This window comes from Schistocerca americana, chromosome 3 (assembly GCF_021461395.2).
Source record: "Schistocerca americana isolate TAMUIC-IGC-003095 chromosome 3, iqSchAmer2.1, whole genome shotgun sequence".
Lineage (NCBI taxonomy): Eukaryota > Metazoa > Arthropoda > Insecta > Orthoptera > Acrididae > Schistocerca > Schistocerca americana.
Genome location: NC_060121.1, coordinates 134,802,694 through 134,874,782, shown reverse-complemented (window position 1 = coordinate 134,874,782; position 72,089 = coordinate 134,802,694). Strand labels below are relative to the sequence as shown.

The 72,089-nt window shown below is 41.7% G+C and overlaps 2 protein-coding genes across 2 annotated transcripts; one reads left to right on the top strand and one right to left on the bottom strand.

The window, feature by feature from the left end:
- Nucleotides 1-32,592: 32,592 nt before the first annotated feature.
- On the top strand, nt 32,593-36,079 carry LOC124605583 (mitochondrial translation release factor in rescue). The gene is made up of 3 exons (XM_047137365.1): nt 32,593-32,734; nt 32,984-33,289; nt 35,698-36,079. Exons 2-3 carry the CDS (start codon nt 33,043-33,045, stop codon nt 35,919-35,921), a joined length of 471 nt encoding a protein of 156 aa, XP_046993321.1. The 5' UTR covers nt 32,593-32,734; nt 32,984-33,042; the 3' UTR covers nt 35,922-36,079.
- Nucleotides 36,080-59,280: 23,201 nt separating this feature from the next.
- On the bottom strand, nt 59,281-66,787 carry LOC124607157 (40S ribosomal protein S2). The gene is made up of 6 exons (XM_047139371.1): nt 66,686-66,787; nt 64,013-64,246; nt 63,821-63,938; nt 63,156-63,319; nt 59,639-59,798; nt 59,281-59,523 (listed from the first exon to the last, which is right to left on the bottom strand). Exons 2-6 carry the CDS (start codon nt 64,241-64,243, stop codon nt 59,363-59,365), a joined length of 834 nt encoding a protein of 277 aa, XP_046995327.1. The 5' UTR covers nt 64,244-64,246; nt 66,686-66,787; the 3' UTR covers nt 59,281-59,362.
- Between the last annotated feature and the right edge of the window lie 5,302 nt (nt 66,788-72,089).

Here is a 72,089-nt window from a genome sequence, read left to right as displayed (position 1 = left end):
ACAGCCAGAGGAATAATACATCTACATCTACATCTACATTTATACTCCGCAAGCCACCCAACGGTGTGTGGCGGAGGGCACTTTACGTGCCACTGTCATTACCTCCCTTTCCTGTTCCAGTCGCGTATGGTTCGCGGGAAGAACGACTGTCTGAAAGCCTCCGTGCGCGCTCTAATCTCTCTACTTTTACATTCGTGATCTCCTCGGGAGGTATAAGTAGGGGGAAGCAATATATTCGATACCTCATCCAGAAACGCACCCTCTCGAAACCTGGCGAGCAAGCTACACCGCGATGCAGAGCGCCTCTCTTGCAGAGTCTGCCACTTGAGTTTATTAAACATCTCCGTAACGCTATCACGGTTACCAAATAACCCTGTGACGAAACGCGCCGCTCTTCTTTGGGTCTTCTCTATCTCCTCCGTCAGACCGATCTGGTACGGATCCCACACTGATGAGCAATACTCAAGTATAGGTCGAACGAGTGTTTTGTAAGCCACCTCCTTTGTTGATGGACTACATTTTCTAAGCACTCTCCCAATGAATCTCAACCTGGTATCCGCCTTACCAACAATTAATTTTATATGATCATTCCACTTCAAATCGTTCCGCATGCATACTCCCAGATATTTTACAGAAGTAACTGCTACCAGTGTTTGTTCCGCTATCATATAATCATACAATAAAGGATCCTTCCTTCTATGTATTCGCAATACATTACATTTGTCTATGTTAAGGGTCAGTTGCCACTCCCTGCATCAAGTGCCTATCCGCTGCAGATCTTCCTGCATTTCGCTACAATTTTCTAATGCTGCAACTTCTCTGTATACTACAGCATCATCCGCGAAAAGCCGCATGGAACTTCCGACACTATCTACTAGGTCATTTATATATATTGTGAAAAGCAACGGTCCCATAACACTCCCCTGTGGCACGCCAGAGGTTACTTTAACGTCTGTAGACATCTCTCCATTGATAACAACATGCTGTGTTCTGTTTGCTAAAAACTCTTCAATCCAGCCACACAGCTGGTCTGATATTCCGTAGGCTCTTACTTTGTTTATCAGGCGACAGTGCAGAACTGTATCGAACGCCTTCCGGAAGTCAAGAAAAATAGCATCTACCTGGGAGCCTGTATCTAATATTTTCTGGGTCTCATGAACAAATAAAGCGAGTTGGGTCTCACACGATCGCTGTTTCCGGAATCCATGTTGATTCCTGCATAGTAGATTCTGGGTTTCCAAAAACGACATGATACTCGAGCAAAACACATGTTCTAAAACTCTACAACAGATCGACGTCAGAGATATAGGTCTATAGTTTTGCGCATCTGCTCGACGACCCTTCTTGAAGACTGGGACTATCTGTGCTCTTTTCCAATCATTTGGAACCCTCCGTTCCTCTAGAGACTTGCGGTACACGGCTGTTAGAAGGGGGGCAAGTTCTTTCGCGTACTCTGTGTAGAATCGAATTGGTATCCCGTCAGGTCCAGTGGACTTTCCTCTATTGAGTGATTCCAGTTGCTTTTCTATTCCTTGGACACTTATTTTGATGTCAGCCATTTTTTCGTTTGTGCGAGGATTTAGAGAAGGAACTGCAGTGCGGTCTTCCTCTGTGCACAGCTTTGGAAAAAGGTGTTTAGTATTTCAGCTTTACGAGTGTCATCCTCTGTTTCAATGCCATCATCATCCCGTAGTGTCTGGATATGCTGTTTCGAGCCACTTACTGATTTAACGTAAGACCAGAACTTCCTAGGATTTTCTGTCAAGTCGGTACATAGAATTTTACTTTCGAATTCACTGAACGCTTCACGCATAGCCCTCCTTACGCTAACTTTGACATCGTTTAGCTTCTGTTTGTCTGAGAGGTTTTGGCTGCGTTTAAACTTCGAGTGGAGCTCTCTTTGCTTTCGCAGTAGTTTCCTAACATTGTTGTTGTACCACGGTGGGTTTTTCCCGTCCCTCACCATTGATCAGTGTAGGATTCGTGATGGGTACTAGTGAAAAATTTACCTCAGGGCTCAACCCAGGTAAATCCACAGCCCAACCTTTGTAAGATTGGTCTGAGCATTTCTGACAACAGTAAAATTCTACGCACATCACAATGAAATGCATTCTGCACAGCAATAGGTTGAGAGGAGCTTGCACATTTCATCAAATGATATGCTGGCTGGTTCTTGCAAAGGCATAAGTTTGCACAACTGATAATTGTGTGGCAAAAGCTAGGAAAGAAGGAAAGAAAGAAAGAAAGAAACAAAGAAAGAAAGAAAGAAACAAAGAAAGAAAGCCCTACTTAGCTTTGCATCGTCCACATGAAAAATCTGGGGATGTTGGCGTAACCATGGCTTGTAGGAGTCCAAATCTTCAGCTGATTGATTGCGTACCAGAAAGGGTGATGCTTGCACTGATAGGAGAGTAGCCTGCCGCGAACACGCTAATGCCACTTGACGTAGAGCAGTGGCGAGATTCTGCTGTTGTTCTGAAAAAGTGTGCCACTGGGCAACGATATATTGGAGTATTCCTTCCATTGAGACATTCGTCGCATGGCTTAGCACTGACACTAACATGCAGGGAAAACATAACTGCCACTCATCATCAAGTTTGCTATACAAAAAACAAACACAATTTATGGAGCAACACATAAGATACAGGTTGCGCACAGTACTGAATACATTGACTGGACAACAGCAATAAAGGGGAAAGAATAGGCTGAGCACTTAATCGTGATCACTTAAATAATAATGTTTCTTTAGTGGCTCAACAGAGCACATCAGGGGTCCAACCCAGGTGGCCTGTGAACTGTATGGACACACGACCTCTGAAATCACATGCGTCTGTGCCCGACACGCAAAATTATTGTGATGAAAAAATCAGAGAAATTAGAGCACATACAAAAGATTATCGACACTAATTTGCCCACACACTATTCAGAAATGAAACAGAGAAGAGAGATCCTACACACTGTAAGGTGGCTTGCGGCGGATTGACAGAGATGCAGTAACATATTAACTAATATATAAAAAGGAAAAGTCAACTGAGAAAATTATAAAATTATAAGAATGTACAGCTACCCAGTAACTACTGTCCAGAAATGGAACACTTACTACTGCTGATAAGCAAATAAGAAAAATACGACAAAATTATCCTAGCTTTCAAAACTACTGTTGTGATGATGAGGGGATCTCGAGATTAATTTTGTTTCTCTCACCCTCACAACAGGTTTCTTCCACTCGTCTTATGATCTGAGTGATCTGCCCTTCCTTTTTAACCTGTCCCAATCAATCCTTTCAGTTTGCAAAGGAAATTAACAGTTGCAATAATTAGGACACTTTCTTGTACTTTTGTACATGTATATCAGCAGTACTAAGAATTCTGGCTACTGAAGATAATTACTGGCTAACAATGCTATCTCATAATTTTAGAGATTAACCTGCTGATCCACCAAGTAGCATGTTCATAACACAAGTAATTTTGTATGTTCAGGCACAAATAACTTTGACTTTTAGTAGTCACAGAGGAATATATGAACAGTTTCCATTATCCCAGGAGCTTTACAAGCTGAGTGTATCCAACAATCATGCCTTTTTCCCAAACAGAGATGACAACCCTCACCACGTACAAGACAGTCTTCAGCCATGATCTTGCTGAAGGAATGCTGATGGGATTTGCCTGAAATAATTTAGTAAAACTGAACTCGCGATGACCAGACAGGGCTTGAACTTCTGTCTTCCCAAATCAGAGACCAGTGTCTTAACAAATACACTACCTCATTCGGTTTATATTTGCAGATAACTTCATGCCAATAACCCTGCTGCCTCGTGCTTCCCCATGTCTCCCCTCCTATCTGTCTGGACATATCAATAGATGATGCCACATTATCGATACACCTAGCTACACCTGCATCCAGCGGGGTCACATCTCCATTTAGGAAGTCACATGGGCACACCAGCTGGCCTTTTAAGGCCAAGCAGCCATAGGTCCAGCCTCACTTCTGTTCACTAGCTGACGTATTCCCCTCCATAGCCAACTGAACTACGGGCAACAAATTTGCACTACACTGGTTATTCCTGGTCTTACTATTTTCCAAGCAGAAGGCCATGGATAGTTGTCGAGGAACAAGAGTGAAACATGAGCAGTTTTTGCTCGTCATGATGGGTCTGAGTCTTCCTGCAGATGTAGTAAGGTCCGTAGGTGATTTGAGCGTCATTTTGGGAAGTAGCAGATCAATCAGCGGTGGACATATTCACAGTACTTTATTCATTCAATCTGATTCTTCCCTGAACAGTGCATTTCATTCTTTTCATAATATTCCAGCACTGCAGCTGCAGGCAATTATGTGTGACAAATGGTGCAAATGTACTGTCCAGGAGACACTGTGTTGCGCTAGTGCCTTCAGTATGTGAGGTGAGCTGATACAACAGGATGCAGCCAATGGCAGCAACCATGACCAGTGGCACTGCCAGGGAACTGGCAGGGGGTCAACCTGTAGCTACCAACTGGAGAAGGCTTGCACAGTGTTGTCTGCCCAGGCTGGACAGACAGGCAGAGATCCCTTGTTTGTGAACCGGTGGCAGCAGAGTTAAGCTATGGCTCCAACTGATACAGACTGGACATCAGTTTCTGCCAGCTAGTCAAATGATGATGAACTGGTTGCGCTGTAGTTAAATACAGCTTCCCCCTGCTGATTCCACTGTAATATCAGTGTTTCTGGGTCATTTCCAAGCGTCTGGTGTATGTCAATATCCAGAAGGTGTGGCATAACTGGCAGTAGGTCAGCCAAACTGCACTGCTTATGTGGTGCTGGGCCATGGCCTGGTTTTGAAGCAACCTTTATCTGTGTAGTATGCATCACTGAAGAGGTACGTTTTGACTGCATTTTTTTAGTTGATGCATTTCAATTTTTCATTTATTCTTCCTTAGTATATGTGAGTCCAAATGAATCTTCCTCCACAATCATATATAGAACTGACTAATGTTTCACCTGATGTGCACACTGAGTGACAGCTGCATTCATTTACTATCGTAAGGATACCAACTTATATAATGAGCCTGACTGCTACTTTTGGTTTTTATTCTTAAGGGCCATTTCAGCTGTTTGAAAATTATGTCAACATTTTATGCACTTGATCCAAAGAGAACAACCACACAGTTAAGAAATGAGTTTAAAGATTTATCACTTGTGTTTAATGTGACAGAGTTGATTACCCTCTTAAAGCTGAAGTTTATGCTATCCTTTTACTTATGTTCAGCATCAATTCATTACATTCTACCCAACTGTGAACATCCTTGAAGTTTCCAGTTTCCTACTAGGAAAGCAGTGACTATATTGTTGCTTTAATCAGCAAAGAGAATTTTTCTCCATGTCTTACACTATCTGGCAAGCTATTCACTTTTATTATGACTAAAAATAATCACAAAATATTGTCCTGTGGAACAGGTATGTTAATACAATTTTGGCTCTGATAATTATTTCACTAAGCATTTATCAGCATTGGAAGTATTGGCCATTTCTATCTTTTGACTCTATTTTCCAGGTATGACTGCCCCCCCCGCCCCCCCCCCCCCCATTAGCTATCTCTCTCATACTTATAGTCAAGTTGGCCTAAACTAAACTATAACAGCTGGCAGCACTTTCGCCAGCTTCCAAATACTGAGCACAAACAGCTGCAGGCAAATAAAATAATAGCTGCCTACAGAACTCCGGCAACACTGAGGCGCTGCCACAGAGATGTTTACAAAATCACATAGTGCGACTGATTACAGTAGGCATGCGAAACTGCTGTGACTAGCCCACTGCGACTATCAGCTTTAATGTTCCTAATTTGTTTAATAGTATTTTGTGGTCAACAGTGTCAGAAGCCTGACACAGGTTTAAAAATTTGCCTGTAGCACAGTCTTCCTTGTCAAGAGCTACAAGTAGGCCTACAGAACTTCTTATGTAAAGTCTGTTATGGCTGATATGGTACTTGTGGCTATTTTAGAAATCAACTGTGCTTCATTAAGAAGGCTGTATTCATTCCGGTATCTCATTAGTGTGTCTTTCATACCTGGTCCTACTATTTTTAATTTAGTTTTTAGCATTTTCTGCATACCTTTTCTTTAATAGAGAGACAACTCATGTACTTGATACATTCTCAACAATAAAGCAACTAAAAGACTTTGCACACCTGCCTTTTATTTGTATGTACATGGTCATCACTGCACAAACCAAGGGCTTGAAATACACAGAGTGAAATTTCAACATCTTAAGTGATACCAAAACTCACTATGTCTGTCCAGATGAAGCTTCTAGCATTGCATGGTTTGGCATATCAAGTCAACATCAAATAATCTGTCTACTAAAACTGAAGGTGTAGAATTATTATGATAAAAAATTCTAAATATTTTTATTTCCTTCTATCAGCAGAGTAATGTGGTGTCATTCAGTACCAGCACATAATGTTAAATTTTGTTCACGACAACTAGCTATATCCTTGACCTAAAATCTCCACACATCTTGCATGTTATAATCCAGTGTAGGTCGACCAAAAGCATGGAGTATTGGCATCTGTGACACAGACATGACTAATGCACGCCCAATCCCAAATGCTGCATCCAGGCAGAAAGTGGGGCTCATCACACTCTGCACTGAACATAGGAGCTGCTTTTTTTCCATACCTACCTCAACCCAGCCTAATTTTGATATGCAGCATTTGGTAGCACAGGTGATTCTGAATAATAAAGGTGCACCCATCGTCAAACTGGAAATGATTAGAGGCCCAATAATAGTGCAACAGGAATAATGTATCAGATATCTTGGTCATTTTGCTTAGACACTTTACTGTATTAACATATTTGAGGTTTCTAATTCAGACCCATCAGAAGATTTGGTACATAAGACTTACTAATAAACAGCACACAGTTCTCAAAGGAAGTTACGCCTTGTGTATTAAGAACCTCATCTGTATTTGAATAAAATCCTTTAAGGTGGTAGGCAGTGTCATTACGAAACATTAAAACTACAAAGGTTACGTTTAGATAGTCTTTGCAGCTTTGAAGCAATTTCAGTTTCATAATCCATACTATGAGACATCATAACATGGTCTTGTCAGCCATATGGAGCATGAGCACAAAAAACCATACGCAAAAAGATAATTAACAGAGTGAAGACTCAAAATACAATGATGAACAGGAAGCAAGACACAGTGATTGCTTCAATTTTAAAGTTAGAAAAATACGCATCTACAGTGAGACATCATGCCGGAAATCTTAGTAAGTTTGCCTGTGTAAGCACTATGTTATCAAATAACAGTGATTACACCAAATGAGTGAATGTGTCAACCGTTGAAAACCAGGCTTATTGTGAATGGCGAAAGTGAAAATATTACCTTGAATGTGGTGTTTGCGAAAGACATAAATCTTCTACCTTCTGAGGAAACCTAAAGGCACTGTAACAGAACAATACCTACTAACAATCAACTATGCCTCATTTCACAGTTGCATCAGCTATGGTCTCATTCTATGGGTCTATTCTGCAGGATGCATGAATGTGCTGCAGCTACAGATGAAAGCAGTGTGGATAATTACTTCTGGCGAAAATGGACGGATTTAAAACTGCTGGGTGCTAAATAGCATGGTCATCAGCAACCTTTCACAATTCTGGCAAAAAAAATGGGCCTTCTAAACCTACGTCAACGTGGAGTTATGATTGTTTACGGTCAATGTCTGTTTAACTCCATCATTCATGTGAAGCTTAACTATAACACATACGAGAAGAGACATCGAAGTTACCACCACAACACCAGTAATCAAGGGCAGCCCTGTCTACTGATCAAGACACAAGACTGCTTGCCAGAGGTGCCCACCACAGCCTACGACATGTGTCAGATTCTGGTCGTACTTGTAAGATTACAATAATGTCCACTCTATTGTTGTTGTTTTTGCCTATTGTCATACGACGAAGTCAATTTAGTCGTAACTTATCAATGACGTACCATTGGTAATGACTGGTGCTCACATCGTATACAACCTACAAAAAGGGCACGTGTATATCCCGTCAAAAGAGATTTTTGAATTATCCTGTCCTACCACAATTTTTAAACATGCATTTATGTTTCTCGTGTGTCTTGGTAAATCAAATGTTTCTGTATTTAATTATTCTCTAATAAGCAAGAAACAACAGTACAATTTTCAAGGCCTAACTGAACTATTTTTTGGAAAGGTACCTGCTACCATCAGAAGAAACATAAAAACAGTAACTTCCTGGTTAATGTTCGTTTTCTTCTGCGCTCACTAGCTCGTTCTTTTGCACCAGAATAGAAAATCTTTACGAAATAATCCTTGCTTATTTTAATATCCCATGTTTGACTTACTCCAAGAAATGATTCTGATTTTGTTAACACCAAAGTGCTCAAAGTGTTTGTTTATTCCAGCAGCCACTCTCTTCATTTCAAACATGGCGCTTCCTACGCAACTACACATCGCAGACTATCGCACTATAGCGACAATGCTACCAACAGAGCACGGAAGCCACAGCAGAATGTGTTGGACACCATGAGGGTAAAAAGAAGAAGAGAGATGGGGCTATAGACTTCGATTTGAAGCCTGAGTGGATGGTTGCCGCCATGTTAAATAGCCCAAAACAGTAGCAGACTACTGTTTAAGAATGCTTCTTGTTCATTATTTCTATCGTGTATGCACGACAGCTGTAAATTGTAATGCTTATGTGAATAACATATTGGACCGTTTGTACACTCTCAGGACAAGTCCAGAGATAGCTAACCGAGGAATAGGCAAACCACAGGTTAAATTGGATTGCGTGTTGTACGATGCCATTTTATTCCCCAGTTATTCCCGGAATAGCATTCATGTCTACTTAAGTTGGCAACAACTGAGGAGCACACTGGGTATTTTGTGTGCGTCATTTCATATTTACTTACAAGGGAAACTTCCAATCTCACTCCCTCAGATTTAATGGTAAAAAGACCCAGTGTATAGTCTGTCAAAATCTGAACACAGACCAAGAACGAAAACAAGAGGAAGGTGCACTGAACTTTGAAAAAAAGAAGCAAAATAGAAACGGTGAGCGGTCGAAGTTCAAGATGTGCAACATCGAGCGACTCGCAATAACGACGGCGTCGTGGTTGTATCGTCACGGTGATGGACTGTGAAGCTGGAGATCGTGTTCAAACCTCCCTCATGGCCCCTTTTTTCACAAATTTATGAACTGTCCGTCCGGTCATTGGTGTGTGTGTTCTCCTTCTGTAGTCTCGGCAATTGTCATACTATACTCTGGTTTAGCATATGAGTCATGTGTAAAAATATGTTACCATCACAAGTAAATGTGACGAATAGTGGCAGCAGGTGAGTACCTCATAGACCTCTCACAAAAATGAAAACAACAATTGGAATTGAAGAGTCAAAACCTCCACAACGGAACGCAAGAGGTACAACATGTGATACTCCTGTAGAACAGATAGAAGGTATGCACGTGTGGTGGTCACTTCATTACACGTTGCTGTTACAAACGGACGTTACACCAGGATATAGTCACAAATTTGAATACAGCGAAAAGACGTCAATGACCAGATGGACAGTTAATAATTTTGTGGAAAAAAGTGGAACATGAGGGAAATTTGAACACGGTTCTTCCATTCCAGTCCAACTTCATGACCACGACACCTCGTTCACTGAAAGTCGCTCGATCTTGCACTTGTTGATCTTGGACCATTCACTTCTTTCTGTTTTCGTGCCTGATCTATATTGTTTTTGACAGACTGTCCACTGGGCCCTGTTACCACCAAATCTGAGGAGGGTGTGGTGGGGAGTTTCCCTTGTTAGTCGTCATTTGCAATGTGTCAAACATGAGTAATAAGCGTTCCAGATCGCAAAAGTATTTGCTTGAAGATACTTTGAGGTTGACAGATACCGTAAATGAGATCAAGAGTGTAGTAGCAAACACAAAAACTGCTGTAGTCTCATTCAATGAAAGTATTAAGGCAAAACTTTTAAGTAAACTGTTAGGATACTTATGCATGTAAAAATATAACAATCCATCTTGAAATTAGTTAAAGGGTCAGGTATATGTCGTTCGACCAGTAAGAGACCTGTCTAGATTTCTGAATAAACTATGAGAAAATATATGCAGCAGTTTCTATTCACAAATAACTTCACATAGATGGACAGAGCAGCTACAGCAGAGGTACTATTCAAAAACGAAAAAGAAAGAAAGTCGTAACTATCATGCCTAGAAAAAGTAGCAGAGGCCACATATTGGTGGCGCCCAAAATGTGGAATGTAGTTCCAAATTGTGTGTTATGAAACACGCAATTTGATAAAGTTGTCAACAGGACACCACAGCCAGTCGATTCAGATGCAACGTTTCTATACACGATAGTATTCCATCAAATGTAGCTGTATAGTAGATGGCGAATTGTAAGTAGGTACATAATATACAAGAAACTGTGAAATGCTGTCTGTTTTGTGAAATAGCTGGTCTTTTCAGTCTCTCCAACAAACTGTGACAACACAGACATCTTGAAGATTAATTTGACTGAAAATTCTGAGAGGTATTACTGGCTAGCTCGCTGTTGTATTTACACCTTAGAATGATTAAATCATTGCAGTAGCAATGGAAGTTCTACAGAAAATACCCTTGCTGAATTATTAAACACTATTTGTTTATCCGCTTTTGAAGTTCCTGGGGATACATAAATCCTGTTTCTATGATGTGGTGATTATTAATTATATTGAGGTTACATGTAAAGAATAATACGCCAAATTTACAATAAGAAACCGTTATCTTTTTTATAATCCTAGGTAATAATGTAACTATGGCACATATCAAACTGGAGGCTGTTGTTATTGTATCTCACCATAAATGTTTGAAGAACAATAACTATTTGATACATACTTTTGGCTTGTCCAATCATCTCCAGCAGCTATATGTGATCTGGCAGGGAAGAGGAAGTAAGTGGAGGCATGACACCTTCACTGTGTTTTTCCTTCTTTTGTACAGTCATCTCAGCTTAGATCTGTCAGTTTTCTTTTCAGAATAAAAATACCTGTTTTCAATTGTGGAATAATTAGTAGCGTTGCAGTTGCTTGACAAGACCAGAGAAGGTAGGGAGAACTGTGCTCGTTAAAAAAAGAGGAGGATCATAAAGCTCAAAATTTGGATCAGAAAATAAAAATTAAAACAAATGTTTCAGAACAAAAATATATTAATACATGTACACTTGTTTACTTCATTTTCATTTAATTACACCAGAGAAATGAAATAATTTTAAAAAACTGTCTCTTGTGCATGTTGACCACTGTCACACACATCCTTTTAATAACCCTGATGCCTGTCTCCTTGCTAATATCAATGAAGTCTCCAATGGACAGACGGAAATCACCAGCGGGACAAATATTCGAATATCAGTAGTACGGGTTGCAAAGGCTACTGTGGCCGACGTGCAGTGACCAGTTTTCGTCCAAAGTGGTGGGCGAGTTCACTCTTTTGTACAGAAGGGGAGGTCGACAAACCGTTGCCACCCCGCGGCCGGTCGGCGACGAGAGAGTCGACGCGCATGCACTGCAATCTTTCTCAAGAGATTTTTCAGAAACTATTCGGTAAAAAAAATCCATTTTTGCTTTACTTGTAGCTTTATATGTCAGGTTTATTATGATGTGCCCATTATTTCGTTAATGGTCATAGTTATTAGGATATTTACGCGAAAGAAAGACATTGAGCGAAATTCGAAAATGTTTGCAGTGAAAAATTGGAGTCGTTATGATTTTGCGTCTGGTACATGTTACATAATATGTTGCTGCGTGTGAACTTTAGCTAACATATTGAATGCTTGTTTGGAGTTGGTTGGAGGTCTCTGTCTCAAGAAAACTGGTCTGATGTAGCACACTCATTTGCGATCGCACCGCGCCAGCGATAAAGCCAGAGTGAAATATCCACAACATCCCTTATACTTTATAAACGGTTTTAGATATCGAAATGAGAGTTTGGCAAATGGAAGTACACAAAGAGGAGAGGAATTTGTAGTGTGGTTGTTACGCAAAATTTCATTATCTACCGTGTTATTCCACTAATTCCAGTAGTTTATGATGAAATAATGTAGTTTTTAAGGGCCAACGATAGTTAGTGAAACGAGAAATTCTATGGGTTTTGGGACAACGTAAGTGACGTCATTACACTTTTATTTTGTACCGAGGATGAGCTTTCTCATAAGATGCTGACTTTACTTTTCCTCAGTTTCTCACCTAACAATGGTTTCAGAATTCTGTCACGATTGCGTATGCACAATGTGTTAGTGAGGTGAGACTGGGTGATCTCCAGTGAGTTCTGGCAAAAGGCGCAAATTTTAACATGGCAAGAAGAAATGTGTAGGTTTCATTCGAAATTCCCCACTCGTGACTCTTCTCTGAAAGTTACAAATGGTTAACAAACTAGGCGAAAATAAATCGTTACATTTTTGGTGGAATTCTTTTTAGATACTAACCAAAGAAGAGGTGCATAACTTTTTGGTCACCATGCAAGTGTGGATGATGTGGAAGGGCCCCCGCTTAATATTTACCAAAACTGTGAGTGTAGGCTTCAGTTTAAAACGGCACTTCCCCCCCCCCCCCCCCCTCCTACAGTGCTCTGAGCGACCCCCACGACTGCCGCTCTCCTCACGCTTCCCCAGCCGACTGTGCATCTAGCGGCCACGGCATTTTGCGCGGGCGCAATAGCGTGTCCATTGGTGGAACAGTGTCATTTCTGAAAGAAAGAAAAAAATTACGTGAGACAGTTCAAGAGAAATTTAAAAACATAACTTGCCCGCTACTCCCTCCACTGCTATGATTATGTAGTTTCAATAAGTAAAGAATCATGTTAGCTTCTCAAAACACAAAGATAACAATTACTTTATGATGCACATGGATGCGGTTATCTGGATAGAACTAATAGCTGAGAAATACAACAGCTATCTGCTGTAACTTTCTTTAAAAAAACTGACTTTCCTATTCATTTTACTGTTTACATGTTTATGGGAATAATGCTAGGTTGTGGACAATTTTGTTGGTCTGAAGCATCCTCTAAAATATATGATATGGGGGATAAAAATTAACAGTATCTTGTGCTATAGATGTGGCTGAGTGAACTCAGCATTATCAAATGTTTTGTTACATTATACAATTATAATAAGCCATCAATCTCAGAAAAATAGTTCTTCACACAAATGCCCTATAAGATATTTCGATTTAAATTACCTTCAACTAGTTACAGTTTGACATAAGAAAGGACGCTGAAAATCGCTTGATATTCAATCAAACTTAAAAACATGGCATTCCAGTCACACCTTCTACAACCATGCAAATGGTTCAAATGGCTCTAAGCACTATGGGACTTAACATCTGAGGTCATCAGTCCCCTAGACTTAGAACTACTTAAACCGAACTAACCTAAGGACATCATACACATCCATGCCCGAGGCAGGATTCCAACCTGCGACTGTGGCAGCAGCACGGTTTCGGACTGAAGGGCCTAGACACCCTCGGTCACAGCGGCCGATCAATCATGGAGATTCAATAACTAGATTCCTGTTGTGCTCTTATTACATATGTATTTAACTATTATTTATAATAAATATAGATGGGTTTATGTCGATAATACTAATAACTGAGAAACACAACAGCTATGTTTTATAGCTGGGGAAGCATCACCATTGTTTTAAAAAAAGAAAAAGAAATGCTAATTTCCCTCTTAATCCTACTGTGTTAAGCTTAGCCTGAGTAAGCACAAATGGTTCACAGGCTTCAGTGAATAATGATGGGTGGGAGGTAATGTTGTCACTCTAAAGCATTAATGGGCCTGTATTCCTAATAGCTTCACTAAAAGGCGGAAAGTTATTCTGACACTGCTGTGGTGCTTACAAGAAGAGGCATTCCCAATTTTTAAAAATAAAATACATAAAAAATGAGTCGACCATTATTTCTGTTGCTGACATAATATGGTTGAGTGAAACTGACACTGCTGTTATCAAAACGTTTTGCAAACACGAAAAATCGCTACTTTGTATAAAACAGAAAAAGTGTTTATACGAACAGTACGCATAACTTGTGTGGTTAAGACTATTACGGCAGTGTCTGCTAAATAAAACGAAACAGTCCTTTCCACTACTGCAGCAACTGTAACACACATCAGATAAACAAGACTATTTTTTCAAATGGGTCTGAGCACTATGGGACTTAACATCTGAGGTCATCAGTCCCCTAGACCTTAGAACTACTTAAACCTAACTAACCTAAGGACAGCACACACATACATGCGCCAGGCAGGATTCGAACCTGTGACTGTAGCGGTCGCGCGGTTCCAGACTGATGTGCCTAGAAACGCTTGGCCACACTGGCTGGTTACTATTTTTTTCACTAATTATCATTTCAATGTGCCTGATTACATTAATAACACGACGGAATTCACGAAGTACTGAAATCAAATGCGTATTACTACAAATAAACAGTATTATTTAAGAAAACAGAGAAATAGTTTCAATTGTCCGTCATACGCTCCAGCTTGTCACGTACAAAATTGAAAAGACGAAGTGTGGCTTCTTTTGATAAGCGAAATCTGGATATAAACTCGGAATCTGCATCGTCTCATCTTCTTCTCCTTCCTTGTTCTCGCGAACAGTTCAGTCGAAATCTTGTCACCACTGTCTACATCTGTCACCATGCCTGCCATCTTGAAAACTTATTCCCCAGTTAAACTCGCTGACAGACCAGAAATCGCCGTTTAAGTTCTCCCGAGTTTATTCCCTGGTAACGTTATCCTGGGTTCGTACAATGCGTTTCTCGTGCTATTCCGAGAATAGCTGCTAACTGGAGACTGTACAATCGGCCCACTGTCGGGTATTTCGAAAGTTTCTCTGTTCTTGCATGTGTATTTTCTCTAGCAATACGGCACATTTGGCCTCGCTAATGTTACTTGTTTTTGGTTGATAGGCTTTATTTATAATAACTGAGAAGAGAAGTATGTGATGTGGAAAGAACGTTTTCCTAACCCATTTAATTCCACTTTTACTCTATTTGTATCGATAGCAAACGAAGCTGGAATTCTGAAACCAATGCTTGTTTGCTTACTGGAAAGATGCAAGGCACTCTATTGTATATTGTGTATGTCAACAAAGAGAACGATTATTGAATTGTCTGTGGATGCAGGTGGATTTCGTAATGCTTTATCATAAGTGACATATTTACAAAAGTCAACCGCACAGTACTACAGTAAACAATAGACTCACGAGATTGCCAGACTCATCAGTACGGGTCAAAGAAGATCTCGGTACAGATATTTCACATTACTCGATACGTCGATCCACCACAGAGTCCTCTCCCCTCCCCCCCCCCCCCCCCCCAACCCCATTCCCACAGATTGCAGAGCACAGAGTAGGAGCAGTGATAAAAAGGGAGGTAGATCAAGGCGGAGGAAAGTGAAGACACGCCTTAATCTTGTAACCATGCTGGTTGGTGCAGAGGTCAACCCTCACAGGGAGGTGAGATATGAATAGGTGTAGTTTGCAAGGGCTGTGACTGATTGGATATGAACTGCCTGCACCAATGGAAGTTCAAAGAGAGCTCTCTACAAAGTCAGTATGTAACTGGAAAGGTTAGATGAGAGTTAGGTCACAATCAGAGTCTCCAAGGGAGTGAGGTGCTGCTTGAATAACAAACAAATAGTCTTTATGATGTTACAAAGAAATATCCTCGCTGGGGTATGAAGAGACATTGACAGTGAATGTAGCCATGGCACCAGAAGGTGTGTGCAGTGAGAAGAAAGGTACGGCTGTTTCATCACATGTAACACTTTCACTGCTAGGAACGCTATCACTAGCACTGCCCCGACAAGCAGGGAGGGAGTGCGAGGTGGGAGTGCCTCTGAACACTCGCCAGGAATCGAGTCGCTCGTTGTGGCTGCATTTTGGGAGAGCTCTGAGTCCTCGTCGTCTGAGGTGTGGCTCGCAAAAGCCCACGCTGGCTGAACTATTTGTGGTTTGCTGTTTAGCATGATCATCATTGCATTTTCCGACCGATAAGAACCTGAACATGCAAGATCTTTGTGGAGAAAAACTTGTGGACGTGTGTGCCGTGGGTTGTGGTACGCGCATGCGCGCGATATGAGAGCGGACTTGCATGACTAGAGAGGACAGTACCTCGTCATGAGTAGTATTAGAGCAGGTAGTACAAGGGGCTAGCTGTAAAGGATTTCTCCCAGTCAGGCTTTCCAATTGTCTTTATAGGCTGTGTGTATGCCCAACAGAACCCACAGAAGTGTATTGGACCAAGCATTCGGTACCTGTGTCCGACCAACCTGTTACTCTGTGGGCGATAAACTGTCGCACGAAACCACTTGATACCACATAGAATACACAAGCAGTCAAAGAGCAAAGACTTGAACTGGCGGCCCTGATTCTTGGTGATGGATGGAGGACAACCAAAATGGGATACCCAGCAGGTAATGCATGCTCGAGTCACAACATATGCCAAGACATCGTTGAAAGTGACCGCCTCTATCCATTTCATTACGCAGTCAGTGATGGACAGAATTTAGTGTTGAGCATTAGAAGGGGTAGGGTGCGGATGAGGTCCATAAATACGTGTTTAAAATGTCCCTTCAAAACGTCAAAGCGTCCAAGAGATGGCTGAACATGCCGACCAACCTTAACACACTGGCACTGCATGCTTGAGTCCACTCATGGCAGTCTTTCTTAACATTTGGTCAAACGAAACATTCAATGACGAGCTGGTGTTCAAGTGAAGAAAAGATGGTCTCGTGAAGGAGAAGAGGTAAAATTGGCCGTGGTGTTTGTCGATGTATTACAAAGGATCAGTTGCGCTACGCCAGGGAAAGAGCATGGTCGGATGTCAGGGAGGTGGAGTTGTTTGTAGATAGTGACTGGCCCTGAGGATCTGTAGTTTGCCAGGTTGAAGAGGCTTCTGATAGTATGACTGCATGACATGTAGTCTGCTTCAGTGTTATCCACACCTTTGATAAAATGGACGTCTGTCATATATTGGCTGATGAGGTCCATGTGTCGAAAGCGCTGTGGAGGGCGATCACTGGCAGGATTACAAAGCATGTCGACAATGGAATGGTGGTCCAAGTGAATATTGACGTCACATGCCCTGATGTACTCACGAAACTTGCGTATGGCTTCATACACAGCAAGAAGTCCCCTATTAAAGGCAGCCCACTTACACTGAGAAGCAGACAGTATTTTTAAAAAGAAGTAAAGTGGCTGAGACGTCTTGCCTATTGTTGATGCAGCACAGCGCCGATCGCGGTATCGCAAGCGTCAGTAGTGACAGAAATTGATTAGCTGGCGCTGGGATGAGCTAGCGTGACTGCATCAGCTAGAGCTGTTTTCAAGTCATTAAAGGCTCGAGTCATGTCTTGGGACCACGTGACTTTGCGATCGCCTGAGGTATGCTTGCATTGTACGGCGCCAGTCAGAGGCGCCTGAAGAGAGGCGGAATGAGGAATACGGCGCCTCAAAAAATTGATCACGCCCGAGAAACGCCATAGACCACGAAAAGTGATGGGTTGTGGTAAGCTCGAAAAATGAGCCACACATTTAGACGTGGGATATATGCCTTTAGAGTTCATGGTGTGACCTAGGAAATTAACTTCTGTTAGATACAGCTTTGATTTGTCATCATTTATCCCAACACCATTATCCAGGAGTACGCAAAATATCTGGGAAAGGTGCTGTTCATGTTCATCAGTGGAGGCGAACATAATTAAAATGTCATCAAGATAACTATGACAAAATGGAAATTGGAGAAATAAAAAGTCCACAAAACATTGCCACATCCGAGCTGCACTGTTAAGTCCATAAGGTATAAAGCAATATTCGAACAATCCAAAGGGAGTTATAATGGCAGTTTTTGGAATGTCATCTTTGTATGGTGATACGCCTTATGACAGTCAATGACGCTGGAATGCCGAGCACCATGTAATTGCAATGCAAAAATTCAATGCGAGGGATGTGGTAATCGTCTAAAGTGGTGCGAGCATTGAGCCTACGATAATGCCCACAAAGTCTGAGTTCTTTTTGGATATGAGATGAAAAGGTGAAGACCAATTACTGTCAGAAGGACATAGGATCCCTAAGCTTAACAATTCCTGAATGCAGTCCGCAGCTCGTGGTCGTGCGGTAGCGTTCTCGCTTCCCATGCCCGGGTTCCCGGGTTCGATTCCCGGCGGGGTCAGGGATTTTCTCTGCCTCGTGATGACTGGGTGTTGTGTGATGTCCTTAGGTTAGTTAGGTTTAAGTAGTTCTAAGTTCTAGGGGACTGATGACCATAGATGTTAAGTCCCGTAGTGCTCAGAGCCATCCTGAATGCACTCTTTGCAGCGCGATGTTTCTCAGCGAACAGGTGGCATGCTATTGTGCGTGCAGCAGGACTTTCGGTGGTATGAAGCGTATGACAGGTATCATTTCTAATAACCTTAATGGATGCCAGATTTGAATTCACACAGCATTAGGCACTCTGGGCCAAGTGACAACATCACACGCAGCAATGTTAAACAGAGAAGGACTGGCCTGAAGTGTGAGTGGTGAAGGCTGCAAAGACTGCCTCCTGTTGACTGCAGTATGGATGTGGTGGGTGTTAGCTGCAGTTGTAGAGGCTGGATTGGCTGCCATATGGTGTGGCGACTCGACGAGGGGGGAGTGTTCTGCGTCAGCAGTGGGTGTCATGGCACAGGCTTCTACAGGCTCGGCGGGAGGGAGCAGTAAAGCTAGCTCCATACCTCGCTGGCTCGACTGCTTCGTAGAGGGCTTTGTCTGCCTCAGTGGCAGACATGTTGTTCAAGTTCTCTGTTGTGAAGGAAGAAGTTTGCTCGTCATGTGAGCAAGATGCCAGTTCGACGTGAACCTTCAGAGTCAGCTGTGACTGTAGTTACGTTATTTGGATGCACATGTTTGGTAGCAACTGGTATCCTTGATGATAGTGTAGCAGTGTTTGTCTGTGCATGTACTGGATCTACTGATGTGTTGTTGATGAGTGCTTGCAGTAATGCATTTGCTGCACATAGAGCTGCAATGTCATGTTGCTGGTTGAGCAGTTTGCAATGAACTTACCAAGTCAGAAGTAAGACATGTAGTTCAGCTAACTGTGGTGGGGAGGCAGCAGTTGACACTCTCAAATGCATAGGTGTTGTAATGAAGGAACCCGTCGGCGCATTCACCAGAAGAATGTCGTAACAGTCTGGCCGTCAAAAGGTCTGGAGAGAGTCTGTAGTGTCGCACAATATCTACGCCTTACGCAGGTTCATCGTCATCCACATTAAATGTCCAGTAAGAAGAAAATGCTGGTTGAAATTTAAGTTTAAGGTGAGTAAAGCCATAGGCTATGACCAACAACTTATTAGCCACTCGCAGAGTCATGGCGGAAGGTACCAGTGGTGTAGTAGGCAGTGTTGGGGGAATAACACTAGTTAGTATCTGCACCAGTATCGACAAGGAAGGGCGAGTCACTGATGAGGTCATGAACGTACGATCTGCCTGACAGTAGTTGTTCACTATATGATAACTGGTGCTGACGTAGGTGTCCTGTAGAATGCCCATGAGATGATGTGCCTAGTTGATCCCATGGTGCAAGTTTGGGTCCCGCAAGCAAGGTGGACGGCACTTCTGAGCCACATCCCTGAGGATGATGTGGTGCCAACACAGAGGACACATGGAGTGTGGTTGCTAACTGGGGGTGACATCTATCATTGCGGCGGTGGACCCAGTTAAGGACGTTTTGGAGGCTGGGCGAGCAGGAGTGGTGGCTTCAACAGACTTGCTACCACCAACACCAGGTAGCACTTCGACCGAGGTCATCGACTGGCGTGACTCCCCCTGGAATCGCGTGAAACTGCACATTGAAGTGTTTATGGGATTGTCAACGGTCGGCAGCGTCGTTAAAATCGGCACAGAGATGAGCTGATCATGTCTAATGATTTTGTAGGCGTCGTCTGCCAGCCGTAAACGGCTTTCTAGTTCGTCATTAGCATAGAATAAGAGTTGTAGTCGGAAGGGCGATGGTATTTTAACTATCCAGAGCGACCACAGTGCTTTGTCTGATAGGTATGAAGTGTCTATGAATGCTCTAATCTTCCGCCAACGTTTAGACGTTGTGAGGTCGCTGAACGATACTTCGTGCGCTATGTGATGAATTGTCTCTTCCGGGGTTCTCGACAATCGTTTGAAAATTGTGTATTTAGCATGTTCGTAGCGGTCCCTCGTCGGTGCCATGAGGATGAGATTGGACGTCAAATCCGCATGTACGAGAAGAGCTATAAGCAATCAATGAACCACGCTTTGTCTGATACGACGCTGTGACCATTCAGAATGCTGTCCACTGGATAAGACCATATCTTCGGACTGTCCTTAGTAAGTGGTGGCAGTTGTGGTAAACGTCCTGACAAAGACAGCAGAACACACAGTGAGAAAACTGATGAAGGCTTTAAGACATCAGAGGCTGGCGCCATATCTGGGTACTCGAATTTACACTATCCTTGAGATACACGCATATAAATTGGCGCGGCAGGTGCTCTAGCAGACACGACCGGCGCAGCAGAAACTGTTGTGGCCATCTTAAAACTACGAATGCACGACTTATTGCATTGTGCACTGTTTACGGGTTCAGGGGCACTAAAAATCGTCGATGTAGAAGCGCCAGACGAGGCGGAAATGGCGAAAGTCATATTGTTCATTGATAAAAATTCACTGTTCATGTACTGCTGCTGTTGCACTGGGTTGAACACTTGTGAGTTGTCGTCAAATTGGTCGAGGTTATGTGTATATGTCGTCAATATGGCATCTTGGTGGATGGCCAGTGGCCTGGGTTGTAGGTTAGGCTCAGCAAGTGTAACAAACGGGTCACGTGGCAGTACAAAATGTTCAAGCACAGAAAAGCCACTTGACAAAGCGACTTAATGAGTAAAATGTCATGCGAATTGTCCATGGGGCATAGAAACATGTCAGGATCTCCTCAACCCCACTACCAGGTGGACTGTTAACTGGCTGCAAAGAACTATGACTCTCTAATTGGCCAGATATCAAACAGATCACTCTACTCCTTTAGTTGAGAATGAAAAGCACAAGAGAGAAAAACTTCCTAAGATTCTTACATTAAAAATTTCTTCATATTTGGTGGGCTTGCATATGATTCAGTGTGTGAAGGTGCCATAAACAGTCGATTCTTATGAAATGCTGTTTTCAAAGCTGTAAGTGCTAGGCTGATTGGTGACAGTGTGGACAAAATTACATCTATGAATAGAGCTCTCCACAGGTAACAGAAATTAGATGTGCAAGATTATTCATATCTGCTGATATTAAAATTATGTAGCAAACTTTAACCATTCCGTACAGGGGAGCGATTAGGACGATATAAAGTGTAGTGCAGAAGAGGAGACATATTGTACATCCTATCTGACGACTTACAAGAATGTGGCAAGTAACCCATAAATAAATTAATTCTTTGAACAAAATTGCAAAGATACAGGTCCAAAATGCGCGAAAAGAGAATGAGCGATCAATTTTTCAGTTAATTTCGATGTCAGACCGTCACACAAGTGCATTACACACTATAAAGCTTCTGCGTCTCCTTATATATTAAGAACACAATTTACTTAAATTTTGATATAGGATTAATTATTTCTAAATATTGTACAAAAATTAGATTTTTTGTAATGTAATATCCATGCAGGACTAATATTTCAATTACAAATGATGATTGTTAGTACCATGAACCAAATTCAAACTGTACTGTCTTTTTGCAGGTACATTAGGCACTATAACAATCAGTGCAGTCTGCAAGGATAAAAAAAAACATGATAGTGTGCTTCACTCTTTTTTCTCCCAGTTATTTGAGCTGCAGTATCACGCAACATCACAGTAGTTTTCAGTAGAAAAAAATACATCACTGAATAATGATTACAATTCAGGTTACTAGACGTAAAAAAGAAATATATATACATTAGTATACCTTCTAATCCAATAAATCAGTCGATTTATTATTGGAATTTAGTTACAAGTGTGTAATACCTTCCACACAGAAGTGAGTCTAGAATCAAACGAACACCAGATATTTATTAAATACATGCTAGGTACACTTTATATAGCATATAAAATAAGTGATGTTAACAGCTTGGGTAGAAGACTACCACTGAGGGACAAAGATATCACACCGATATTACATTCTCACTTTTCATGATCGATGTATTAACTGCTGAAGTCGCTACACCAGCTGCAAGGGGAGCCACATACTATCGTCTCTCAGTCAGACTTACGATGTCGACTGCACCTCTTTGTGTCCAAAAGCGTATGCATTCCAGTGATTCTGTAGCTCAGTGGGACATACTTGTGCCATCCTTTTCTGCAGAAGTTGACTGAACTCCATCGTGGTGTCTGGGGTTGAGAGTTGCTGTGGCTTATTGGTAACAAACTTGGTGGGAAGTCGTAATTGTTCCCCATATACTAGTTATGTTGCAGGGCAGTGCAGGTTCTCTTATAGCACTGCCCTTAGTCCTGACAGCACTAGTGGTAGTGAGGTGGTCTACAGGCTGTCATTGCGCGTTAGAGCCGCTTTGACGGTTCTGTGAAAGCTTTCTTCCGTCATTTTACTCACAGGATGGCAGCCGGTTGTTCTGAGATGGTTCCAGCCGCACTGACACAGAAATAATTGGAACCAATGACACTCCAATTTTCTCCATCAATCGGTTGTTATGGTTTGAGGAATCCAAATCTCGAAATACTGGCCGTGATAAAGGCTCTGGCCACTGTTTCGGCCAAAATGTCCCCAACTGGAATGGCCTCTGGCCAGTGCATGATTTTTGTACGAGTGTCAACACGTCACTACCACTAGTGCTGTTAGGACTATGGACAACGCTATAAGAAAACTTGCACTGCCCTACAACACAACTAGCACCTGTATTGGCCTGAGATCGGTAGCAGTTCTGCTGCGTCTGTATGCAAGTGCATAAAAAGAACCATTGGTGATTCATTGGCACCTAACGGTGCTGAAACGTGCCTGTCGGGGTTCCTGTAGGGTTCCTGTAGGACGTTCACAGCTACTGTAGCAGTCCCAGTGGATACACAGTCCCCACTGTACCTCGCTCCTACAGGCAATCCCCTACTTCACGCTGTTGGCCGTCTCCCACGACTTGGACGAGGGGTTGGACTTGTGGGAGGTGCGGGAAATAAACGAGCAGGGGGGGAAAGCAGATACATTTCGGAAGAGTGTTAGAAGCCTGAAATGGAGCAAGGATGTACCCCAAATCAGTAAAAATCTTGTATACCATTCATCCTACGTCCCAATCCTGACCTATGCATCAGAAACCTGGGTTACGAAAGGAAGAGATAAAAGCAAAGTACAAGCTAGTGAGACGAAAGTATTGAGGAACAGTATTGGAGTGACAAAGATAGACAGGTTAAAAAATGATAGAATCAGGCAATTAATGAAGGTGGAACCACTACAGGAGGAGATAGAGAGATCAAGGATGTGATGGTATGGACACGTTAAGAGTATGGAGGAGAAGAGGATACCCAGGAGGATACACGAGATGAAACTGGAAGGATAGAGGCCAAGAGGAAGACCGAGAGACAGATGGCCGAAAGGAGCAGAGGAATGCATCCAGAAGAAAGGAGAAGATTGGACCAAGGTGAAGATAGAGAGATGGTACCAAGACAGAAGACGATGGAGAGGCCTATGTTCCATATAGACCCGGCCAGGGGCTGGAAACTGCCCAAGATGATGATGATCATCATCTCTCACAGAATTGTGAACTTCAGTGATGCTCGCTACATACTCACGGTTACTGGACTGGTGTTCACATCTGTCATTGCGTAGGTTTTGCCACTGATGGTTCGATTGGTGATAATTTTGAGACCAATTGTGCCTGATGCAGCAGCGATTTTCATTATGTTCACCTTACTGGTCACACTGCAGGCTGTAACTACATGAGAGTGAACAGTTATTCGATCTTCTCCTCTCCTGCTGCGGCAGCATATCTCAGAACACTCAGAATTCTACTGTTACAGTCGTATGACAGAGTGTCAATGTGACAGCGTGACAATGAGGGACACGTGCTTTACACAGCCCTCTTATCTTAGTGAATTCAATCTGTGTTGTCTGTCATGGTCATCTGGCATGTTAATTAGTTTTTCATTTATTTGCATGGTAACTTTTACTTTCACTATGTAAAGAATGCTGTGATTCATGATGGCCTCATCCCAGTATATTGGCTTATTGATAAACCAATATCAGGTCCTAAGGCTACCTTGGCGCTTGTTAAAAGGTTCAGAATTGAATACCTCTTTTCGGAGATGTTCCTGAATACCTCTTGACCAGTATTTCACCAGGAGCGATTATTCGAAATGTTTGTAAGTCTCGCATGCTTCTGCAGCATCTATCACGCAGAAACTTCCGTCGCCCTACATAATCTCATTTACAAGTTTGATTTTTTGCATCTCCTTCCATGAAAGAGACAGAGGTACATGGAGAAAATGACTCTGATATCAGAGATCCACCAAACATAGAAGAAATAAGAACAGCCATCAAGAAACTGAAAAAACAACAAGGTAGCAGGAACAGACTCTATCCCAGCACTATTATTTAAGCCATCTGAGAGATGGCTTCTTTAGTATGGGAAAGGTAGAAAAGCTCAGAAATGGAAAGAAGAAATAATATGCTGCGTATAAAATAAGGAAGATCAGTTACAATGTGATAACTATAAGAGGATCAAATTACATAATTTAGGGTTTAAAGTATTCACCAATGTGCTATTCCACATTCTCCTCCCAATAATTCAGAGAGACATGGGAAATATCAATGTTGATTTATCCCAGGAAAATAAACTGTAAAGCAGATCTATACTCTTAGGCAAATCCTATAGAAGACTATCGAATCTGGGACTGGCATGCATCACGTATTCTTAGACATTAAAGCAGTACTGTATATGGTATTATAAATAGAGAGCAATTATATTGTGCCCCCTGAATTGGAGATCCCTAGGAAGCAGGTAAGACTAGTGAGTATGACAGTGAGCGAGACATGAAGTAGCATTAGCACTGGATGTATGATATCCGATATAATAAACATAGAAACTAGGTATGGCAAGGAGACACACTGGCTTGCCTCCCTTTTAATGCTTCCCAGAAAAAGGTGATGAGAGATGCAAAAATTCTGAGGAAGGGGAACCATCTTTCAGAAATCTGTGCAGCTACTCGCTTATGCAGATGACATTGATATAGTTGCATGAACCTGAAAGGCAATGGAAGATACATTCATCACCATTGAACAGGCTAGCAGGAACATGGGATTAAACATCAACCATCAGAAAACAAAACACGTGGCTGCCAGAAACACATGCAAGCAGTATGTGCTCATCTCAGTAACAGTGGTAAACTATACTTTTGAGAGAGTTGAGAATGTCCAAGTATCTGAGTCACCTACACAAACAAAAATTTCAGGAAATCAAACAGACTAATAGCAGCCAGTAGAGTCAATTTTGTTCTAACAAAAGTCTCATCATTAAGGCTCCTGACCTGCACAACCACATCCCTCATCTACAAAACTCTTATAAGACTATGCCTTCGAAACTTGGACCCTAACAGCAAAAAATATCGAAATGCTGGATGCCTTTAGAAAGAAAGATTCTTAGAAGAATCATCAGTCCAGTCTGTGAAAGAGCAATACCGAGGAAAATATACAGTCATGAGTTGTACATCGCTTATAAAGATACACATATTAAAAAATAGCGGAGTCATCCAGACTGTGGCGGCTTGGCAAGTATCATGGATGAGTGAGGTGGAAGTACCGAAAAATATATTACAAGGGAATCCAGTAGGACAGAGACGGTGTTGGTTGGCAGAGAATCGAATGGGAGGATGGAGTCATTGAGGATCTGCAGAAAATGGATTGTATAAATTGGGAAGTTCTAGCAACAGAGAGAGATAAATGGCGGAAAATTGTTGAAGAGTTCAAGGCTCACAATGAGTTATAGAACCACAAAAGATGAAGACATCACTCACGGGATTGCACCCACTTATCGCAATCCTTCTTGGTGCCAGCCCAAACCACATTGTTACCGACAAACTTCAGTGTTGCCCTGACTCCAGAATGCGCTCAATTTTGGAAGGATTCGAAAACCTGATCTAGAAATTCCTATGGTATACATGTGCGTTCCAGGTCTACACGTTATGCCGTCGTCTACTGCTACACTGAACACACTATTTTGAAGGCTATTTGCGATAGCATCAGCTTTATCCACTCAACGGCTTAAAAACCTCTCTGTGTTTGCAGCCAAAACTGCCTGAATGCAAGTTGATAGCAGTTTAAAGCACAACATATGAACAGAATTTCCGGGTAACAACTCTGCTCCGGCAAGCATCTTAAGGTCATTCAACACTGTTTGGAGACATGTCTCTTTTGAAGATGTAGTTCAGACAACAGTGTGAAATTCTCGACTAGACAATCTTTTTTATGTTACATAGTCTGTATCTCTAACATTCTTCACCTTGCACCACTTGAGTTTCGTTTAAATGAGCTACCGTGCAACAACACCTTTTTCACATTGCTTCTGATACTGTTGTTTAAAAATGCTTTCGACTTGCATAAACTATAATTGCGGATGTATGGGTCAGAATGGCAGCAATTTTAAGTGGTCACGATCTCTCTACCTTGTATTGCTTCTTGGAGCTGCCTGAGGTGTCGTGATTGTTCCACTGACGAATTTTTTTCACATTTTGTATTTTTTGTATGTTCATTGAAGTGAGGTTCTGTTTGCAGCCATTGTTTGCAGTGGGGTTGTTGGAGATATTGTTGAGGTAATTCCATATTTACGTTGCGTTATCTTGATTGGGTCAACACTATTGAAATTTAGTTACAGGTACATAATAAAGTCCACACAGAATTGATAGTAGGATAAATGGAACACCAGACACTTATTAAACAATTTGCTATACACAGTTTATACTGCAATAAGATAAATGATGTCTACAATTGGCATGCAAGACACTCACTGAGTACAAAGATATCACACTGATTACACTCTTACTGTTCACAATCGATGTGTCAGTTGTCAAGGTCGCTACGACATTACATAGAAGGCTTCGTTCCAGAGCGTCCTACATCACCCTGATATAAATATATTAGGCATATAATGCATACTTAAGGACAGCAATCAGAATTGTGTCCTGCCCATACCAATACTGATGCCAGGCAAAGAGCAGACAGAAGAAGAATAACTCGGAAATTGCGGTAGACGAATGATATATGATATTCAACCAGCGATGAGGGATAAAAAGCTCTAGCGGCTCCTGTGTTGCAAACACTAACAGCCGAATAAATTACATTATTACTCAAGAAAAATATTAAATTATGCTTTAGATATTACATTGCCCATTATGCCTAGTATAATTAATGGAGACATCAAACGTCATTTAGTCATTTTTCTGACAAGCAGAAGTCCATCAATTCAATGTAGATCCATAGAAACATTCAAAAAATTTTAGACAATAGCAATTATTTCTTTTAGAGATGACGATGAATAAAGTTCTGAAAGTATTGAAATCTAGGTAGCTTCAAGCTAATCTCATTCATACATAATCTTAGTGTCCATATGACATCAATCTGGTCTACAGGCAAATCGGCGAATTTACACAAATAAACAGCAATGTGGCAAGTGCATGTACTTACTGTGTTCCTACCTGAGTGGCTAGAAAGAAAAACAACCACATACACTTAATAATAATAGTGTTTATTTACATCAATTTGTGCTATGCGCAAATTAAAGAGTGTGAAATACCGTCAGATGTCAAGAAGCACCATTTCGAATAAAATACTCAAGCTTTCGATAGTTGCCTCCACCACTGTCATCGTCAGTGCCTGATCTGTAAAAAAACGAGGTTCTGGTACTGTACCTTCTGGAGGGGTATTTTTGAAATTTAAGCTTCTTAAATCGTTATTTTAACGCTTTTCTCTGAGGTTTAAATGTGTGACTACAACGTTTGTACTGTTAAAAAGTAAATCTCTCATATGTACCAACAAACTTTTATTACATGTCTTATTAATGAAGTTAAATACTATTTCTCAATTTACGGCTTGCTACAAAAAGGAACTCACAGTAAGTCGCACACACATAAATTTGGAATTAAATTGTACTGAAAATGGGCAAAAATTTAAATATTTTACCTTACAGCTTATAAAACTGCCGAAAGCTTTGAAAATTTTTCGTTGTATGTCCCTCCTGTCTCTCTCTTTCGTTGCTGTTGGTGTCCATACCGAAGTGCCATTCACGAAGCAACAAGGATTACACGTACTTTGAAGCATCAGAACGAGTCGGCTGTGGATCTTTCAACAAAAAGTAGTCGAGAAACTGTTTTTGTTAAGAGAGAGGCTCTAACATAAGTAATGATGAGATTCATTTGGGAAAACACTCTTTCATATTCACTAGATGCCACTGGAATAGTCTTGATGTTAGCTGACAACAGAAGCAAATCTGTAAAACATTTTCTGTTGTTTTCTCAATTTCCACCAAAGTTCTCACAATTATCAAAAACAAACTCACGAAATGCTTTAATTATATCTCGTTTGTTCAACTGAAAGTGAACTGCAGGTAATTCAACATCTTTTTCCCCAAAAGTATTGTCTTTAATGTCTTTGGACCAAGTGTTTGTGTCAAATACATGGGCTGAATTGGCCACAGCCTCTCCCAACACCTGACACCAGTCTAGTCTCATATCAAGCAACCATAGTTTTAGATAGCTTCAACCACAGCCGAAGTTCTGTCGTGCCACGTCTCAAAAGCTGCACTTCTGATTTTTGTTCATCAGAGGAATCGGTACGGGGTACCAGCACATACCTTTACAAATTAAGTAGTGGTCATCAAGAGAAAAAAATCACTGAATGCCAGGGCTGACATCGCTTTCCTCTTATACTGGCATGATTGCAGCATCTGGTAACAACTGGAAAGATCTGAAGTGATGTTCCTGCTGTTGACTTTGAAAGTTTGTTCTTTAATTATGGTTTTACCTTCATTCAGGTGTACATGTCAGCAGTTACTGTAAGTGGCTGGTTTTGTCTTAGCAGTTTACTTGATTGCACATTGTGAGTCTTCAAGTTGTTTTTTTTTTTTTTTTTTTTTTTTTTTTTTTTTTTTTTTTTTTTTTACTGAGGTGAGTGGATAGCTGATATGCTGAGCTGACAGTATGTATATTGCATTTCTGTTTTCTAATTTGTGAACAAGCAGTACCCCTGTCAGAGATTTCCCGCAGTTAATTACTGTAAAGGGAGTTAACTACCAACCTTGGTCGCAGTTTGATCTTCTATACACAGGGCTGAAGTGTTAAAAAATGTAGGGTACCACAGAATTTTAGTTGCTTGTTGTTTAGTTTTGTAAATCAGGAAAATAAGCTGACACTTCAGATGAACATAAGAAATTATAAAATCTCTGTAAGCCAATTTCTTTCCAAAATATTCAGCTCTGAATGACAAATATGGCCTCAGAGGCATGACGCCTTGCTTCATCCCAGTAGTTCCAGTTCATGTATCTAAAACTGTGAATGAAGAATGCATTTATTACAGTACTGCCCTACTTCTTAGATGATTGGTATAATATTTTCTTTATTAGAATTGGTGACTCCTCTCTTGTTAGTTTATAAATTCTGACTCATAGTGACCAATCCTTTATGTGTTTGTTGTATTTACAGTTTTTTGATAAAGTTCATACATCTGATGAGAGATTTAATTTGGTTCATATAGCTAATCTTTAATGTAAAATAAACGAATGGTGTTCTCTGTGAGAATATTTCAGTGATGTGCATAAGTGTTAGTTTATCCTGCGTTTTTATGGAGAGAAAATTCAGAATTCCAGAGACCCATTAGTAATTTGTCATGTGTGTGATGTGTACAATAAAACGAAAAAACATTGCCAGAGGATAATCAGATGTATGAGGCACTAGATGTAGTATGAAATAAGGACTGTTCAGCAAAAGAGACTGAGAACTAAGAACATGCAGTTATATCTTTTATGTTGAGTGTGTACATTAAACTACACTATATTGCCAAGTTATGTTCTGCTGTAGTACTAGTAATCTGCAAGAGTCCAAACTAGCGGAAACCAGTAGGAGATGCAGTTCTCTGTGTGCATAAACAGTTAATTTGCGGCTGGTTCCGGTGGAGGTTCGAGTCCTCCCTCGGGCATGGGTGTGTGTGTTTGTCCTTAGGATAATTTAGGTTAAGTAGTGTGTAAGCTTAGGGACTGATGACCTTAGCAATTAAGTCCCATAAGATTTCACACACATTTGAACATTTTTTTTGAACAGTTAATTACGAGTCAATAGATTTAGAAAGTCATTCGTCTGCTGAGCTGAGCCAGCGAGCTCAGGCCTATCCCGGTCACGTGACGCCAGGACCTGCCTTTTTCGTCGGCAACGTTCGTGACTGACCGAAGTCAGATGGTGCGACAGGCCGACGCCACTTTTGGAACTTCCAACCCCCGCCTCTCTATAAGCGTCAAGCATCCGTCTTGCCTTTGTTTCGATATCCAAAGTCCATGTCCACGTCCTTCTATGTGTTTATTCCTGGCCCCTGTTAAAATTGTTGCTGTTTATTCTAAGTTCGGCTGCTCCTTTGTAATGGAATGCCAGTGTATTGATGCTTGAGCCAGGACACTCGGCTTTTCAGATTGTGTGTTGTGTCCATTTTCCAGACAAAGCTCAGCTATGGCCAACTTGTCAAGCTCCCATTGTTTAGTATGTCGCTTGTGCTTGACAAGTTTACGTCAACCTACAAATTGCACTGTGCAATCTTTTTGACGTTTCGTCCCATTCCGTCCCGTCGGGTGTGAGCCGAATTAAGGTACCCACTCTGTCGACTGTTGCTATCTATCCACGTGTGTATTCGTGTATTATGTACATAATGACGGAACCAACGACAGAATTAAAGGTAAAGCCTTGAGCGACACTGCACTGCAGTAGAGCGGCATAGCACGATGCGACAAATATTACGATACTGCACGCATATCCAAAGGAACTTTGCAGTGTAATTCAGAATAATATAGGCACTGCAAGTGACTTTGAAGTACAATGCCTCACCTGTACAGCGGAATTGCGCGTCGCAGCACTGCGAAGCAAAGTTCACCAACTGGCCAACTATGAGGTGCCGTGAGCCGTCGCGTACCTCTATTGTCGGAATATAGTTCGTATAGTACGGTACAGCAAGCGTCACGACATTGCACGCCATTCAAATCATAACGCTGTTGACGTGCAGAACGTAAGATTATTTACCAAAATGGCATTACAAGGGGAAAAGTTCATTGTATGAATAAGTGAATATCCAGTGTTACATGACCTTCAAAATAAACAATGTATGAATAGTACCAGAAAAAGCAACATTTGGAAGGAAATTACCAACTAGGAATAACGGGTAAGTATATTTCACATTGTTTCTGCGTTGGTGCAAGACATTTATTTTTAGTCAAAGATAACGTACAAATACCTATAAAATACATTTTTTGTTCTGAATAGTGCATCCGCTTTTGCTATGTGGGCATTCATATTCTGAATTAACTTGCTGCATTTATCTTGAGGCATTCCAAAGTACGTATGACAAACTCCGTGGAGCCTTTTTAAGATCCCAACGGCAAGTGCCGTTTTACACCGTAACAAAAACGTATGATATCCTCCTTCTTCATATAGTGAATTCGAAATATTATGCAACCATATTCTTCGCATTTTTCTTCCTTGCTTTTGCTTTATACTTCCTTCTTCCTGACATAACAAAGACATTATAGCATAGATGCAACTGTCGTCCAGTTTGCTCGGAGGTCGCCGAACGACTTACATACAAATTTGCTGCATGTTGTCCCTCCGCCACAGTAAATGGAGCAGCGTCCTGACGCGCCTCTCTGTTGTAGTGCACTTCCTGTCATTACACTCTTACCTTCACACAAGATATTTTTCATCGTGACGTTCATAATCAAACTACGAAACGTCAAGGGAGCCGTAATCTTAAAAGTTCGAAATATGTGACAAAACAAGAAATATGATTCTGTAGAACAGAAGGTACGATTGAAAGTAAATTCTAATAACTTACTGTGTTCTGAACGAGTATTTGATTTTTACAGTCTGAGTTGCTTCTCATGGGATCACAATTGTTGACTTCCCCATCCCCAACTCATAACAAAACTAATATTTCGACCCAATATAGCAGTCGGGGTACTCTACAGTGAGTCTGTCCCCACAACTTATGTTTCAAAAAATTGTTTCGAAGCTAAAGATAAAATTGTCAGTCAGTAGCATATGTTTCCGCGTTCGAAAGCCGTCTGCAGTAAGACAAATGCATGTCGCAGGTAGATTACTTGCACTAGTTTGTACAGATTCCGCCTTCCGGAAGAGGCGCTAGGATTACCCGTAAGCCGTAAACAATCTGCTGTGCCCTTTTCAACTCCAACAGCTGCATACCAGTGCTTAATTATAACACAATTTTGAGAAATATTCGTCATTTATTAGTTAACTGATTTGATATGTGTATGACTGTGGACAATTTCTCAAACGTTACAGATAATGGCAGCACCAAGTGGGCGTGAGGTTCTAAGGCTATATAAAAGTTTACTCCAGTATGGGAAAGAGTTAAAACTAACGGATAAAAAGTACTTTCGTGATAGGATTACAGCAGAGTTCAAGGCAAACAAAAGACTCGTAGAAGAAAACGAAGTAAAATTTCAGTATGAAGTACGTCGCTGAAATAGTTCACTTCGTACATGCTTTTATTTCAAGTTCAAATTTGTGTAATTACCAAAACGTAGCGAAGTACATTATACATCATCATAGAATTATTTGATTCATCGATTCTCAAGGATTTTGCAAAGTTCTTTTTGTTTTGCTGTGATCACTGTTAATGTGTTATAGTTAGACTGAAGAATTTTCATGCTAATAGAGGTCCAGTAATATGTAAGTTGTATACTCTTTTTTCCCTTACAGAAAGGTCTGAGACTTTTGCAAAATCGTCGTATTATCTAGAAGAGTAAATATCGAAGTAAATGATGTCTGTTACTGGAATAAGGCAAATTATTTCAAGAAGTGGGCCCATTTTCCGGAGTGAACGCACAAGCACTGAATTGGCTTCTGCCTTAACATTTTTAAGACACAAACATACATTGGATTACTCGCGTGTCCCTACACTACAAGAAGAAGACCTCGAAGAAGTATTTGTCAGGGGCAGTGGACCTGGTGGCCAGGCTGTTAACAAGACAAATAATTGTGTTGTGCTCACCCATAAACCAACAGGTAACAATATATATTTACATGTATGTTCATGTAATGTGCAAGAAGTTCACATAATGTATTTATGCTGCCCAGTCATAAGGTTCCGCTGCAGATGTTTGCATCATTTTCTTTCCCCAAAATTGCATTAGATCATCATTATTTTAAAGTGGGAAAACTATTCTTATAATGAGTATGTGATAAAGAGCAGGGACGGATTACTTTTACTGGTGGATGCTTGAAAATGTGACATATTTATTCCATTCATGGAATAGATGGAATGCCTGTTCTGGTTTCATTCAGACACTTCCTCTCATCTTTTCAGAGGTTGTCCAAAATTTCATTCTTTACATCTGCCATATTCTGTTTGTCCAGAAGTACTCCCTCCATTCTATAGGTATCACCTTTCCATTTATTCATATTTTCTTCAATTTTTTTTCCAGTTATAATATTTCATTTGATTCTTATTTCATGATTGCGTATCCTATACAACCTAAAACATCCTTCTTTTCTTAGGAATCTAATTTTTGCTGTTTGAATACTGTCATTTTTCTATAAGGAGAGACAGGCTTCTTGTGTCAAAATTGATTATCTCATTAGCTAATTTAAAAATAAATCTTGTATGTTTCGTAAACCTGTTATTAAGCATTAGCTGCCATTAGTCCCAAACATACAATTGAAGCACTATATCTTTGTTTCTAAAAGTCTATCTTTGTCGTAACTTAGTGAATTAAATCAACCCACAAGTGGCAAAATGGTGACATTTGCAAAGAAAGAGTGTCATTGATAACTATTTTTGATTGGGTAGGACATTAAACTTGGAAATCTGCTGCTTTGGATTTTGGTACTGTTATTATTAAGTTGTTTGCTTACAAACCATTGCAATATGAACTTGTATCATTTGAGTTCACCTCCTATCTTTTGTTTAAGAGAAGAGCTGCAGTGGGCTGAGTGCCAAATACACATAGTACAAAAGAGCACTGTATTTTCTGGAAAGATCTGTTGCAAAATTCATGATGGTGGCTTTTCGAGGCAGATATCCTGTCCAAGCAAGTAAAGGATTCAATGGAATCTTATGTAGCATCAGATAGTAATATTAAACCCCACAGAAGGTGATAATTTGATTGTGAGTTGGCAAAACCGACCAATGAATTGTGTAAAAAGATGTTTCCTCTCCAAATCAAGGCTGTAGTGACACTAATCGGTAGGGTAGCCCAAGGCCTAGGTTAGGTTGGAAGGTGATTATTTTGTTGTGAGTTGGCAAAGCCAACAAATGTGGTATGACACGAATGTGAGACACATGTATTGAATTCGTGTTGGTATTCAATACAGTATTCCTTCATCTCTTGGTATGAAACACATCATTTCTCCCTCTTTCATTGGCTGCACAGAACAAGCAGCTGACACACCCACTCTCATTACTGTGATCCCTCATAGCAAGCACTGACAACATTGCTACACATAACGTGTAAATATGGCTTTGGCGTGGCTGTAAACTTCTACCAGAAAGAATTTTTCCTCACAGGTAAGGTCGGCATAGACCAAGCACATAGAGGCAAACAGAAATTGTTTTATTCTCACTGCCGAAACAGTATAATGTGGCAGACAAAATACAAATAAAGCTATGTAAAGATGAACTGCATATCATAGTACCGATTACAATTATTTCTGTTGTTAGTGTTTACTGTATTTTCTAGCTGCGTAATTTATCTTTTTCTTTTATTCCATAGTCACAGGTACCAAAGAATGTAATGATTAGATTACTTGCTGACTTACTTTGTTTTAGTATGTTCAACTTGTTCTTCACTGATATATGTAACTGAAAGTTTGTCTGATGTTTATATTAACTTTATCATGACTTCAGTTTCTTTCAGTCCCTCATCGCAGATGCTCATAGGCAGAGATTATTTAAAGTTTGTTCATCTCTAATTATGAATGATCTCAGTAGAACTCTTCCTGTGTATTATTTATCATAACATTTTTATGTAGGAATGAATGTCTTCCATTATTTTCATAGAGGCCTCAAAAACAGTATTCCCACATGTCAGCAGTATAAAGTAGGTAAACTACGCACACAATAATATATACAATTTCTTTTATTTTCATTCTATGAGGAATGTATTGGTGGTACATTAAGTTGACAGTCATATGCATAATTTGAGGAATCAGGTTAACAACTCATTGTGTAGTAATCTGAGAAGTAGTGTTATTCAGTCTGATGTTTATTTGACTATCGACGACTCTGTGCCTTAATTCCTATAAGGGTTGTTACCTTTGGTCTTTAAATTATTTGTATTCCACCAAGGACTTTCTATTACAACAAAGTCTGTATTTATACATTACTAGTTTTCCGTATGAAGTAATAATTTAATATCAGTTTTTTACCTTTTACATCAAACATTGCACAATATTAAACTGCATGTTATCTACAGGTTTAGTTGTAAAAGTTCATCATTCAAGACTGCAGAGTGAGAATCGGAAGCTAGCACGTGATTTGCTGGTAGAGAAACTGGATGCCCTCATAAATGGGGAACACAGCTTGCAAGCACAGCGGAAGTGTCTTCAACAGCAGAAGCAAAAGAAGGAAGAGCAACGTCGAAACAAACGAGAACTTCTAAAGAAACTTTGGCGTGAACGTGAAGGCTTGAATTCATGAGAGGGATCACTTGATGTGCAAAGACAATAGATAAGTAAATCAATTGGTTTGCACTGAAGTGGGAGCAAATAAGCAGATAATTTTAGTTCTTATCATTTGTATTTTACTGAAAAACAGATAAATAATTAAAATTATGAAAGGATTGAACTGTAACACTATCCTCAAGAAAAGTATATACAAATTAAAAAAGTGAATAGTCATAACCTTTCTTAGTCTCCTCCTCCTTAAAACATAAATTGAAGGTGCTGTGCTGGAATAAGACATGTAACTCGGGACATGGTGTTAAACGGCTTATTATTGGGACCTGACATATCCAGATAATCAAATTTGTTGACAAGATACACGCAACTTCCGATGCTAATATTGCATGACTGAACAGTATTTGACAAATGGGAGCAAAGTGAGTCACAAATTATGCAGTGTTCACTAGCTACTAATAGGTAACAAGTATCTCAAGCAGATAAGAGGGGCACTAGGATAACAGCATTTGTCATACTATATTCAGATTTAAAAAAAAATTGATAGGTTTTCTTAGACACAGTCAGGAATCAAATTAATGTAATTGTGTTGTTCCAAATCAAGGCTTGAATTTAAAAGTTATATAGGTATTTTTCATTTTGAACAATGTAAAGAAAATTATCTACTTTACTTCTGAACAGGTTTGCTTTCATAGTTTGAAGTGGGCTACCCGTCAGCAGACACAGAGTTACATGTAAATGGCATTTACAAAACATACTACATGTAACATTTGAAAGCCAACAGTGTTGTTTATGTGTTACTTGCAAAATTACACTTAAAACACACCCTTTTACTGTTAATTTTCAAGAAATATCTGTCCAAGTTCTTTTGTTTTTCTTTTTCCTGACATTCTCATTTTCTGGAGACCCAAGTCATCGATATAGTCGGACTAATTTTGTTTGCGTGCTTCAGTGAAAGATCAAAACATTACAGTAAGTTGGTGTGCGTGATAATGAGTTCCTCCATCTTCTCATTTTTGTTGTCTTTTTGCTAGCAAACACATTCATTTCACTGTACCTGCATCTCCTTGCTGTTCAAATCTCAGTTCATAGGCATTGCTAGTTAACCATTCAGATATGTTTTCATCATCTGTGTCTTCATAACCAGAAATTTATATTCTAAATGAAAATATTTGTTTTAATTTTAAGAGAATATTTCAGGCTTGCTTTTTTTTTGTGCATTCAAACAGTGCCGGGCTGTGGATGGATAATCCACCTGGATAATTGGGAGTTGGCTGTCTGTTACTCTCATGTATCACATAACTGGTCCGCTGAGTCAGAGTGTACTCGGATGTTATTAGCATGTGAAACACATTTCTGAGAATGGCTATGTTAAATTATCAAAGCAGGAGCAAAGAATGTAGAAATGGATATCTTCTCAAAACAATCTTTCATTTTGCTCATATTATGAAAAGACTGCAAGCAGTTGCACATGATGACAGAAGCAGTCTGGGTGGTTGGGAGATAGAGGAGGCTGGGTTGGGGAAGGGGAGCGATAGCAGGGAAGGGGTGATGCACAGTAAAGTGCTGCTTTTGGGAGCACACAGGGATTAGGTGGAGAGGGTAGAGGAGCTAGGTGCAGTCAGGAGGTTAGACGGAGGGTGGGAGGGCAGCAGAAAAGGAGAGAAGTAAAAAGACAGTGGGTGTGTTGGTGGAATAGAGGGCTGTGTAATGTTGATGCTGGAGTGAGAACAGGGAAGGGGATAGAGGGATTAACAAAGGTTGAGGCCAGAAGGTTTATAGGAATGTAGAATATGTTGCGGGGAGAGTTCCCACCTGCACAACTCAGAAAATCTAGTGTTGGTGGAAAGTTGGCACATGCTGCAAAGCAGCCATTAAAATCTTTCATTTTGAAAGAGTGCTTCTCAATGGCTCTCTCCTTATAATTAGAAGGTAAAAATTTAGTATGACTCGGGATCCAGTAGGACCATTCTGGAATTTCTGTTAGGGCCATATTTTCTGATGATCATTTTTTATGTAGTGTTCAATGTGGGAAGCTAGAAGGAAATATACCAAGTTACACATACAAGAGAGTACAATAGTGTCAGGCAGAAACTGAGTTGTCACATGGAGCATAGGCCCACCATTAACGATATTAGAGAGAGAGAGAGAGAGAGAGAGAGAGAGTGCAGATTAACTGTGTGGTGTGGAAAACACACACTGTTCTAGCAGGCTATTTAAAAAAAAAAAATGTGATTAAATTGTATTATGTTATATCCAATTTTTCTTAGGTCAAATAAATAATCTAACTTTTTTAATACATTAAAAATGTTTTGTGAAAGATGAATGACCATGATGAATCCATTTACAAACGTGCTGTGTGTACACTGTTTGCAACATATTCATTGGATCTTGAGCTATCAGTGGAAGTGACAAAATTAGAAACCTGCGTGTTTCTCTAAAAGTGATGGTATTTATCTGAGAAGATGCATTACGTTTCCACTTCATGGACTGAGACTTACAACAAGAACAAGGGTATGAAATGCGACAGCAGCAAAGGAGAAACTGCTGCACACAACTACTCCATTGCTATTAGACTAGTTGTTATCACTTAAGTCTGATAATAGCTGTAGCTGAGATTATTTAAACTAATACTTAATTTTTTTTTAATTGATAGGGTGTATCAAAAAGAATCATCTAATCTGGCATATCTATATATCTGAAATTAATAAACATATACAATGAATTTTGTTTTTTGATGAACGGAAAATTCAAAGTGGTTTTTTTCCCCATACCTTTGCATAGGTGTTCAATATGTCCCTTTTGAGATGCACAGATGCAGCATATGTCAATGTGGTGTTCAAATTGTCCTCACACTGCAGCGAATATGTCTTGAGTCCCTCTTGTGTTGTACAACTTCATGTGGTTGTTCTATACCCCATATTCTCACATTATGATGGTTCACCTTTCCATTTAAATGGAGTATTGCCTCATCACTAAACACTAAGCGTGAAAGAAAACTGTCATTCTCATCCTTGCCAAGAACGAAATTACAGAACTCTACACATTGTTGTTTGTCACCTTCACGATGAACTAGCAGTAACTGAATTTTGTATGGTTCCATTTGTAAACATCAACACAACACACTCCGAACGGACATCGGGTGCATGTTAAGCTGTTGAGCTGCATGCCGAACAGATTGCTGCGGACTCCTTGTGAAACTGTGGCAGATGAGTTCGACATCTGTGTCAGACACGAGGGGACAGCGCAGCAATTTCCCTTTACACAAACAACCCGTTTCTCGGAATCAAGAGTTTGCTCTTACCAATGCTCTGTGCTGTTGGAGGATCTGCACCATACCTAGTACGAAAGTTACACTGAACAGTTATTACTGACACGCACTGCGCAAAATGTAGAACACAAAATGCTTTCTTCTGTTCTGACACCATTTTCACTAGGACTAAATTGGGCACTCAGTGCTGCTGCCTAGTGGGAACCATGTAAAAATCGAGAGTTTGCTCTTACCAACTGTACATTGTCCATGCACGTATCTCAAATAACATAACAGTTATGATTTTTTAAAAATCGGATGATTCTTTTTGATACATCCTGTATATTTCAGCCTAAGGTCACATACATGGCATTGTAACTGGTTTCGACTTATTACCAAGTTATCAGATGACGTGTTTAAACAGAAAGAAAAAGGATGGTAGTAAAACAGCAGGAAACTAAATTATAAATCAAACTAACTTCCATACACAATTATACATATTTCAATGGGCTACATAGCAACTCGTAAACCGGAGATGTGCTCTGATTGTAGGAATTGAATGCTACAGTTAATGATGCCAGATACTAGTTTGTTAGTTCCAGTTCACATCTGCAGCTGGGTGTCATGTAAACTTCTTCTAGGGTACGTCTAATGTGTCTGCACCAGTAGGTAAGTAGTGTCTTCATAGTTTATGCCCTGAAAAGTCTCTCTTGCAATTGAGGGGTTGCCACAGGCTCTGGAAATCAGAGAATTTCAAACACCTCAGGGATTTATCAGGGAAATTTGTAAGGAAAAGGAAAAAAATATACTGGAAAAATATCATTTTTGTCTCAGTAGATGAAATGGTTTGTTTACTGAGGTGTCATCCATCGTCGTTGGCTGGGTGCAGCTGAGCACCTGTGCCGCTTCTTTTCTCCCCTTCCTACCACTCCCCTGAGTTTGCAGTCAGCGATGCCACCACTTCCTGCAGCAAGCCTAGCAGCTGCCGGCAAGAGGCAGTGAGGAGTGATTTCTTTGGATCTTATTCTCAGAGAGAGTAGGTGCAGCCGCTGGAGATGGCGGTCATGTCAGTGAATGTGTGTGTGCGTGTGCGCACTATCGTTTTCTCACACTATGGCTGTAAATGTAGTTGAGTGTGTGATTGGCTTTTCTACGTGCCTGTCTGTGGCTCAGCAATTATCTTTATGGTGAGTTGCTACCTATTCCCATTATTATTGTTTCTCCGAGTATTTGAACAAGTCACCTGTTGCTTGAATTGATCACCATGGTCTCAGTTCACAAGTGTGCTGTCTGTGGCTCATGAACAGCCGGCCATATGAGTGGATTTCCGCAATGGACCAAAACCAGAGGCTGTTTCTGCGGGTATCTGTAATGGATCAGGCCTGCCGATCTGAAGCCATTCAGTTCCCACTAATGTGCAGGCCCTGCTTGTCGTATCTAGTCTCACCGATCTGCCTGCAGGCCAGATCTGTTTGTGTGTGGCATAATGCAGCAGATTTTCATGTTTTCTCCATGGACACAAAACTGGTGCTCCTCAGCAGGCCAGAGATCACAGGCAATGGATTTCAGGAATTGCAAGTATTTTGTACAGTGTGGCGTTTAATAGATATTTTACTTCTTCTAGTACATTTTGGCACTTCAAAGGTAGTTTATATGTTAGAAAGTGTGGATGATAAGAAAAAGAAATTTGTGGTGGTTTGCACACATGTACTCGTATATTTCTCGAAAGAAAAATGTCACAATACCTGTAAAATAATAGATATGACACAGTGGGTAATACCTGACAATAACGAACATAATAGAACCAATATACAGTGCTAGCATACATAATTCTTCCCCACCTTATACATGACTTTCAAGGGGCCTACTTTTTTCTGTGGTGATTTCTTAAATCAGTGAAGGTATTTTAAATCCATCTTGTGACTCCAAGGAAATGCGTATATTTGTCACCAAATGGGTTTCGTTGTATTGAAATAAAATATCAGTGGTCTTAATGAAATACACATACCATTTGGCTTGCTTTCTCCATCTAAGAACAGTTAATTACAAAAATGTTGATGTTAGTAGTTAAGATTTTTTTCTCACATCAGGAAATGCCACCTGGTTGCAAGTTTTTTTAGATATTCCCTCATCTGCACTATTGTTTCTTTTTCTGTAGCTGCAAAGACAAATTGTCAACTTGCGTCTTAATTTACCCTTTAGATCTCAAAATTCGTCAGGGAAAAATGCCAAAACTCATCAGGGAATTTCACTTGGGGAAACTTATGGCACACCTGAATTAGTATTATACTGAAAATATATTTAATCTTAGATCTGCAATTTAAGAGTTACCAGATTCATCCTATTACATGGCTAACTGTAGGCTTCAGATCCATTAATCAGCTCACAGATCTAGTTACACTGAATGCCTCTCCAGGCCTGTTCAGTTGATCAGCAAGTGTGTATAGCTGAGAAAAGACAGTAGTATGGATTGTAATTGTTTCTGGTATTTTACTACTCCGCATTTTCCTCCTGTTTAAACAGATGATCTGATGATTTAGTAATAAGTCAAAGCTGTTAATGATACCACTTCAAACAATGGCAACCCCAGGTAGGAATATCAACAATATAAGGAAAATGATAAATTGCTACTTACTGTGAAGTTGACCCATTGACAGGTGCAAATAAAGGCCATTACACATTCAGCATTTGGCCAAAGCCTTCTTCAGAAAAGAAAAAACGCGCACATTTACTCAAGCATGCCCACCTCTTGCATACATGACCATCTCTGGTAGCTTGGACTGGAATGCAATTGTCATGTGGAACAAAGGCAGCTCTCTGGAGGGTGCAAGAAAGGGATAGTGGGTGGGGGGAGAATGCTGTCTGATGAAGGGTGCAGAGGGACTAAATGGAGGCATGACAAGACTGCCACCAGCTACAGCATTGGGAAACTGTTGGGCAGGGGGAGTGGAAAAGGAGAGGCACAGGGAAGGGGAAAGATGGGCAGATGCATTGGCAGAGTACAGCACACAATGCAGGTGAAGTGTGAATAGGGAGTAGGAATGGGGAAACTGTTGGATGGTGGGGTGGAGGCAGTAGGTTACCATAGGTTGAGATTCGGTTAATTTCAGGAGCAGAAAATGTGATATCAGGATAACTCCCATCTGTGCAGTTCAGAAAAGCTGGTGGTGAACAGGAGGATCCAGATGGCTCAGACTGTGAAACAGCCACTGAAATCAAACATTTTATGTTCAGCTGAATGTCGTGCCATAGGGTGGTGTACCGTGCTGTTGGCCACAGTCTGACAGTGGCTTTTCATCCTGGTGGACTGCTGCTTGGTAGTCATACCAACATAAAAAGCAGTGCAATCATTGCAGCAGAGCTGGAATACGACATGGCCACTTTTACAGGTGGCCCGGCCTCTGGTGGGGGCAGGATCTGCTTGTGACAGGCCTGGAATAGGAAGTACTGGGTGGGCAAGTCCTGTTCCTGGGTCATCCATAGGGATATCATCCTTAAGGCAGGGGATTGGAAGTGGCATAGGGATTGACTAGGATTTAGTGTAGGTTGTGTGAGTGACAGAACATCACTTTAGGATGGGTGGGAAGTATCTCGACAGCTATCATCTGCTCCACACCAAAAAATCATTCCCATACAGCCTGCCCACCTGGGGACGGTGTATCTGCAGTGACAAGAACTGTCTTGCCCTTCATGCTGAAGGTCTCACCAAGGCCGTCACAGATGGGCACTATCCCTCCTCTCTGTGCCATTTCACCACATGCTCCCAAAAACTAGCTACAAAGGAGTGCCCCCTCCATCACCTAATACCACCCCAGACTAGAACAACTGAACCACATCATTTCTTTGATAAACTATCATCATGCCCTGAAATGAGGGACATCTTACCCAAGATCCTTCCCATCCCTCCTAAAGTGATGGTCCATCACCCACCCAATCTCCACAACATCCTCAGTCCATCCCTATGCCAGGTACTGTTGGTGGTTGGTGAATTTTATGTGGACAGAGGAATGGATGAAGCTACCAGAGAGGAGAAGCAGTGGGAGAGCACCATCCTTCGCCAGGTCCCTTCCTAAGAACACCAGTCTTTTGGTAGATGAAAGGAAAGGCACAAACAGCCTCAAAACAAATCATGACCTAATCATCCTACCTGCAGACAATGGTTCCACCACTGTTGTTATTAATCAGAATGACTATCTGGTGGAAGGTGTGTGCTACTTAACCTCAAAACAAATCCTGACCTAATCATCCCACCTGCAAAGGTTCCACCACTGTAATAACTAATCACAGTCACTACCTGGCAGAAGGCCTGTGCTAATGATCTGACTCATCCAACTATAAACTGTGACAGAGTGGTCACATCCCAGAAGTCAAAACATAACCTCCAGTCTCTGCTTAAAGCCTTAGGTTCTTCCCAGATCCTCTCCTCTGAATTCATTTCCCTCCTCACCCCAATGATGCCCCGTGCACCCACTTGTACATGCTCCCCAAAATCCTCAAACGCAACAATCCTGGATGCCCCATTGTAGCTTGTTATGCACTCCCACTGAAAGAATTTCAGCCCAAATCGACAGATACCTACGACCAGCTGCCCGTAATCTAGTCTCCCATGTCAAAGATACCAACTGGTTCCTTCTCATCTCTCCATCATCCCCTTCCTTTTACCTCCTGATTCCCTACTTGTCACTTTGGACACCACTTCCCTATACATCAACATCCCTCATGTATATGGTCTTGTCGCTGTTGAACACTACCTTTCCCAATGTCCTTCAGACTCCAAAGCCATTACCGCATTCTCCTTACTTACTCACAACTTCTTCTTCTTCTTTGAAGGCGAAGTATACAAGAAATCTGCATCACAGCCATGGGCACATGCTTAGCACCATCCTATGCCTACCCGTTTATGGGCCATCTAGAGGAGACCTTAGCCTCCCGCCTCCCAGAATGCCAAATCCCTAGTTTAGTTCAGGTTCATTGATAATATCTTCATGATCTGGACGCAGGGCCAACACACCCTATCCCCATTCCTTCGCAACTTCAACACCTTCTCTCTCATCTGCAATGGCTGGTCCTCCTAATCACAGTATGCCACCTTCTTGGACGTTGACCTCCTCCTCTCTGATGGCTCCATCCACACCTCTGTCCACATTAAACCCATCAGCCACCAACAGTACCTGCATTTCAACAGCTGTCATCCCCTGCACACCAAAAAATTCCTCCCATACAGCCTGGCCACCTAGGGACAGCATATATGTGGTGACAAGAACCCCCTTGCCCTTATGCTGAAGATCTCACTGAGGCTTTCACAGAAAGGCACTACACCCAGACCTAGTCCGTAAACAGATCTCTGTGCCATTTCCCCACCCGTACACAAGAACCAAGTACAAAGGAGTGCCCTCTTTGACACCTAATACCACCCTGAACTGGAACAAATGACCCACATTGTTGGTCAGGGCTTTGATTACCTATAATCATGCTCTGAGATGAGGGGCATCCTACCCAAGATACTTCCCACCCCCTCATAAAGTGGTGTTCCACTGCTCACCCAACCTCCATAACATCCTTGTCCATACCTATGCCACTCTCAATCCCAAGCATTTGCCACAGGGGTCATATCCCTATGCAAGATCTGCCCAATCCACCCACCCAGTACTTCCTACTCTAGTCCTGTCACAGGATTATCCTACCCCATCAGAGGCCAGACAATCTGTGAAAGCAGGTGTGGTGTGCTGAGATACCACACAAGAAGAGTTTGCGACAGTTGGTATCAGAAGTACTAATTACCTGTCCATCAGGAAGAATGGCTACTGCCAAACTGTTGTCAGTAGACCAACCTGCAGCACAACATTCAGCTGAACATAAAATGCTTGATTTCAATGGCTGTATCACAACCTGAGCAATCTGGATCCTCCCCTCCACCACCAGCTTTCCTGAATTGCACAGATGGGAGTTATCCTTACATCGCATTCTCCACTCCTGACCCCCGCCCCCCCTCCCCTGCAGGTCCAGGGGTTAGAATAGGCCTGAGGTATTCCTCCCTGTTGTAAGAGGTGACTAAAAGGAGTCTCACACTTTTCAGCCCCATGAGTTCAGGTCCCATTCTATCATTTGATCTGCCACTTTCAAAATTCTACAGAAGTGCAGGCTATGTGGGGAAGGATACCTTACATGGTGCACGAGTGCCCTTAGATTCGATCTCCTGAATCTCTTGTCATGGCTTTGCATCTCCACCTGCGATTCAACTGTTTGGGCGAGGACACTTTCTGGGGTATGTCATCTTCTTCTGTTGTCTCCTGTCCCCTTTCGCCCCCACGACAATATTGGATTTCTTTGCACCCTGTATCCAGGATGGTAGCCAGTCTGCTGTGGTGGGGCTGTCATGTACCGATTTGGTCGTAGCCCTCTGTTAACACAGGGGTTGCACTTGGTGGGTGGCTCCCATGGGGAGAGTCCCCGATCGAAGTGGGTGGCATCAGGGCGGATGACCCGCAACGCAGCAGATTAAGTCATCTCTTGCTGGTGACCGTACGGCACCAGCAGCCTAGCCGGCCGCAGTGGTCTAGCGGTTCTAGGCGCTCAGTTTGGAACCGCGCGACTGCTACGGTTGCAGGTTCGAATCCTGCCTTGGGCATGGATGTGTGTGATGTCCTTAGGTTAGTTAGGTTTAAGTAGTTCTAAGTTCTAGGGGACTGATGACCTCAGATGTTAAGTCCCATAGTGTTCAGAGCCATTTGAACCAGCAGCCTCTAAGAAGGGGGAGATAGAATACAATGCCGACAGGTATGTCCCTAAATCATTTCCCTCCCTCGCTACACCATGGGAGGAATGTAGAGATACAAAACGGAGAGACCCATATTCGCCTCAGTTTTTAGTCTGTAGCAGAACCGAGGGCGACTCTTTTCTACTGACAAAGCCTCAAGTTTTCGTTAAACACCTTGAGGATAAGTTTGTAGAAGTGACAGCGCTGTCCAAGGTGCGAAACAGGGCAGTCTTGATTCAGAAAGCATCCCCAGCCCAATCTCGAGTGTTACTCGCCTGCGACAAACTGGGTGATATTCCTGTTTCCGTCAGTCCTCATAAAAGCCCCAACATGGTCCAGGGGATTATTTTCCATCGTTTACAGGGGACCCAAAGACAACATGGTTGCTACCGGTGCCTTCATCTTGACGTTTGAGGGTGATTCATTGCCTGGAAAGGTCAAGGTGATGGTTTACCGCTGTGATGTTAAACCATACGTTCCTCCCCCTATGCGGTGCTCTAAGTGCTGGAAGTTTAGGCACATGTCTTCCCACTGCACTTCCAGTGCCACATGTTGAGACTGTGGACGTCCACAGCACCCAGATACTCCATGTGTGCCACCCCCCATCTGCATCAATTGTGGAGAACATCACTCCCCCTGCTTGCCAGACTGCCCAGTACTCTAAAAGGGGTGGAAAATTATGGAGTACAAGACTCTGAACTGGCTGACACAGAGGCAAAACGTAAATTCGAAAGATTAAACCCCACTCGGTTGATGTCAACATACGCTGCAGATACATCACCATCCCAAGTGTCAGTGGTTCCTCACTCTGTGTTACCAACAGTGGGCCCTCCAGGCCACCAGAATACATCTGCCCCCTTGGTGGTAGGGGGCAAATCTTCCTCCAAAGTAGGTGCTTTGGGAGCAAGCCCCGCCCCCAAACGCAGGGGACATCAGTCCCCTCCCCACTGCTGGAGAAGCAACATTCCTTGGGGCCCTCTCTTCCAAGGTCTCCAGTAGTTCCACGGCAGACACACGCCAGTGGCTCAAGGAGCTGGTCAAAGAGCTTCATGGTCTTCCTCCATGCCTGAAGCTGCTTCAGAGAAATCTTCCCAGCAAGCTCCTAAAGAGAAGCGAGAGAGAGCAAGCAAACTAGAAGAAGCCTGCTAAGAGACAGAACCCTCTGGTGGCCCCAACACTGCCACTCCCTATCAATTTTGCATATGAGCCTACAGTGGAGATCTTTGCGTCCCCTGCAGACCTGGTTCTCACTGATGTCTCATCCACCATAGAAATGGCTACAAATACTCAGTCAGAGGCAGCAGGTGACGCTGAGGCATAACCTGCCTCCTTGCGCGCCTCATGCTGTCCCAGCCTCACAATAACGTTATCCTCCAGTGGAACTGCGGCAGTTTTTCCACCACCTAGCTGAGCTAAAGCAACTGTTAAGCTTTACACCTGCTTTCTGCATTGCCCTCCAGGAAACCTGGTTCCCAGCAATGCGGACCCCTGCTCTCTGTGGCTATAAGGGATATTACTGGAACTGCAGCAACTATAGTACAGTGTCAGGTGGAGTTTGTGTCTATGTCCTGAACTCAGTATACAGTGAACGTGTGCCTCTTCAAATCCCTCTTCAAACTGTGGCTGTCAGGATAAGGACAACGCAGGAAATAACTGTCTGCAATTTTTATCTTCCTCCAGGTGGTGCATTACCCCTGAACACATTGGCTGCACTGATTCATCAACTCCCTAAACCTTTCCTACTTTTGGGAGATTTTAATGCCCATAACCCCTTGTGGGGGTAGCACTGTGCTTACTGGTCGAGGTAGAGATGTCAAAACTTTCCTGTCTCAACTTGACCTCTGTCTCTTAAATACTGGGGCCGCCACACATTTTAGTGTTGCGCATGACACATATTCGGCCATTGACCCCTCGGTTTGCAGTCCTGGCCTTCTCCCATCTATGCACTGGAGAGCACATGACAACCTGCATGGTAGTGACCACTTCCCCATCTTCCTGTCACTGGCCCGGTGTCAGGCCCATGGACGCCTGTCCAGATGGGCTTTAAACAAGGTGGACTGGGAAACTTCAGCTCTGCTGTCACTGTTGAATATCCCCCACACGGTAACATCGATGTGGTGGTTGAGCAGGTAACTACAACGATCGTTCCTGCAGCGGCAGACGCGATCCCTCATTCTTTAGAGTGCCCCCGGCGAAAGACAGTCCTTTGGTGGTCGCCTGAAGTTGGTGAGGCAATAAGGAGCGTCGCGAGCTCTACAGTGGCATAAGCGGCACCCTTCCCTGCAGCATCTCGTAGCATTTAAACGGCTCCATGCCTTCGTTCGCTAGCGTATCAAAAGACGAAAGCATGAGTGTTGGGAGAGGTGTGTGTCGACCATTAGGTGCCGTACGTCACCTTCCCGAGTCTGGGCAAAGATCAAATGAGTTTTTGGGTACCAGGCCCCAATAGGTGTTCATGGTGTTAACATAAATGGCGTGTTATCTACCGACGCAGAGGCGATTGGCGAGCACTTCGCTGAGCACTATGCTCGCGCCTCTGCAACAGAGAATTGCCCCCCCCCCCCCCCCCCCCCCCAGCCTTTCACACTCTCAAATGGCGGATGGAGGAGAAAGTTCTCTCGTACACTACACACCATAGCGAACCCTATTTACAGAGTGGGAGATCGTCGGCCCCATCGGATCCACAGTCAGATGATTAAACATCTCTCATCTGACTACAAGTGACATCTCCTGATGATCTTCAACTGGATCTGGTGTGATGCCATCTTTCCATTGCACTGGCAGGAGAGCACCATTATACCTGTGCTCAGACCCGGCAAAAACCCTCTTGATGTGGATAGCTATCGGCCCATCAGCCTCACCAACGTTCTTTGTAAGCTGCTGGAAAATATGGTGTGGCTGCAGTTGGGTTGGATACTAGAGTCATGTGGCCTACTGACTGTGTGCCGGGGCGGCTTCCGCCTGCATCGCTCTACCACTGATAATCTTGTGTCCCTCGAGTCTGCCATCCGAACAGCCTTTTCCAGATGCCAACACCTTGTTGCCGTCTTTTTTTGATTTACGAAAAGCGTATGACACCCCCTGGCGACATCATATCCTTGGCACATTATACAAGTGGGTTATCCGAGGCCTGCTCCCGATTTTTATCCAGAATTTCCTGTCGCTTCGTACTTTCCATGCCCAAGCTGGTGCCTCCCACAGTTTCCCCCGTATCCAGAATGGGGTCCTGCAGGGCTCTGTATTGAGTGTATCTCTATTTTTAGTGGCCATTAACGGTCACGCAGCAGTTGTAGGACCGTCCGGCTCACCCTCTCTGTATGCAGATGAATTCTGCATTTTGTACAGCTCCATCAGTACTGGTGTTGCTGAGTGGCACCTACAGGGAGCCATCCACAAGGCGCATTTGTGGGTTCTAGCCCACAGCTTTCAGTTTTCAGCCGCAAAGTCGTGTGTTGTGCACTTCTGTCGGCGTCGTACCGTTCATCCAGAACCAGAACTTTACCTTACTGATGATCCCCTCACTGTAGTGGAGATTTTTAGGACTGGTTTTTGACGCCCGATTGACTTGGCTTCTTCACCTTTGTCAGCTTAAGCGGAAGTGCTGGCAGCAAATCAATGCCCTCCACTGCCTGAGCAACACAAACTGGGGTGCAGATTGCCCTACACTGCTGCAGCTATACAGAGCCTTTGTTCAATCCCGCCATGACTATTGGAGTCTGGTTTATGGTTCATCGGCGCCTTCAGTGTTGCATTTACTTGACCCAGTGCACCACTGTGGCATTCATCTAGCGACAGGAGCTCTTAGGACAAGTCCGGATATCAGTGTCCTTGTGGAGGCTGGAGTTCCTCCATTTGGAGGTCAGGTGTGCACAACTGCTCACCAGTAACGTTGCACATGTTCGTAGTTCTCCTGCACATCCTAATTACTGTCTTCTTTTTCCACCCACAGTAATTTATCTCCCCCCACATCAGCGGCCCAGGTCACGGCTTACAATAGCAGTTCACGTCCAATCCCTTGTATCTGAACTGGAGTCCTTGCCTTTACCACCTATACTCGAAGTCCAATTGCGTACACCTCCATGGTGTACACCTAGGCCACGGCTTTGCCTGGACCTTTCACATGGCCCAAAGGACTTAGTTCACCCCACAGCTCTCTGCTGTCACTTCATCCCAATTCTTGACATTTACCGAGGTCATGAAGTGATTTACACTGACACTCGGTAGCTGATGGTCATGTCGGTTTCACGTATGTCCATGGAAAATGTATTGAACAGCATCCCTTGCCCGATGGCTGCAGTGTTTTCACTGCAGAGCTGGTGGCTATATCTTGTGCTCTGGAGCACATCCGTGTACTGACTCCTTGGGTAGCCTACAAGCTATCAACCAGTGCTACCCTCGTTATCCTTTGGTAGTGATCATCCAGGAGTAACCTATGCCTTGGAACGGTCCGGTCATTCAGTGGTGTTTGTTTGGACAGCAGGACACGTCGGAATCCCAGGCAACGAACTTGCTGACTCTGGCCAAACGGGCTATACAGAAACCACTTTTGGAGATCAGCTTTCCAATAACTGACCTGCGTTCGTTTCTACATCGCCAGGTTTTTCGGCTTTGGGAGACGGAATTCCATAGTCTCAGTACACACGCCAAATTGCATGCCATTAAGGAGATTATGAATGTGTGTCAGTCTTCCACGTGGGCCTCAGTGATTCTCTGGCAGCTCCGCATTGGCCATGCTTGAGCGACCCACGGCTACCTCCTGCGCCATGGAGACCCCCTCAGTGTCGATGCAGTGCCCGGTCGACAGTAGCTCATATTCTGGTGTACTGTCCAACATTAACTGCCCAGCAACGAAATCTTCGGTTACTGGACTCGTTGCTGCTAATTTTATCTGACAACACCTCATCAGCTGATTTAGTTTTACGTTTTAATTGTGTTGGTGGTTTTTATCATTTGATCTAAATTTTAGTGCATGTCCTTTGTCCCTGTGTGTCCTCCACACTTGTGCTTTTAGGGTGGATGTTTTAATGTGTTGCAGAGTGGCTGGCTTCTCCTTTTTATTCTCATGGTCAGCCAGCCACGGTAATCTGTTTTGTCGTTTTAACCCCTTCTACCTGTTTCTTGCGTTTCTGTGGTCTTCTCCTCTTTTTTCCATTTAAGCGTTTGTTGCCCTTCCATCGTTCTTGTGGTTTTTCCTTTCTCTCCATTTTGCGTTGTCAGTCTTGCTTGTTTTATTCGGAACAAGGGACCAATGACCTAGCTGTTTGGCCCCTTCCCCCCTCTTTTAAACCAACCAATCCACTCCTGAAATTATCCCAGTCTCAATCCAGGATAACCTTCCAACCAACAGTTTCTGCCCCCCTCTGCATCACCTCCTCCCTATTCTTGTTCCATCATCCTGACTGTGTACTGTACTTTGCCAATACACCTGGCTCTCCTTCCCCTACCAAGCTTCTCTCCTTTTCTGCTCCCGCCCCCCTTCCCCCATGGCTTCAGCACTGTGCCTGATAGCAGTCTTCTCATGCCTCCATTTAGTACCTACACACTTCAACAGACAGCTGTCTTCTTCCCCCACACCCGTACCCTGCTGTTCGCTCCAGATTGCTGCTTTTGTTCCACATGACAGCTGCATTCCAGACCGAGCTGCTGGAGATAATAGTCATGTGCGTGAGGTGTGCTTGTTTGTGTAAATAAACATACACGTGCGTGTGTGTCTTTTTCTGAAGCAAGCTTTGGCTAAAAGCTAAGTGGGTAACAGTCTTTTTGTTGTGCCTCTCCGTAACTCAACATTTCAATTTTAGGGTGAGTAGCAATCTACCGCTTTCTTCATATTAATGATATTTCAGTTGCCTAAATCTGAAAAATATTTTTTTTTAAATATAGTCTTTCCCTAATGCAGTATACCTGGGTGGTGTACTTCCAGACAGTATTGCCACTGCATCATTCACAGCTCACTTCAGCACCACCAGCCAACTTAGTTCCACCAACCAAGCTGAGGAAGAGTCAAGATTACTCATCTTGATTACAAAGACCTTTTTTTGCTTGAGTGATTCTGAAGCAGATGTGTAGCTCATGTGCAGAATACAGTTGTGTAAAGATGTGTTGTGCCTGTGTTGCCGTATTTCTCACACCTATTGAACCTGTCCTTATCACCATTTATTGGCTGATAACAACAATCCACTTGTTAAAACTTTTTATGTATGCATTTTAGGAATGACCCATCATCAGAATACCAAAGAAAATACCTTAGTACAAAGTATTGCGTCAAGTGATATCTGATATACCACTTGATACCAAGTACCAGCATACAGCAAATTTTAACTTGGAATGTGCTGAAGTGTAATATTGTAATTCATGTTGAATGAAATTTGAAGGCAATTAGATGGGAACTCGATGGAAATGTTTACATTTGAAGTACATTTCCACTAAATAGGACACTATTTCATGCTGAAGTTACTCGTGACTCGTAACCACACATTATTAGCAATTATTTCACAAATGGCTTATTTGTGGACTCATGTTTACTAGTATGTATCTTATTCTTCTGTGTTAGTTGTCTGGTGTTAATTATGATACACACTGTATCATTGGGAAAAACTAGACACAGAAATAAACTGAGCAGCAGCTAAGTAGGATTTTGATCAAAACCATCTCTTTAATGAAACAGAACCATTACACAAAGGAATTAAAGAGATTAACTGCCAGTGGGCATTGATTTAAATCAATGACGGAAGTTGAACATTAGTGCCAGACCGGGATTTGAACCCAGGTCTTCTGCTTACAAGGCAAATGCTCTGACCACTATCCCATCTGGATAAAGTGGTCACCATAACTGCATGGACTACCGTAGCACACTTCCTGTCCAACCCAAATTCTCAACCTATACCACACTACATCAGTAGTTCCCACACTCATTAGGCTCATTACTCGTGGCAGCACGCCATTTCCCGCAGAAGTTCAAGCTTGGTGGGCATTTGCACTGAAGGGATCACTGGCCATCATTGCTGTTGTTATATGTGGTGTCTGTTCTTGCAGACAGAATGGCCACACACACACTCCTGGAAATGGAAAAAAGAACACATTGACACCGGTGTGTCAGACCCACCATACTTGCTCCGGACACTGCGAGAGGGCTGTACAAGCAATGATCACACGCACGGCACAGCGGACACACCAGGAACCGCGGTGTTGGCCGTCGAATGGCGCTAGCTGCGCAGCATTTGTGCACCGCCGCCGTCAGTGTCAGCCAGTTTGCCGTGGCATACGGAGCTCCATCGCAGTCTTTAACACTGGTAGCATGCCGCGACAGCGTGGACGTGAACCGTATGTGCAGTTGACGGACTTTGAGCGAGGGCGTATAGTGGGCATGCGGGAGGCCAGGTGGACGTACCGCCGAATTGCTCAACACGTGGGGCGTGAGGTCTCCACAGTACATCGATGTTGTCGCCAGTGGTCGGCGGAAGGTGCACGTGCCCGTCGACCTGGGACCGGACCGCAGCGACGCACGGATGCACGCCAAGACCGTAGGATCCTATGCAGTGCCTTAGGGGACCGCACCGCCACTTCCCAGCAAATTAGGGACACTATTGCTCCTGGGGTATCGGCGAGAACCATTCGCAACCGTCTCCATGAAGCTGGGCTACGGTCCCGCACACCGTTAGGCCGTCTTCCGCTCACGCCCCAACATCGTGCAGCCCGCCTCCAGTGGTGTCGCGACAGGCGTGAATGGAGGGACGAATGGAGACGTGTCGTCTTCAGCGATGAGAGTCGCTTCTGCCTTGGTGCCAATGATGGTCGTATGCGTGTTTGGCACCGTGCAGGTGAGCGCCACAATCAGGACTGCATACGACCGAGGAACACAGGGCCAACACCCGGCATCATGGTGTGGGGAGCGATCTCCTACACTGGCCGTACACCACTGGTGATCGTCAAGGGGACACTGAATAGTGCACGGTACATCCAAACCGTCATCTAACCCATCGTTCTACCATTCCTAGACCGGCAAGGGAACTTGCTGTTCCAACAGGACAATGCACGTCCGCATGTATCCTGTGCCACCCAACGTGCTCTAGAAGGTGTAAGTCAACTACCCTGGCCAGCAAGATCTCCGGATCTGTCCCCCATTGAGCATGTTTGGGACTGGATGAAGCGTCGTCTCACGCGGTCTGCACGTCCAGCACGAACGCTGGTCCAACTGAGGCGCCAGGTGGAAATGGCATGGCAAGCCGTTCCACAGGACTACATCCAGCATCTCTACGATCGTCTCCATGGGAGAAGAGCAGCCTGCATTGCTGCGAAAGGTGGATATACACTGTACTAGTGCCGACATTGTGCATGCTCTGTTGCCTGTGTCTATGTGCCTGTGGTTCTGTCAGTGTGATCATGTGATGTATCTGACCCCAGGAATGTGTCAATAAAGTTTCCCCTTCCTGGGACAATGAATTCACGGTGTTCTTATTTCAATTTCCAGGAGTGTATATAAATGCACTGAGTTGACAAAAGTCATGGGATACCTCCTAATATTGTGTCGGACCTCCTTTTGCCCGGCGTAGTGCAGCAACTTGACATAGTATGGACTCAAATAGTCACTGGAAGTCTCCTGCAGAAATATAAAGCCATGCTGCCTCTGTAGCCATCAAAAATTGCAGAAGTGTGCACAAACTGCCCTTTCTGTTATGTCCCATAAATGTTTGATGAGATTCATGTCGGGCGATCTGGGCGGCAAAATAATTCACTTGAATTGTCCAGAATGTTCTTCGAACCAATCGCAAACAATTGTGGTGCATTTTCATCCATAAAAATTCCATCATTGTCTGGAAACAAAGTCCATGAATGGCTCAAATTGTCTCTAAGCAGCTGAACATAATCAATTTCGTCACTGAACCAGAGGACACAGTCCATTCCATGTAAACATGGTGCACACCATTATGGAGCCAATACCAACCTTCAGCTCTTTATCAACTGAAATGGGGACTCACCTGACTGATCACAAGCCCAGGAGAGGTGCTGCAGGTGATGTCGTGCTGTTAGCAAAGGCACTCACATTGGTCTTCTACTGCCATAGCCTAGCAACACCAGATTTCACTAGTAGATACATTCGTCGTATGCCTGACAACTCTACGCAAACGCCGCTGCTCTCGGTCATTAAGCGAATGCTGTCGGCCAATCCGTTGTCTATGTTGAGATGTAATGCCTAAAATTTGGTACTGTCGGCACATTCTTTACAGTATATTGAATTTCCTCACAATTTCCGAAATGGAATGTCCCATGCATCTAGCTCCAACTACTATTCCGCATACAGTCTGTAAATTACCATTATGCAGCCATGATCACACCAGACACCTATTCACATGAATCACCTGAGAGCAAATGACTGCTCTGCCAATGCACTGCCCTTTTATATCTTGTGTATGCGATACTACCACCAACCGTATATCTCTATCCTTTGACTTCTGTCATCTCAGTGCAAGACTTTTGCCAGCCTTCTCTGATGATCGCGCCACAGTGTGAAGACATGCTGAATTATTGAACTCCAAATAAGCAATACCAGTATTTCTCAATTTTTTTGAAAACACGTACAAACTAACTTCACTGTCAGTGGACAACAGTAACAGTTCTTTTTTCTAAATTAAAATTGATAATAAGTAACCCCAGGTCTATCTTCTTGTGAAGTAGATGAACCAGTTTATCTTTGACTAGTACTGAAGACAATATCTGTATTGAAGTGAGCTGCATTTTGTGTGTAATCAATCTCAGAAAGTAATCTGTTTTTCTTACTTTTAAAATTGAATGGTTAATATGTTTCCAGGTCATAGGTATAATAATAAATCATTGAACAAAATGTTTACTTGTAAATCTTAACAAAACTAAAATCTCAATGAATTTCTGACTCCTAATGCTATATTAACTAGCCACACTAACTACAATATCAGCCGGAGTGCCAGTGTAGTTTTCAAACCCTGTACCCTCAGAGCAATAACACCCCCCCCCCTCCAAAAAATAAACAAATAAAATAAAATCTCCAACTGGGGATAATAAATATCATGACTACAGTTAATGGTGAGCTTGATTTTACTATACTGTCAAATCAACCAGTTTATAAGAAACAACACGTAACTTACATTTGCATGTGCCCAGCTCAGTTTCAATTATTGCACAAGAACTAAACATTTTACAGATGTAATACATATTGCATTTTGAAGAGAAACTCTGAAAGTTTTTTTTACATACATTCGATATGCAAACCATGAGTGACCCGCCAGATGTCAATACGGTAACTGAATTCTTGCCATACCTGTCCCAGCATGGCATCGTCAACTATGGCATTCACTTCCCATATTCTCTCCCGGAGCTCTGCTACATCATGTGGTAGAGGCGGTACATACACCAAATCTTTAATGTGCCACACAGAGTGAGATCTGGTGATTGGGGAGGCCATATCACGAACTCCAACAAACAAAGCTCGCCCCGCACCTGAACTCACCATGTTTATGACAAGCACTATCAGCAAATTACCAAATACGCTGTGGCACTATACATGGGGGAAAAAAAAAAAACACCTGTCATGGTTTCTCTTCAAAATGATATATGTATGTTTGGTTCTTGTGCAATAAATATTTGAAACTGTTCCAAGACTTTATGTACACTCTGTATTCCCCCACTGAATTTCTAAATTGCCTGTAACAGACTGTTGTATTTGTGTTACATCTTGCTTTATAAAATCCATCTAGGACTGAAAACAAGACATACACAAAATTTTTTAAATATTTTCCACTGAGAAAACTTATTCGTTTTTTTAACACTGGACTACTGTTAACATAGTCTATATATAGAGGCAAATCATTATAACTGCTTAATAGCTTGTCAACCCACCTTTGGAAAGCAAACCAGCAGAGCTTGTGTCGCACAAATGACTGAAGGTCTCAGGCAACTGAAAACCACACTACTGCCAGTTGCCTGAAACAGAAGCCGTGTGTGTGTGTGTGTGTGTGTGTGTGTGTGTTGTTGACGAAGGCCTTAATGGCTGAAAGCTTTATTCGTGACAGTCTTTTTTGTTGTGCCCATCTGCAACTCATCTCCGCTATACGGTGAGTAGCAACGTTCCTTTTCATAATATTGTTACATTCCATCCTGTACTTTCCCATTGTTTGATTTCTACTGGTAGTATGCATTACTAGAAAATATATCCTTCACTGTCTGTCCTTAAAGTCAGAATATATTTCTTAACATAACATTTTTGATGCATTGTGCTGTAGGGCACAAAGACATATTAATACACTATCTAATGCCTCATCCCAGACAGCAAAGTTAAAAACCTATAATGTTACACAATACACTCTTTTTGTGAAAGGGTGAATGTTTCGAGAACTTCTCTATGTATTCCTCAAAGCATGCCTTGCAAGAGTATAGAGAACATAATCACGTTTGACACCAAAACTCCAAGGCAGCCTTGAGACATTTACCTTGAAAAAGAAAATATTTAAAATGGTTGTGTGGCCTATTTACAGCAAATGATAAGTGCAATTAGGTAGACCTAACAGCCAACACACAAGGAAAAATTCATTTCAGTTGAGCTGTACGATTCATTTTGGATGAGTGGAAATGATATGAGTACTGTAACTAATGGAAACATGAAATTGTGCACCTGCATACATTTCAAAGACACCTCTCACCACCCACACAGAAAAGAAAATTTTATTTGTCCCTCATATAATGTTTTTGAAAGTTGAAATATTATGGTCACCAGCTAGCAGCTGTTCTTTCCAGCTTACTAATCCAGACATTACTATTGTTCTGGAGCTGAAATATTTTTATATTTACTTACACAATGTGTCACCATAAACCTAACAGTATGTATTTCATTAGTTTTCTTTCCAGCAACCTTATGTGATTACTTCTGTTCTAACTTCATATTCACTAAGTGTAAATTGTATACAACATCTATGTATTTCAGCTTTGGAACTTATTTAGTTGAGAAGTCACCGTACTAACAATATGCTGTAGTATATTATGTATGACGTGTGTAAAATATTAAAAATGCAATATCGTGAAAATTTTAACCACTCACACTGCACCATCTGAAATGGACACTCTTAGAACAGATTTTTGTTCTGTTCCTGCAGTTTTCATGGTAACATGGACTGAATATATCTAGAAAAATAAAAACCTGCACAAGGGCAATTTGTCATTTAATGTTGTGCAAGGATGAATTACTGTGAAAGTATCAACAAATACCGAAAAAACTTTCAGTGATATACTGCATACATTTTGTCACATACTTGTGGAAGTGTCTTCCTCTAATCACTTTTGTAATGACTGCTTTTAGTGCAAGATTTGAATGTATTTTCAACATACAGTATATCAGGAAAACATGCAGTCTGGTAGCTGCCTTAAGTGTTACACAGGAACAGCATAGTACTTGAGGCTGTGTACGTAGTACCACTGTCTTGTTGCAATATAAAATTTTCATCTACTTATATAATGCACTGTATATTATTATTCCAAAAACAATTTTTCATACCTATTTACCATTACTTTGTATAATTACACCAAGTTATCTATTATTGCTTCAATGAAATGCACTTTCCAATTCCAGTCCTCCTCATCAACCTCCTAAAAAAGTAAGACCTGTCTGCCTCCTTACTATGGTTGGAAGTATTATACATGTATGTGTTGCAACTATGTTAGATGTAAAGATAACTGAAGTGAAATCTACAAAGTTAAACTCTGTGAAGAGATAATAAAACATTAACTCTTTACTATTTAATTTCACTGAGCATACAGCAAAAACTACTGTTTTTTGTTTTTCTTCTCATGACGTGTTATGCTGAGTATAAGAAGTTGAAATGAAATTATAAGCTATGTCATCCACCCTTTTCAAACCTAGTATGGGAATAGTTTCCCTTAAAAAAGAAACACTGAAGATAACTGATGTTTAGAAAGTAACCTACTTGTCAGGCCAACTGACAATTTGCTCAAAACCATGTGCAGTAGTTGTGATAAGCCAGCTGTAGCTGATACACTGCCAAATCCAACTGCTGCACACCTAAGACATTACGAAGTACTGATTTCTATATACTATTACTGTGCAATAAATTTCATGGAGCTTTACACATTTCTTTAGAGGCTCTGCCTCTCAAGACAAATTCTCATTCCTAATTTTGGGCAATGGCATACGAGTGACCAGGACTACAGTTTAGTATTGGGTTTGAATTTTAGGTCCCCACATTTTTTGGAAGTGAACCTGCATCTCCAACATAAAAACAAAGAGAGGCAAGACAACCAAAGCAGTTTCTTTAGCCGTTTCTTACTTTTTCGAGACTCCATTTCCAGCACCACTTATGTATAACACATTTGATAAGAAGTACAGGGAGAAAATTTCTTTCAAGTATCATTTATTCAAATTATAAAATGCAACATTTGTACAAGGAATCTCATCCATCTGGAATTTACAGAGTCCTTATACATCACGCTGAGGATTGGAACCTGCAACAGGGCGATTATTCTTGTATAAGTAATCTGCAAATTCCTCATAGGGTGTCTTCGTGAGGGGCTCCTCTTTCCACAAATCTGGAGTCAGGTATGCGTACGTTTTTGCAATAGCAGCATACGTTGCCTTAGCTGAAAAGAAATTAATGAAATAATTGGCATATTCCCATAAAAAGGGTAACCCTTACAATGTACTGCAGCATGAAAGTTACAATAAATGTTAAGCATCAATACAAAGTGAACATACCAAAGTTTCCTAGGGTTCCAGTTGAGCCACGAGCTGATGTATAGCAATCTTCAATACCTGCCATCTGCAAGAGCTTCTTTGGTACTGGTGCTGACACAATACCTGTACCACGAGGTGCTGGAATGAGACGCACCTGAACAGAGCCACATTTTCCTGTGACCTGAAAACAGTAGATTAATTTTTAAGTGCAGAATAGGAAATGGAAATCTGCAAGAAATGTTATGTGGATAACTTGATAACATACTACTACACATTTGAAAAAGTTATATAAACTGCTGTCAAAAGAAATTACATCACACAACAAAAATGGTTAAGATCAAACATACACTCCAAAGTGATGGCCAAAAGATCTATGCAGATCAGAGACTTCTACAAGATCTATACAAATCAGAGGCTTCTACATCTACGTATATTCTCCACAAGCCACTCGACAATACATAATTGACACATACTTTGTACCAATATTAGTCACACAATACATTACTCCATCCACAAAGAGATTAATTCCTGTCTATTCTCCCAAACTCTTGCAACACCTACCCAAAATACACAATGGAGAAAGGCGAATTACATCTTATATGATCTTTACAGATGCAGCAAATATTCTATTCATCTTCCTACTGCCAGTGTTGTGTTCAACCCATTCCACATTCCTTCTTGGCATGATTTTTAATTTTTCTAGGTCTGCACCAAAGTTAGTTATTTTACTTTCACAATATTTTTGGAGAACATCCATGGCAAAGACCTAAACAGCAAATGCATATTTCATTGCTCTGCAGATTTCATCACTCAGAGTCTGAACTTCATACGAATTAAATGAAGGAAACTGTATGCTACCCTGGCAGTTGTTTCATTGCACTATCGAAGATGGACCAACAGTGGATAAGGGCTTCCCTTTAACACAGAACTTTTTCAGTTTGGCTGGTCTTAAAAATCTCTAAAAAAGCTTTATCCCTTGACAGTAGGGGCAACTGATTAAGTGGTATATACCATGTAGTTTCAGTTTGCTTAGAGTCCTAACAATGAGCATCAAAATCACAAGCAATGTCTGACAAAGATAAATTAGAGACATCATTTAAATATGGTGAAAGGAAAATGACTAACTCTGTTGAAAACCTACAATTATTCTAAATATCATCCTGACATGTGTGAACAGTGAGGAAGGCTTTACCATTACTATATTCTGTCTCTTGCTTACAGTTTTTTATAACTCCTACTCCACAACTGCCACCCAATACGCAAAAAGAAAAACGAATTTCATTAGTCATCCAGAAATGATACCTATCAGCCTCAATGCCGACTATCTCCAGCTAACATTTAAAGTACAAATAACTAATAGTGTTTCCATGTTATATATAACACGAAACTTAAAAGAGTCTTACAAATTACACTATAATAACCAGGATGTATACGCAGACAAAAAATTCCCAGATCTCCCAGTTAAAAAATCACTTTCTCATGTGAAAATACACTTCAACAGTGAAAAACTTTTTCCACGATAAGTGAGTGTACTTTTCCTCGGAGCTATAAAACCATCAATCCATTGAATGGTAAAGGTTTTACACACCAGCAAGAACTTCCCAGCACTTTAGAAAATGAAACTTGGCAGGGGGGAAGCGAGCAGGGAAGTGTTTTGGAAAGATCTTTGATGTGCAACAATATGTGCACTGCACGTTTTCATAGTATGAATTCAAATTCCATTAAACACAGCACCTAAGTTTCCAAAGCATTGAAATAGAGACTGCAATGTGCTATTGTAGCCAATCATAGCTCACATCACATGATCATGTCAGAGAGTCACAGCAGATATTCAGAATATAGGACATATGATGTAGTAGTTAGTCAACAGCAACACTTTCACTGTTAAGTAGTGTGAATGCACAAATAGCCAAAGTTAATGGTTTAATTAATGTACCTAGTGTAGCTACCAGAAAAACTAAGCTTTCACGTGTAATACTTGTCTTGATGATTAATAAGTAACAAGGAAAGTTAAGCTTTCATATATAGCATTGGTCTTTTTAGCGTGTGTTGCACTTTAAGATACATCACACAAATGTGCCAGTAAAATTTTAAACAATGACATCAATGTCTGCTCTCCTGGGCTTGAAATTATTCTAAGTGGCTGATCCTGAAAGTTTTAAGTTTTAAATGAGAGCCAAATGCTCTTTTGATTTAAGAAATTCATTGCACATTCTCACATGTAACATACTCTATCTTGACTAAAAGAAAATTTCCTTTGAAAATAACACTTTTCGAAGAACCAAACCATTCGCAGTATTTTCCTATGACCTTGTAGACATGGGTTCTTTTCAGCAGCCACCAGAGAGTGCCAAAAACAGGTGTCACTGCACATAGGCAGCTATGATGATGTAGAAAACCAATATGCTCATACACATACAGCATTAAGAGATCTTTTATGACGCCACAAAAGAAACAGGACATCAGAGAATACTCAAAGAGCACAGGACTTTCATAAACCACACTAAAATGCATAATTCGGCTTTAAGGACACATTATGTCCAGATTCACAATTAAGTAGGCCCTAACCTGTTATCAAGCTTTTCAGTGCACTTTTTGGGACGAAAGTTTTCTTGGAGTACCAGTATTGAATAGTCTCACATTTGATTTTTTATTGTGGCATAATGCCATACGTGCCAGAAGACAAGAAACGTGCCCTTGGAATTCAGTGAACAATTGAAACTAGCCAATAATGTGGAATGAAACACTTCGTTTCTTGTAAATTGACTGCATCTGCATAAAAGATTAATAAAAGCCATATTAATTTAGCAAACAGACAAAAATTACTCCATTGTTGTGCAAGTCGATTAATGTGTGACTGACAGAAAAGTTAAAATAAAATAAAATCAGGAAACTGAAAATAATAACAGCCTTCCATAATTACATGCATTTTTTAAATTGGCTTGATAGCTCCCAGCCATAGAAATCAATTGTTTTCATTTGGTGTGTGAACTGTAAACGAAGACTAAATAGGACATCAGGAAACAGCAAAATCACCAAACAAACACGGGTCACTATACTCCCCACTAAAACCCAGACTGCTTTACGCACGTGTGTGAATCTGGCAGCTTAGGTGCACCAGAAAAATTTTTCTGTGTAGCACGACCGCTTCTTGCTACTGCTGCAGCCACGCTTCAAGTAGCAAGAAGCGGGAGAAGGTACTGCTCATACACAACTCAACTGCACAAGCGCATGAGCCTGCAGGCAACTGCTCACATTCATCAGAAGACATTTTGCTGTTTATAAGGTCTTACCAGCCAAAATCACACGAAAAACTAAATCAATGAAAAATTCCCAGAATTTAGCCGGACTTCCCGGAGTGTATACACCCCGAAAAACATTCACATCATCTCCAATGTAGAAATAGTTTACTAATACATATAAGTCATCTCCATATGGCTCCCAAAGCGAACTCTGATGGCATTTTAATCTGGCAAATGATTGAACGATTCCTGCCTAGTGCTAAAATTTAGTCAATTATTAAATTTCCAAAACCAACCTTGCAGGGCACTGTGTGTGGTTTTCCAATCTTGTTACCCCAGTAACCTCTTCGAACTGGCACAACAGACAGCTTTGCAAGAACAATTGCTCCACGAATAGCTGTAGCAACTTCCTTGGAACACTTCACACCAAGCCCAATGTGCCCATTAGAGTCACCAATAGCTGCAAAGAAGTGCAATTATAATGTCAATTGGGAAAGACACGCTACATAAAATTTGCCAGTGAATTATTGAACTATTAAACCACTTGACAAAAATAAACAATCTGCCAAGACTAAATACAATTACTCCCAATACAGGGTTGAGATCCACAATTAAAATAATTTTAGACAAACAAAGACATTAGAATCCAATTGGAAGTATGGGAAAAAAATACTTTGAACACTACATCTACAACTGTTAATGAAAAGCACATGAAATAATCTAACATAAAATCATCTGTATGGCCCACATCAGTGTGGAGACTCCAAATCAGGACTGCCCAATGGTTCAGGGCCAAATGATTCTCTTGCACCTGAACTGCCATAACAAGTCATCTAGACATGATGGGGTTTTTCGGTGCTACTTTCAAAACAAATAGGGAAAGGCACAGGTCCTCTCATTACAATATCTTGTGAAATTAAGGATCATATATCAAGAGATGAATAAAAGCTTCATTCCTTACCAACAAATGCTTTGAATCTTGTCCTCTGACCAGCACGAGTTTGCTTCTGTACTGGCATGATTTTAAGAACTTCATCTTTCAAAGAGGTGCCAAGGAAGAAATCAATTATTTCAAACTCCTAGAAAGAGAGAAAAGTGATTGAGATTCTTCTTATGTCATTTCTTATCAGCATTACATGGGAAAGCTATATACCTTAATCGGCAGTGAGAACAGGTATATTTCCTCAAGTGAGCGTATTTTCCCATCCTTCACCAATCGACCCAGCTTAGTAACAGGAACCCATTCCTTCTCAGTTTCTTTGCCTCCACGGCCCCTGCCACGTCCTCTACCACGACCCCGACCCCTTGGGCCTCCACGACCACCTCTGGAACCAAAACCACCACGAAAACCCCCTCGTCCACCGGCTGGAGCAGCGTCCGCCATGTTCTGTAATAAGAACAGTCAACACAAAGTTTGCATTGGTGGAAATTTATACAATAGTTATTGTGTTGGAGACTTAGTTCTATCACTAATAACAAGTAGTCTATCTCAAGAATAATGTACTAAGTGTTTTCCGTCTATGACCATGAACAGATTTTGACACAAGTCATGTCATGGCCAACCCTTGTGTTATAAATTTCTTTTGCATCACATCTATGGTCACAATTTTATTGTCATCAGACTACCAGTTTTGATTAATAATGACATCTTCAAAGCTGCAGCAAAATATGGGTAAACACAAACACACTAGCAGATTATCAAAGGCTTAAAACAATAAAACTGACCACAATGAAAAGTACTACTGACATTTTTATATTGTTCTGTGCACTCTGAAAGCCGTTTATTAATTACATCATTATCTTTAATATTGCCACTTGAGCATATGTCAATTATTGTCTCTTAACATTTTCCGTTTTAACAATCATAACTTTCATCGTAATTTATTTCATTGCTTTTTATAACTAACGCCTCTTCCACCTTATAAGCCCTTTAGAGGATTTTACTGATTGTATCCCCCTTTATTTTACATTTTACAATTAATCACTGAAAAATATGTGTATGCCTACAGTAGTGAAATCCGTTGAACATGCTACACAACATTTTGTGGCTACTGTGCGGCAGTTTGTTTTGAACAGTACTGCTGCTGATATGACTCTTACTTATGCTGTTATTCATATGTATCTGACAACGCTGGTGCTGATTTCGCGTTTTAACATTTGACGATGCCACTATGGCTCCAATATATTACGGCATGTTTGTTTATAAAACAGGTCTGCCTCTCCATAGTTAAAGTGCATAAGTGCACATATGTGTCAGTAATAATTTTCATTATGGTCTATTTTATTATTTTAAGCCGTAGACAATATGCTAATGTATTTGTGTTTTCCCCATATTTTGCTGCACATCTGAAATCGTCATTATAGACGAAAACTTGTAATCTGATGACAAAAAATTTGTGATCATTGACATAAAGTAAACGAAATTTATTCTATATTCAGGGCACTTATTCACGACCATGTCACAGCTTGTGAAACCCTTGTATTTTTCGTACACACAGCAGTAATATAATAGAAAATTAACTGAATTTATATTGCAATTTAATAATTTTTAAGAAAAATTACGGAGAGAAAATTGTCACAATTCGCACAATCCGTGCTGACACTCGGCACTGTGGTTGATGGGAGCGACTGCATATGTGAAATGCCGTTACATATGCTCCCATCAGCCACTGTGCTTGGAATGTAAAAATAATTTAACTAAAAAATTAGAACCACCTGCAAAGCATACAGCACAAAAACGAAATACTTATGACTGATATATGGGCAAACGGGAGGGAGGTGTACGGGCCTAGAACTATGCATGCCTACTACTATAAATGCACTGCAACATCTAAGATCAGTAACAAAAATCCTTTTTCACAGGATTGTAGGGCCGCATTAGAACTACAAACACGGAATCTTACTACCTTTAACTGATATCAAGTTTTTAGTGCAATATACTCTATTCTCTGATTGTTCTTCCTCTTTATTAATGTTTTTGGAGTCACACCCTTATGCTTTAATAATCTGATTCACAAATTTTTACAGCAGTTTGTTGTACCTTCTACCCCCCCCCCCCCCGCCCTCACTTATAATGTTGTACCTTCTACCCCCCCCCCCCCCCTCACTTATAAGTTGGTAGGTCATCAACTGCGATGATGATTCAAAACTTTATTAATTTCGTTGATGTTATAATGAGATGTTAAGAAGGGATACGACCGCTTACAGAAAGACGGATTCTGAAACGTGTAATGAATACAATTAACAAATATGATTCCTATAGCCATCCCAAAATCACGACAGCTTACTCTATTACACGTTCAATTTCTCTCGTTCACAACGAAATGGCACCACCATATTTATCAAAATAAATACCAAATACGGAAAATCTTCGGTTTGCTGACACTGTTTTTCTTTCTAATGAAAACATATTATGCAGTAGACGGTATGCATGCAAATACAGAGAGAAAATTCCTATCCGGTTACGTGACTGGTAACATAACTACAGGTGCACGTGGCCTTTCTGGCATGTATTCAGCCCGTTTTAAGCAACAACAAAATAAAATTTACACAATATCTATAAAACGACGGAACTGGCAACAAACACACGTCTCACACACAAGGGGAATTATGTGGGATAGGCTTATAACATAATATGATATAATCTGTTATCCGAGTTTGTATGATTAAACACAAACTCAAATCGTCCTATTATATTACTAAAACACATGTTTTTAATTATAAGTATTGAAGAGCTGCAACAATTATCATCATAAACACAATTTGACAACAAAAAAACCACGAAATAACACAAAAATCAAGAGAATCACGATTCCACGCTACTTACTGGTAGACTCTTCTATCGACTGAATGACGAGAAAGACTTCCGGCTTTGTTGTCCGGTGCCACCCGGAAACAGGAGGTGCTTTCCATTTCTCACTAACAATATCGATCTCTCGAAGTCTGTTGCCCTGGATCATTTTTTTTATTAGTCAGCAAGTGAAAATAAAGGGCCTGCACACGCAACAACAGAGCGACAGACCGACCGACAAAATCACATATGGAAGCATTTTGACCAACCGATAGACGAACTTCCTTACTGGGATGTCGGTCGGGTGGAAGCACACGACAGTCGACCCCCCCCCCCCCCCACCCGCCGCCGCACATCCAGCACGCGCACACCATTGTGCCGCAGGTAACACTGTCGTGCCAACCGCTCGACAAAAGTTCGTTTTTGTCACTGCGTGTCGGATTAAATACTGTGCTAGAGAGTGCGAGGAGGACAAAACTTTGACAGAATTTGTGGAGAAATTTAAAGACTCGAGATATTTGTAGAAAACGTTATGCGAAGATTACAGCAATGAGACGCAAGAAACGAGGCACTTTTTTCATTTTTTTAACGAATCCATAATGGTTATGTGACAAGTACAGAGAGTAAACGTTATACATTTTATGAATAAAAGTCCGTCGATCTCCTGTATTTCAATGTTTAGGTGTTAGTTCCGATACTTATCGGAAATGAAATTAAAAAAAAAAAACAAAAATATAGACAGATTAGACGCTAGATTTCATTTACGATGCTTATCGGAAGTAAAACCGAAATATAGACAGTCAGTAGACATTTATCCGTAAAATATACTTGCTTTATTGTTATAAGTGTTAAAATAGCCCAGACTTTGTCCAAGCCTTCTGCCATGAAAAGAAATGAGTGGGATCTTATTTACAGTTCTAACAGTTGCTAAATGCTTCGTTTATTAGATATCTGTTGTACTTATTAGATGACATGCACCTCTACCATTTGAAATCTTCCTTCTTCTCATCTGAAATTAGTTTCTTAAAAGTACAGGGGCACCTTTCATGCTAGATATGTAAATAAATTTATAATTTGTTCATGCACATCGTTTGTTTTAATTAGTTTGCTTTACCACGATGTATTTCCTCATGGAACTATAAACCGTATTGCAGGTTTCAGGAATTATTTAAATATGAATTGCGGGAATACAACAACACTAAAGTTGAGGTTCTATTAACTTCTACCAGTGGCTGGAAACCGTAATGCAGCTGACATCCTCTTCTCATAGCTTACAGACTCTCTCACGTCTGAATTCCTTTTCGTTTGATGATGTTTAGCTGCTCCGAAATGCATGTTTCATCCATTCTTAGTTACTTACGAAAATCATTTTCTCCCAGCTTGTTATTAACAGAGTGTGGGTGAATTTGTTGCTTTGCATTAGCCACTTCTCTGCCCACAACTTTCCCTTGGATTCTTTTGGCCTTGTTACCTCTGTCACTTGTGTTGGTTTGAAGTGCGAAATCAGTGAACAAACATCGCATCCATATAATGAAGAAGACTGTGTGCACAGTTAAACTCAACACTTTATTTCTAATGACTCGTATTGTGGCGTACGTCCGACACAGTAAAAAAAGAAAAATAATGTTCAATTAAGCGCAGTCAGTATTAACCATGCAGTCTCCATAAACAACAGATTGAAAGTAAGAAGCGATGAAAGGTCGCTGTACGAAAAGTCTGTGCCTCAGTAAAGAACAATCACTTGCCAGCGCTCCTTACGGCTGGCGTACAAACTCAGCTGACGTTTTGCAATCATCTGATTGCTAGCTGTCAGGCGAGAGCCGATTGTGACCTCCCACAGTCTCTACCTCTACACAGCCCCCCACAGGAGAGCGGAGTGTCGTCCTGTGTGTTATCATAGGCGTTATCCATGTACTTTGCCAGGAAGTGCATACCGCAACCAGAGCATGTCTTACGAGCTGGCGTCATTGTCGAGGGTTCTGTCTGGTCTTCAACAGTTGAGGCATGTAGCATGGTAGGACGGGGGTGGATACTAGCAGGTTCTTATATGACAAACACAGGCTTGCAATGGCTGATGGAGGCGGTATTTTGTTTTCCATTGACCATGATCTTCAATGTTTTGTCGCCTATGGTGACAACTCAGTGTGGGCCTGTATACAGAAGTGTTAACACTGGCTTAAGCCCATCCCTGCATAGCATGACCTGTGTACATCTGTTTAATTCCTTATGCACAAAAGTTTGGTGCTCACCACGTCAGGATGTTGGTTGTGGGCGGATTTGTGAGATTCTGTCTCTTAGGTCATCAATGAAATGCAGAGAGTCTGTGCTGTATTTTGGTAAGGCTCTCAAATCAACAAACTTAACAGTAGGCATAAGGTTTCACCGTACACAAACTCAGTTGGTGATGCATTCAGTTCCGGCTTGCACTTTGTCCAAATCCCCAGCAGAACTAGTTGCAAGGCTGACATACATTTAGTCTCATGGCACACTAGGGCTGGCTTAAGGGAATCATACCACTGTTCCACCATGCTATTGCTGGAAGGGTGGTAGATCATAGTAGAATGGTGGACTGCTCCACAGAAGCTTCTCAGTTTGGTAAATAGATCAGATTTGAATTGTCATCTGCTGTCCACAGTTATAGGGATTGGGCATCCAGAATTTGCAACCCACTGTGACATAAATGCAGTCGCTAGAGTTGTAAATCTGCCCATGATGGTTAGTAAGCAACATTGCCTTTCAGAGTGGGACCGTGGCCCGACATCAGTGTGCATATGTGCAAATCTTGTGTGTATCTGGGAAGCTGGCTACTGGTGAGTGCCCATACTGTACTATTTAACTACATTGACATTGTGTACACGTATCGACCCCCTGTCAACAATCCTTCTCCACTCCTGGCTGGAGGTGACAGTTTCAGACTATTTTCACCGTTGCCTTAACTCCTGTGTGGCACAGACTATGTAGAATTTGAAATACTTGTCTACAAAGTGGTGCTGGCACGAACGGCCTGGTTTTGGGATAAGATACCTCACAATTGACTTTAGTATCTGAGGCTGGAGCTTCAACAAGCTTAAGCTGTAAGTCTGACACAGTGTCATCCAGGCAATCACAAAGCTCCTTGCCAGATCCTTGAGCTCTGGCCAGGTGCATGAAGTCAACTGTCTGTGTAACAGCGGGATAAACGGTCTGTCAGCACATCATCAGACCCAAAACGTGCCAAATGTCTGTAGAAAACTATGAGGTGAACTCTGGCTGGTTATACTTTCGTGGAGAACATTTATCATTATTTTGTTGGACTGTTGATGTTACAGGCTTATCAGCTGCACATATTGTATAGAATCTGGCCTTGAGTTGCGAACGCAAGTATTTGGCTAACAATTCTCTATCATAAGCACTGTGTTGGAGGTGGAGGAGAGTAGTGCTTAATGTCCATCAACAACGAGGTCATTACAGACAGAGTAGAAATTAGGATGTGGGAAGGATGAGGAAGGAAACAGACCACGCTTTGTCAAAGGAACCATTCCGGTATTTGCCTGAAGCCATCTAGGGAAATCAGAGAAAATCTAAATCAGGATGGTCAGATGCAGGTTTGAACTGCTATCCTCCCAAATGTGAGTCCAGTGTGGTAACCACTGCGCCACTTCGCTCGATCACACTGTATTGTGGCTGCATTGGCGTCAGCTTTTGGGAGAAAAAGGCGAACAGCTGCCAGCCACTGTTCACATATTATTGTAGTGTGGCGCCAATGGCTGATCGGCTCGTGCCAACAGTGCGAGAGTAGAGTCCAATGCAGGCTGTGCTAGTAGTGCCCCATCGACTATGCTTTGTTTGGCCTTCTCAAAAGCGTCTAACTCTGCCTGGGCCCATGGCATGGGAGCTTTGCCTTTAGGCTAGTGTTGCTGCTAGCTCTGCCGCATTGGGCAAATAGCAATGATAAAACCTGAGAACCCCTAGAACCGACCAAATTTCTCACCCATTTCTGGTCGTGATATACTGAGGATAGCGTCTGGTAGCGGGCATGACCACTCAGACGAAATAAGGTGTCACAAGAATGTAACTGCTGCATTGCTAGAGGAAATAAGGTTTCTCAAGAATGTAATTGCTGCATTGCTAGATACATACCTTACTGTATTCAAAACAATTCCAGACTCGTTGAGTCATCAAGACCTTCTAAAAGGTGACATTCATGCTCTTCCAGAGTATCTGAATAGATGAGGCTGTCGTAAAGGTAGGCAAAGCAGCAGTGATGCAATCTTCTCAATGCAGCGTTTATAAATCGCTGTCATGTCTGTGCATTTGTAAGTCCAAAGGTCATATACAAAATTTTCAGTAAATCTAAGGGTGTAATGATGACTGTTTATGGAATATATTCTGCAGCAAAAGTGATCTGTGTATATGCTTTTGGACAATCTAAAACTCTGAAAACCATTTTGCCGGACAGGGCATGATTATAACCTTTTAGCAGCGGGATTGGATACCTGTCCAGGATCGTACATGCAATCACAGCAGAGTAATCCTCATATGGAAACCACATACCATTCTTTTCAGGAACCAAATATAATGGTGATGACCACGCCGACTTGAGGGATAGATGACGCCTTCCTTAAACATCATATCAAACTCTGATCAAGCTATGGCATATTGGCCGAGTGCAAGTCGCCTAGATCGACGGGAAATAGGTGGGTCAGAAGTAGTATTAATATAGCGTACCGTATTATGACATACCTTCTATGGGGCCTAGGGGGGCACTTCACTGATAGAAACTGCTCGAGTTGGTGTATGTGTACCTGCCTGCAGTAAACTGGACCACTCTGGCGTCGAAAATGGCAACACATTGTCGAAAGCTGATCATAGACAGCTCAGTGATGGTGTCTAGCAGGCGGGCATGCGGGAAATCAAACAGTAGGTGATAATGAGCCAAAAGATTCTCACCAATGATCGGTTCTCTCATGTCAGCAACCGTAAAATTCCAAGCCAGGACTCCATGTGTTACAATTCATATGTAGCGGTAGTGGAATTATTGGCTGCCAACAAGTTGAACGTAGTGGTTGGTCGATACTTGTGTTGGTTACCTTGTGGCAAATACTGAGGTCTGAGCTGGAGTCAACGAGAAATTTGTGCCCAGTCTTCCAGGCAATTATGAAACGGTGTTAGGACGAATGCCCAAAACTTCTACCTCCGACTGATGCTTCTGGCTGATGTATAAGCAGGACAGGTTGCAGCTCTGTGCTTGCTCACCAAACTGGTGGTGCCAGCAGCACATTCCCATCGGTTTTGAGTCATCAGAGGACTGGTCTGATGAAGATTGACAGTATGATCTATGGTGGAATCTCTCCCTTGTGTCATCGAGCAGATCATTCATCTGTCTGGCCAGGGAGTCTACCTTTTCCAAGATATTCTCATTCATTCGCTTGTTCAGGAATTGAGTTTTTCTCTGTAGCCT

What these genes read in the sequence shown, in the direction of transcription:
- LOC124605583 (XM_047137365.1), top strand. Translation starts at nt 33,043, where the DNA reads ATGATGTCTGTTACTGGAATAAGGCAAATTATTTCAAGAAGTGGGCCC. An exon ending in GCTCACCCATAAACCAACAG is followed by an intron (nt 33,290 to 35,697) that starts GTAACAATATAT and finishes TGTTATCTACAG; the next exon opens with GTTTAGTTGTAAAAGTTCAT.
- LOC124607157 (XM_047139371.1), bottom strand. Translation starts at nt 64,243, where the DNA reads ATGGCGGACGCTGCTCCAGCCGGTGGACGAGGGGGTTTTCGTGGTGGT. An exon ending in CACACACAGTGCCCTGCAAG is followed by an intron (nt 59,799 to 63,155) that starts GTTGGTTTTGGA and finishes TACTGTTTTCAG; the next exon opens with GTCACAGGAAAATGTGGCTC. An exon ending in TGGAACCCTAGGAAACTTTG is followed by an intron (nt 59,524 to 59,638) that starts GTATGTTCACTT and finishes ATTTCTTTTCAG; the next exon opens with CTAAGGCAACGTATGCTGCT.